This window comes from Scyliorhinus torazame, chromosome 2 (assembly GCF_047496885.1).
Source record: "Scyliorhinus torazame isolate Kashiwa2021f chromosome 2, sScyTor2.1, whole genome shotgun sequence".
In the NCBI taxonomy this organism is placed as follows: Eukaryota; Metazoa; Chordata; class Chondrichthyes; order Carcharhiniformes; family Scyliorhinidae; genus Scyliorhinus; species Scyliorhinus torazame.
Genome location: NC_092708.1, coordinates 124,390,194 through 124,462,282, shown reverse-complemented (window position 1 = coordinate 124,462,282; position 72,089 = coordinate 124,390,194). Strand labels below are relative to the sequence as shown.

The window sequence follows — 72,089 nt, the reverse complement described above, 5'->3', positions numbered from 1 at the left end:
GGTCTCAAATGACACCCGCTTTCCCACCAATATTGCCACCCCTCTATTCTTCGCGTCCAGTCCCGAGTGGAATACCTGTCCTACCCATTCCTTTCTTAGCCTGACCTGGTCCGCCACCTTCAGATGTGTCTCTTGGAGCATGGCCACGTCCGCCTTCAGTCCCTTTAAGTGCGCGAACACTTGAGCCCACTTCACCGGCCCATTCAGGCCCCTCACATTCCACGTTATCAGCCGGATTGGAGGGGCTCTCACCCCCCCCACGCCCCGCCGACTAGCAATCTCCTTTTCTGGGCCAGTCCCGGTTCCACGCCTCCCTCACCCTCCAGTCCCCCAGAGGGGGGACCCCCGTCTCGACCACCTCTTCTGTGTCCCATTCCCTTTCGGCCAGTGCAGCAGCAACCCTTTTTTTTCCCCCCTCCCCCCGCTCGACCCGTCTAGCTTTTTTGCTCCCCCCATGTCACTCCCGTACGTCAGCTGACACCTGCTGACCCCGGCTTCCCCCGCCGTCCCATTGACCTCCCCGCGTGGGAGTCTCCCAATCCATATGCATTCCTTTGTTCCCCTTCTCGCCTTTCTTCCCCTGGGCGGGAAAAAACCCCGCTCCTTCCAAAGCCTGCTCCGCCCCCTCTGGCGCAGCTCCTGTCGCGGCCTTGTCTCTCTCCCCCAGCCCATGTAACATTTCCTGCGCGTGATTGACCCCCTATATACAACAACCATCACACATCAAACCCCAAAACATCCCCCCCACCCTCACAAACCCTCAGTTAGAGTCCAACTTTTCGGCTTGTACAAAGGTCCACGCCTCTTCAGGCGTTTCGAAGTAATAGTGTTGGCACTTGTATGTGACCCACAGTCGCGCTGGCTGCAGCATTCCGAATTTCACTTCTTTCCGGTACAACGCTGCTTTGGCCCGGTTGAAACCCGCTCTCCGCTTTGCAACCTACGTGCTCCAGTCCGGGTATATTCGGATCTCTGCATTGTCCCACTTACTGCTCCGCTCCTTCTTGGCCCATCTCAGGACCCACTCTCTGTCCGTGAACCGGTGGAACCTCACCACCATCGCCCTTGGCGGCTCATTTGCCTGGGGCTTCTTCGCCAGCACCCGATGTGCCCCGTCCAACTCCAGCGGCCTCGAAGGGGCCTTCGTGCCCATCATTGCCTCGAGCATCGTGCTCGCGTATGCCCCGGCACCAGCCCCCTCCACTCCCTCAGGGAGACCCAGGATTCGCAGATTCTTTCTCCTCGACCTGTTCTCCAGGTCCTCGAGTCTTCCCGCCCACCTCTTGTGTAGCGCCTCGTTCTGCTCCACTCTCACCGCCAGGCCCACGAGCTCGTCCTCGTTCTGACTGACTCTTTTCTGTACCTCCTGGATCTTAGCTTCGTGGGCCTTCTGCGTGATCCCGAGTCCTTCAATTGTCGAAAGCATAGGCGCCAACATCTCTTTGCGCATTTCCTCGCGCTGCTCCTCGAAGCAGCGCTTGATGAAACCCTGCAGCTCCCCTTTGTCCCTGGCCGCCACCATTTTGTTTTCTTTCCCTCGCTTCTCCCGTTGCTCCAGTGCCGCTCCTTTGGCCGTTACACTTCTGGTCCTTTTCATAGAAGTTGGCAGTGTTTGCTTCACCAGTCTGCCCCAAAAAGTCTATGGAAACTCCTGAAAAAGGTCTGAGAGTCGGTTCCAGACGGGAGCTGCCGAATGCGCAACCTACTCCTCCATGGCCGCCACCAGAAGCCTCGTCCCTGCTTCTTCAATGGCCTTGGTAGATCTTTTCACAGTTGTTCCCTCTGCTGCTAGAATTCACCTTTGATAGAGTCAAGTCAGATTGCAGCTTTAAGCTTGCCCTTCCCCCGCCTGCATGCTGGAAGAGGCCTTTGTCTATTGCTGCAGCTCAAACCAAATCTTTTACTGTTTCTGCCGGGTCTGGTAGTCAAAAGACATAACATTCCTGGGGGACACTGTCAGGGGAATGCTGCAGTCTTCTTCCCACACCGGGAAATGTCAAACAAATGCCGTGGGGGCCCTGTAAAAGAGCCCAAAAGTCCATTCCAAGCTGCCGAATATGCGACCTAGCTCTGCATAGCCGCACCCGGAAGTCGTAACATTTTTGAGCACTGGGTACTTTATGTTTTGTTTACTTTGGCTTATGACTAAGGTGTATTTCACATATTGGGGCTGAAAATCTTGGGTTGGGAACACATTTCCTAATATTACATGCATTTAAATGGGAAAAGTTGCTTCACTATAAGTGGTTATGATTTTAGTAATGGTTTCCAGAAACATATCAGCTGCTTAAAACTGGGTATTCCTGGAGTTGGATAATCTGTCAGCATTTATTATCAATATGACCAGACTGTGGTCAAAACACGAGGGCACATGGAATTATATCCTACCTGAGAGATCGACATCTTCAGGAAAGGACATTTATTTGTGGAACTTAGATGCAAACAAATCACTGTATTTGAAGATAAAAGCAAATTTCTGTGGATGCTAATATCTGAAACAAAGAGTTATCCAGACTCAAAACTTTAGCTCTCTTCTCTCTCCACAAATGCTGTCAGACCTGCTGAGATAGTCCAGTATTTTGTTTTTGTCACTGTAATTGAAGCTGATTCCTTTATTTGCTTTCCTTCTAGAATAGAATAAACCATCTGGATAGTTACATCCCAGTATTTAAAAAACTCCTGAAAAACCAGAATATTTTGTTTTTTGGAAATCTGAAATAAAAATACAGAACGCTAGGAATACTCAGGAGGTCTGGCAGCTTCTGTGGAGAAACAGAGTAAACGTTGCAAACTGATGACTTTTCATTAGAGGAAAGATGAAAGATCATCAACCTTCTGCACTGTAATTTCTATGAAATTTCTATGAAAAAACGTGAAACTTTAACTCCTGTTTCCCTCACCGTAAAAAATCTTAGGCGAGTTTCTTTTCAACATTTAATCTTTGTTTTCTACAGATTTACTGCACATTTGCAACGGGAATTTAATTTTCTCTCCCACTTTACACTAACTCTAAAATACAATATTGTGTACAGCTTTAGGAAGGATGTGAACACATTGAAGAGAGTGCAGTAGAGGATTAATGAGGATAGATTGGAGAGGCCGGGACTGTTCTCTTAGCAGAGAAGGCTAAGAGGGGATTTGATAGAGATGTCCAAAATCATGAGGGGGCTGTGAACAGTAGACAATTCTGTGAAATAGTTGTCACATAAATGATTTTAGACTTAAATCCTAATCAACTTACTTAAGAACTATTTTTGAAAAATACTTCCGTCGTGCTTAACCTCTGCAAATACGTCTAGAAAGTTCCTGTTCATTAGTCTGTTTGAAATGTGTAAATCGCAAGATCAGATGCACAAATAAACCTCCCACCTCTTCATGTTATTATGAGTGAGAGGTGTTCAGTGCAGCTCGCGCGCCGTGCTGCTCAGTCCGCTTCAGCTGTGCAGCTCGTGCGCGATGCACGTTTCGTGTAGCGCGCGGAAGGAGGAGGCGGGGTCAGGGCGCGCGGGACGAGGAGGCGGGGTCAGGGCGCGCGGAACGAGGAGGCGGGGTCCGGGCGCGCGGGACGAGGAGGCGGGGGCAGGGCGCGCGGGACGAGGATGCGGGGTCAGGGCGCGCGGGACGAGGAGGCGGGGTCAGGTCGCGCGGGAGTAGGAGGCGGGGGCAGGGCGCGCGGGAGGAGGAGGCGGGGGCAGGGCGCGCGGGAGGAGGAGGCGGGGGCAGGGCGCGCGGGAGGAGGAGGCGGGGGCAGGGCGCGCGGGAGGAGGAGGCGGGGCAAGGCGCGCGGGAGGAGGAGGCGGGGGCGGGGGCAGCCCAGAGCCTTCCCACCGGACTCGCCGCCGTAACTCACTACCCGGAGGCGGCTCCTGAGTGATTAAACTTGGATAGGCATCTGAGGGATCAAATAACACTGTAAATAGATCGCACCCCCACCCGCAGGAATCTCTGCCCTGTGAAGTGCCATCAAACGGTATTTATTTAGAGGCAAATCGCTGGGTTCCGACTACATAGACGTTGATTCCGCGAATTCAGGCAGAGCCTCGTTAGCGCAGTAGGTAGCGCGTCAGTCTCATAATCTGAAGGTCGTGAGTTCGATCCTCACACGGGGCACAGCATATTTTCCTACTTCACTGTAAATATCATTTTTAAATATTTTAGTGCCTGAATGCGTGCTCAGTTTTAAAGTACATCCTCTTTCTTATCAATGCTTCATCGTGCTATAGCGTATTTTCATACTTTAGTGTAAATATGATTTTTTTAGCACCTACATTTTAAAAAATATTTTTATTCTCCTTTTTCACATTTTCTCCCAAATTTACACCCACCAACAATAAACTATAATCAGCAACAAATGTCAATCCCCATAACAATAACAACGATCCCATCCTCCCACCAAACCCCAATGTTTATGTTTACATAAACAAATGACAAAAAGGAATCAGGGATCACCCATAGTCACCCTTAATTCACACAGCCCCCCCCCCAACCCTTCGACCCATCCCCCCCAACTAATGTTCGATGTTATCCAGTTCTTGAAAGTGCATAATGAATAATGCCCATGAATTGTAGAACCCCTCCGTCCTTTCCCTCAATTCAAACTTTTTTTTAAAAAAATATATTTATTAAAGTTTTTTAACACAATTTTTCTCCCTTACAAACAATAACCCCCCCTCGTAACAAAAAAAAAACAAGAAATCGCTCAGAGCAAGATATATACATGGCAAAATGATATATTTACACAGCTTTGTACACTGGCCCTCACCCGTACATGCCAGTTTCCCCAACCCTTCATGTTATCTCTTGCTCATCCACCCTCCCAGGCAGTCCCCCCTTTCCCCCCCTCCCCCCCTCCCAGGACGTCCCCTCCACCCCCCCCCCCCCCAAGGTTGCTGCTGCTGCTGACCGACCTTCCTCTAACGCTCCGCGAGATAGTCTAGGGACGGTTGCCACCGCCTGTAGAACCCCTGCGCAGACCCTCTCAAGGCAAACTTAATCCTCTCCAACTTTATGAACCCAGCCATATCATTTATCCAGGCCTCCCGGCTGGGGGGGCTTCGCCTCCTTCCACATTAGCAAGATCCTTCGCCGGGCTACTAGGGACGCAAAGGCCAGAATGCCGGCCTCTTTCGCCTCCTGCACTCCCGGTTCGTCCACTACTCCAAATATTGCTAGCCCCTAGCTTGGCATGACCCGGACTTTCACCACCTGAGATATTGCTCCCGCCACTCCTCTCCAGAACCCCTCCAGTGCCGGGCATGACCAAAACATATGGACATGGATCGCCGGGCTGCCTGAGCACCTTCCACATCTGTCCTCTACCTCAAAGAACCTACTCAACCTCGCCCCCGTCAAGTGCGCTCTGTGGAGCACCTTAAATTGTATCAGGATGAGCCTGGCACACGAGGAGGAGGAATTAACCCTACCTAGGGCATCAGCCCACAGACCTTCCTCGATCTCCTCCCCCAGCTCCTCCTCCCATTTACCCTTCAACTCTTCTACCAGCGCTTCCCCCTCTTCTTTCAACTCCTGGTGTATTTCCGACAACTTGCCCTCCCCGACCCATACACCCGAGATCACCCTATCTTGAACTTCTTGTGCCGGGAGCAACGGGAATTCCCTCACCTGTCGCCTCACAAAAGCCCTCACCTGCATATATCTAAAGGCATTTCCCGGGGGTAACTCAAACTTCTCCTCCAGTGCCCCTAGGCTCGCAAACGTCCCGTCGATGAACAGGTCCCCCATTCTTCCAATCCCCGCCCGATGCCAGCTCTGGAACCCCCCGTCCATCTTCCCCGGGACAAACCGGTGGTTACCCCTGATCGGGGACCACACCGATGCTCCCATTGCACCCCGGTGCCGTCTCCACTGGCCCGAGATCCTGAGCGTTGCCGCCACCACCGTGCTCATGGTATACTTTGTCGGCGAGAGCGGCAGCGGTGCCGTCACCAATGCCCCCAGGCTCGTTCCTTTACAGGACGCCATCTCCATCCTCTTCCATGCCGCCCCCTCTCCCTCCATAACCCACTTGCGGATCATCGCCACATTTGCTGCCCAGTAGTAGCTCCCCAGGTTTGGCAGCGCCAACCCTCCTCGGTCCCTACTGCGTTCCAGGAACCCTCTCCTTACTCTCGGGGTCTTATTCGCCCACACAAACCCCATAATACTCCTGCCTACTCTCTTAAAAAAGGCCTTAGTGATCACGATGGGAAGGCACTGAAACACAAACAGAAACCTTGGAAGGACCACCATTTTGACCGACTGCACTCTACCCGCCAGCGAGAGTGGTAACATGTCCCATCTTTTGAAATCCTCCTCCATTTGCTCCACCAACCTCGTCAGATTCAGTTTATGTAGGGTCCCCCAACTCCCGGCTATCTGGATCCCCAGATACCGAAAGCTCCCCTCCACCCTCCTCAGCGGTAGGTCCCCTATCCCTCTTTCTTGGTCCTCCGCCTGTAATACAAAGTGCTCACTCTTCCCTACATTGAGCTTATAGCCCGAAGACTCCCCAAACTCCCTTAGAGTCTGCATGCACTCAGTTCAAACTTAACCTTCTCAAGAGTCAAGAGTTCCAATACGTCCCCCCGCCACGCCAGGGCACAGGGTGGAGAGGCTGCCCTCCATCCTAACAGGATCCGCCTTCGGGCGATCAACGAGGCGAAGGCTACGATATCTGCCTCCGCCCCCGTTTCCAACACTGGCTGGTCCGTCTCCCCGAATATAGCCTCCCGGGGACCCGGGTCCAGTTTCACGTGCACCACCTTGGAAATTACCCTAAAAACCTCCTTCCAGTAATCCTCTAGCTTTGGACCGGACCAAAGCATATGAACGTGATTAGCACCCCCCCCACCCCCCCCCCCCCCCCGCAATGCTCACACACATCCTCTACTCCTACATCCTCGCCCTCGTGAGGTGTGCTCTGTATACCACCTTCAGCTGTAACAGGCCCAACCTCACACACGAGGTGGAGGCGTTTACTCTCCGGAGCACCTCACGCCAGAACCCTTCCTCTATCACCTTTCCCAACTCTTCCTCCCACTTTGCTTTGATCCCTTCCAGTGGTGCCTTATCCTCTTCCAAAATAGCTCGTAAACCGCTGACACTACCCCATTCTCCAGTCCCCCTGTCGTCAGCACCTCCTCCAGCAATGTGGAGGCCGGTTCCTCCGGGAAGCTCTGTATCTCCTTTCTGGCAAAATCTCGAACCTACATGTATCTAAACACTTCCCCCCGCTCCAGCCCATACTTCGCTTCCAGCTCCTTCAATCCTGCAAACCGACCCCTAAGAAACAAATCTTTTAGCATCTTAATCCCCTTCTCTTCCCATTTCCGAAAATTTCCATCCCACCTCCCTGGCTCAAATCTGTGGTTCTCCCGAATCGGCATTTCCCTTGGCCCTGCCCCCAACCCGAAACTGCCTCCAAATTCTCAATGAAGCTAGTATTACCGGACTACCCGAGTATTTCCCCGGAGCTATCGGGAGCAGCGCTGTTGCTAGTGCTTTCAGTCCCGACCCCCTGCACAAACTCTCCTCCATTCTGACCCACTGGGAATCAACCCCTCTGACCCAGCTCCGCACTTCCTCCACATTCGCCGCCCAGTAGTAGTGCATCAGGTTCGGAAGACCCAAGCCCCCTGCCTGCCTTCCCCTCTGTCGCAGCACCTTTCTCACTCTGGCCACCTTCCCTCCCCATATGAACGAGGTAATCCTTCCCTCAATCTCTGTGAAAAAAGCCTTTGGCAGGAAAATCGGTAGGCATTGAAAAATAAACAGAAATCGCGGCAACACATTCATTTTAACCGCCGGTACCCGACCCGCCAGTGACAGAGGGAGACCATCCCACCTTGCCAGATCAGCTTTCACTCTCCCCACCAAACTAGAGATGTTGTACCTGCGAAGCCTCCCCCACTCCCGGGCAACCTGCACCCCCAGATACCTAAAGTGAGTCCCTGCCCTACGGAATGGCAGCCCCCCCACCCCTGCCCCCACCCCCGGCCGAGACACTACAAAATACTCACTCTTGTCTAGATTTAGCTTGTACCTCGAGAACGACCCAAATACTCGAAGTAGTTCCAGTATTCCCCCTATCGACACACTCGGTTACGACATGTATAACAGCAAGTCTTAGCAAATATATTTTAAGTACAACCTCATCATTATCAATGCTTTATTGGGCTCTATATTTGGCATCAGGTTTTCAACTTAATTTGCCTGGTATTGTTCTGTGTCTCTGTCATATTATTCAGATGAGGCCACCTTCCATACCAATGCTTCTGATATCTCTTCCTTTTTAGCCCAATTGAAGATGCTGTCTCTGCCATAGCTGACAGAGCTTTTGACTGGTCATTCCATTTCTTCCTAGAACCATAATATGGTTCCATTTGTCTTTATCTTCCGACCCACCAACCTCCTCATACTAAACTGGAAGAAGTACTGGTAAATTGCTGTTTTACCTGGAAGACGTGTTTGACATTTTGAACAGAGAGAAGGGGAAGGTAAAGGGGCAAGTGTTACATCTCCTCTGCTTGTATGGGAAGGTATCATGGAAAGAGGAGCAGAGAGTGTGTTGGAAGTGATTGAAGATTGGGTTAGGGCATCATGGTCCTTTCGAAATGCTGACAGCAGAGAGGAGAAGATGTGTCTGGTGGTGGCATCAGGCTGGAGGTGGCGGATTCCAAAGTCAAAATGGTTAAAAACTTTGTGAACAACAGTGGTCCCAGTACAGGTCCTTGTGGGAGCCCACATATCTATGGATTAGAGCTCACAGAGGTTTACAGTATGAAGACAGGTCCTTCAGCCCAACTTGTCCATGCCACAGTTTTTACCGCTAAGCTAGTCCCAATTGCCCACATTTGGCCCATAACCCTCTATATCCAGCTTTCCCATATAACTGTCTAAATGCTTTTGAAAAAAAACAAAATTGTACCCACCTCTACTACTGCCTCTGGCAGCTCGTTTCCGACACTTACCACACTCTGTGTGAAAAAATTGCTCCTCTGGACCCTTGGTATCTCTCCCCTCTCAGCTTAAACCTATGCCCTCTAGTTTTAGACTTCCCTACGTTTGGGAAAAGATGTTGACTACCTTATCTATGCCCTCATTATTTTATAGACCTCTATAAGATCACCCCTAAGCCTCCTTTCTGTTTTCTGTCCCCAACTCTGCATTGTCCGATCATTTTTAAAATAAATTTAGAATACTCAATTCTTTTGTTTTCCAATTAAGGGGCAATTTAGCTTTGCCAATCCACCTAGCCTGCACATCTTTGGATTGTGGGGATGAGACCCAAGTGAACATGGGGAGAATGTGCAAACTCCACACGGACAGTGAACCACGGCCGGGACCTAACAAGGGTCCACGGCACCGCGTGGCAGCAGTGCCAACAATTGTGCCACCGTGCAGTCTTCTAAGGGGCAATTTAGCATGGCCAAACCACCTAACCTGCACATATTTGGACTGTAGGAGGAATCTGTAGTACCCAGAGGAAACAGCAGACACGAGGTGAAAGTGCAAACTCCACACAGACAGTTACACAGGATCCCTCACTCTGTGAGGTAGCAGTGTTAACCACAGTGCCACCCCTGCTATAATCCTTTTAGCTCTCCTGCTCTCACAATTGCTGATATTATTGGTGGCTATCTGTCCTCAGGCATTGTTTCTCTCCCTTTCATTTCCCACCCTCACCACATCTGCACCCCTATCAAGAAAACGCATCCTGAACCCATCCTTCTTCAACTACTGTACCATCTCTATTCTTTGGGTTCTCAAAAATCCTGAATATATCACTGACTCCCATTTCTGCACCCAGCTCTCCCAAAACTCCCTGTTTGAAACTCCTGGCCTCCGTTCTCTTACAAAAATGATGTAACCAACTTTCCTTCTCTGTGACCATGGCATATTATTCATCCTCATCGCTCATCCTCCTTGATATCCTCACTGTGTTTATTACTGTTCACTACACCATTCTCACACAAGTTCTTTCCTCCATCATCCAACATAAGGAGACTGCTGATTTAGTGCAACAGGTTCTTGAGGCTGAGGTGGTATTAATCTCATGACAGCTGAATCCACCAAAGAACTTACATCGGGGTTGCATCTATTGTGTAACTGCCTGGCTAGCTGGTGCTCTTTCAACAGATCTAGAGGAGTTAGGCCAGTGGTTTGGAACATGTTGCCACAGAGGAAATAGCAACATCAGGCCAGTCAACTATATCTGTGCCACTGGTACTCAGCTGGACACTGATCAGCAATAGATCCTCCTGAAAGCTTGAGAGACTGTCTCCTATAAGCCACTAACTCCTAATGCTTCTTTTCAGAATAGGAGCCTGGATCTATAGTGCCTGAGACAGAAGGTTTTCTTAAATCCAACCCATCTTCCACCTGTCCCACACACCCCACCCCAATTCCCCAATGGCCTGTCTCTCGCAGGCGTAGTATGCCTATTTCTCTTGGAGCAGGATTAACTGCATTAAGTGAATTCAAGCATCTGCAAGTTCGCACCCAGGTGATGGCAGGCAACTAATGTACCAGAGACAGGAAAGCCAGAAGGATCTCATAACATGAGGTTGTAATGAATGCACAAATGCAGAAATTTCTTGACGCTGGAGCTGCTGACAGCAACTGCCACTATTATGAACAGAATGGTCAGAAATGTAGGGCATCTTTCAGCTCATGGGGCTCCTCATCACAAATTTCTGGGTTATTTGTATACTAGGAACAGTGTGCACATTAAACTCACCATCACTGTGTCAGTCAATTCTGCTCTAGTGTTCCCTTGTGTGGCTTGGGGTCAAATCTGTGGGGCGCCTTGGGACATTTTATTACATTAAAAGCACAATGTAAAAACATGTTGGCTGTGATCTACCGGCCAGGTGGCGCCCAAGAGGTGGCGCGGCTTGGTTGGTAGAAGCCAGAAAAATGCTCTTCCGGGATCTACCTGGTTCGCCACGCCTTGCGAGATTTAACAGATCTCGCGCGATGTTGCAATCTGAATCCCACTTTTGTAAATCTGCATTTTAGAGCGAGACAGATAGTTTCACTCTCATATGCTCTCCCCGATATACCCGAGGCATTGGAAACTAGCCCCTTCACCTCAGAGACCTCACAAGAGTGCCGTTGAGTGCTAGTCCACACAAACGGGACCAGATGGAGCGGCACTCCCAGGGGATTGGAGACCATGGTGCCACCTGGGTATCCTGGCACCCTGGCACTGCCAGCTTGGCATCCTGGCAGTGCCAGCCTGGTACTGCCAAGGTGTCCAAGCTACACTGCCAACTGGCAGGGGAACTGCCAAGGTGCCAGGCTGACATTTTTCCCATTGGGCCTGGGGTGCCCTGAGTTTTGCCAGGTGAGTTGCATGGAGCGGGGGGGGCGGGGTTCCGAGGGCCTCCTTTTTAGTGAGCTGGGGGGGTCACATCGGGGGTCGAGTGATCGGAATGCCATTTTTAAATGGCGTCCCGATCACCTTCTGCACTGAGGAGTTCCAGCAAGCGGAGCTCTTCAATGCAGGAAGTGGGACTAAGTGTGGCGTTGGCAGGCCTTTCCCACTGAGGCCCCGAATTGAAACATACTCCGAATAGATAGCATGGTGTTTTTCGGCACTGTGAGCGCCAGGAAACTCCTGGCTAAACACGCTCGTCACGGCACTCTGTTCCAATTTGGTTAGCTTGCGCCCGTTATTATTTCAGTTACAACACAGAAGGAGGCCATTTGGCCTGTCCTGTCTGTACTGGCTTTCTGTCAGAGAAGCTCAGCTAATCCCACTTCCCCACCCTCTCCATATAACCCTGCAAATAATCTAACCGCCTCCCCTTGGCATGAAGGGACATTAACATCGATTAAATATGTAATTCCTCCATTTTGCTGAGCCAAATCCAGGACCCCCCACCCTAACAGCATGGTGGGTGTACCTGCGCCACAAGGAGGGCAGTGGTTCAAAAAGGACAATTAGGAATATGCAGTAAATGCTGGCCTTGCCAGTGACGCTGACATCCCATGAACAATTAAAAGTCAGAAAAAACTTTGGAACTGGTGGTGTGTTTTGCGACTCCCCCACCTGCTTTTGACAGCTCTCAGCTGTCACTGAGACAGGTGACACAAGAGCGGAGCAGAGGGAATGGGCAGTAGAAAAGGCAGGAAACCGGGCTCACTCTTCAGTTAGAAAGAGCCTCAGCCCTCATCCTCAGAAATCCAGAGGAGCCAGCAAGTCTCAAAGGAACGTGTTGGAAGAGACGGATTGGGTTGACAGATCAATAGCCCCATTGGAAAGTCGGAGAATGGTCTCGTGCACGGATCCGCACGTAGCATTGACGATACTTTTATTTTCATGTGGGGGTAGGTCACCGAATCTCTGCACGCTTCACTCTGTTCAGTTGAGAATTACGAAATGTTCTCAGTTTTGTGTGAACTTTTACAGCTTTTTACAGTTGAATTGTGAAGTTAGCGGAGAAGCGTGCTGTGCTGCAGATTGACTGCTCCATGTGCTCTTGGTTTAATTCCTGGAGTTCTCTCACAAGCATCTTTGTACCCGAGATATGTATGCAACATTGATTTGCAATCCTATGTTACAAAGTTTCTGTGAAGTTCATGCTACGATGCTGCACAAGCCTTTTCTGTATTCCAGCAGACTTTGTAAATGGTTGGATTTTCCCACTGTTGTATAGGAATGATGCGAATTTTGACCCCGGGTTTGGAATATGGCGAATATTTATCCAAGGTCACTTTCTGGAGCCTGGCTGTCGCTCAGGAGTGTTTCGGGATCCGTGTTGCACAGCGGAAATAGTAGCTCAGTAATGGCAATAGCAACACTGATGGAATGTACCAGGGTGCCCTGTTACTAGGGATTAGGAAGTTTTTTTAAATGGTCCCTTTTTGTAACACATTATCCAAAGATAGAGCCAGTGCGAATTAATAGAGTTGTAATAGAGAATTAGAACCATGCATTGAAAATTAAATGTTCCCGTTTATTAAATTTCATCCATATCTCTGTTCCTTATTTGTAAATAAGACAGTGAAGATCCATACGTTATTTTTGAAACATCTATGGACTGTTTCGTGCGTGAAATTTGATATGGCTGCTATGACCAAATGTTGGTGGGCATGCAGCAGCTGTTTGAGGTTTTGTAATGTGACAAGCGGGGTAATCTGCGTCTGTAATTCTTCCCGGATATGTTAAAAATATTCTAGCAATTGAAAATATACAATTTAGCAGAAAAATGCTACAGAAGAAGATATTAGGCACAGACGTTCAATAATTTCCATAGTTACATTGAGAATATATGCGATATTATCTCACATTAGCGAAAAAAAACGTGAATTATTCTGATTAAGAAATTTTAAATCTGGCTTCTCGGTGTGTTCTGCGCGCAATTAAAATATAAATATTGTTTAATGTAAGCGAAAAGCAGACTTTTCCTCTATATAGATAAACTTGACAGGGTTCCCAGAAGAAAAAAAACAGTTCCAGACGGATGGCCAAATGTGTTGGGCATCGGTTGTTCCCGATTAACAGACCGTTAACCCTGGGTGGTTGGATGCCGGTTGTTCTGGTTAACCCAGGGTGGTTGGATGCCGGTTGTTCTGGTTAACCCTGGGTGGTTGAATGCCGGTTGTTCTGGTTAACCCTGGGTGGTTGGAAGCCAGTTGTTCTGGTTAACCCTGGGTGGTTGGAAGCCAGTTGTTCTGGTTAACCCTGGGTGGTTGGAAGCCGGTTGTTCTGGTTAATCCTGGGTGGTTGGATGCCGGTTGTTCTGGTTAACCCTGGGTGGTTGGAAGCCGGCTGTTCTGGTTAACCCTGGGTGGTTGGAAGCCGGTTGTTCTGGTTAACCCTGGGTTGTTGGAAGCCGGTTGTTCTGGTTAACCCTGGGTGGTTGGAAATCAATTGTTCTGGTTAACCCTGGGTGGTTGGAAGCCGGTTGTTCTGGTTAACCCAGGGTGGTTGGAAGCCGGTTGTTCTGGTTAACCCTGGGTGGTTGGAAGCCGGCTGTTCTGGTTAACCCTGGGTGGTTGGAAGCCGGTTGTTCTGGTTAACCCTGGGTTGTTGGAAGCCGGTTGTTCTGGTTAACCCTGGGTGGTTGGAAGCCGGTTGTTCTGGTTAACCCTTTGTGGTTGGAAGCCGGTTGTTCTGGTTAACCCTGAGTGGTTGGAAGCCAGTTGGTTGTTCTGGTTAACCCTGGGTGGTTGGAAACCGGTTGTTCTGGTTAACCCTGGGTGGTTGGAAGCTGGTTGTTCTGATTAACCCTGGGTGGCTGGAAGCCAGTTGGTCGTTCTGGTTAACCCTGGGTGGTTGGAAACTGGTTGTTCTGGGTAACCCTGGGTGGTTGGAAGCCGATTGTTCTGGTTAACCCTGGGTGGTTGGAAGCCGGTTGGTTGTTCTGGTTAACCCTGGGTGGTTGGAAGCCGGTTAGTTGTTCTGGTTAACCCTGGGTGGTTGGAAGCCGTTTGTTCTGGTTAACCCTGAGTGGTTGGAAGCCGGTTGGTTGTTCTGGTTAACCCTGGGTGGTTGGAATCCGGTTGGTTGTTCTGGTTAACCCTGGGTGGTTGGAAGCCGGTTGTTCTGGTTAACCATGGGTGGTTGGAAGCCGGTTATTCTGGTTAACCCTGGGTGGTTGGAAGCTGGTTGGTTGTTCTGGTTAACCCTGGGTGGTTGGAAGCCGGTTGTTCTGGTTAACCCTGGGTGGTTGGAAGCCGGTTGGTTGTTCTGGTTAACCCTGGGTGGTTGGAAGCCGGTTGTTCTGGTTAACCCTGGGTTGTTGGAAGCCGGTTGTTCTGGTTAACCCTGGGTCGATGAAAGCCGGTTGGTTGTTCTGGTTAACCCTGGCTGGTTGGAAGCCAGTTGTTCTGGTTAACCCCGGGTGGTTGGAAGCTGGTTGGTTGTTCTAGTTAATTCTGGGTGGTTGGAAGCCAGTTGTTCTAGTTAACCCTGGGTGCTTGGAAGCGGTTGGTTGTTCTGGTTAATCCTGGGTGGTTGGATGCCAGTTGTTCTGGTTAACCCTGGGTGGTTGGGTGCCAGTTGTTCTGGTTAACCCTGGGTGCTTGGAAGCGGTTGGTTGTTCTGGTTAACCCTGGGTGCTTGGAAGCCGGTTGTTCTGGTTAACCCTGGGTGTTTGGAAGCCGGTTGGTTGTTCTGGTTAACCCTCAGTGGTTGGAAGCCGGTTGGTTGTTCTGGTTAACCCTGGGTGGTTGGAAATCAATTGTTCTGGTTAACCCTGGGTGGTTGGAAGCCGGTTGTTCTGGTTAACCCAGGGTGGTTGGAAGCCGGTTGTTCTGGTTAACCCTGGGTTGTTGGAAGCCGGCTGTTCTGGTTAACCCTGGGTGGTTGGAAGCCGGTTGTTCTGGTTAACCCTGGGTTGTTGGAAGCCGGTTGTTCTGGTTAACCCTGGGTGGTTGGAAATCAATTGTTCTGGTTAACCCTGGGTGGTTGGAAGCCAGTTGTTCTGGTTAACCCAGGGTGGTTGGAAGCCGGTTGTTCTGGTTAACCCTGGGTGGTTGGAAGCTGGTTGGTTGTTCTGGTTAACCCTGGGTGGTTGGAAGCCGGTTGTTCTGGTTAACCCTGAGTGGTTGGAAGCCAGGTGTTCTGGTTAACCCTGGGTGGCTGGAAGCCGGTTGTTCTGGTTAACCCTGGGTGGTTGGATGCCGGTTGTTCTGGTTAACCCTGGGTGGTTGGATGCCGGTTGTTCTGGTTAACCCTGGGTGGTTGGAAACTGGTTGTTCTGGTTATCCCTGGGTGGTTGGATGCCGGTTGTTCTGGTTAACCCTGGGTGGTTGGAAGCCGGTTGTTCTGGTTAACCCTGGGTGGTTGGAAGCCGGTTGTTCTGGTTAACCCTGGGTGGTTGGAAGCCGGTTGTTCTGGTTAACCCTGGGTGGTTGGAAATCAATTGTTCTGGTTAACCCTGGGTGGTTGGAAGCCAGTTGTTCTGGTTAACCCAGGGTGGTTGGAAGCCGGTTGTTCTGGTTAACCCTGGGTGGTTGGAAGCTGGTTGGTTGTTCTGGTTAACCCTGGGTGGTTGGAAGCCGGTTGTTCTGGTTAACCCTGAGTGGTTGGAAGCCAGTTGTTCTGGTTAACCCTGGGTGGCTGGAAGTCGGTTGTTCTGGTTAACCCTGAGTGGTTGGAAGCCGGTTGTTCTGGTTAACCCTGGGTGGTATATAGCCGGTTGATCTGGTTAACCCTGGGTGGTTGGAAGCCGGTTGTTCTGGTTAACCCTGGGTGGTAAATAGCTGGTTGTTCTGGTTAACCCTGGGTGGTTGGAAGCCGGTTGTTCTGGTTAACCCTGGGTGGTATATAGCCGGTTGTTCTGGTTAACCCTGGGTGGTTGGAAGCCGGTTGTTCTGGTTAACCCTGGGTGGTTGGAAGCCGGTTGGTTGTTCTGGTTAACCCTGGGTGCTTGGAAGCCGGTTGTTCTGGTTAACCCAGGGTGGTTGGAAGCCGGTTGTTCTGGTTAACCCTGGGTGGTTGGAAGCTGGTTGGTTGTTCTGGTTAATCCTGGGTGGTTGGAAACCGGTTGTTCTGGTTAACCCTGGGTGGTTGGAAGCTGGTTGGTTGTTCTGGTTAACCCTGGGTGGCTGGAAGCCGGTTGTTCTGGTTAACCCTGGGTGGCTGGAAGCCGGTTGTTCTGGTTAACCCTGGGTGGTTGGAAGCCAGTTGTTCTGGTTAACCCTGGGTGGTTGGAAGCCGTTTGGTCTGGTTAATCCTGGGTGGTTGGAAGCCAGTTGGTTGTACTGGTTAACCCTGGGCGGTTGGAAACCGGTTGTTCTGGTTAACCCTGGGTGGTTGGAAGCCGGTTGTTCTGGTTAACCCTGGGTGGTTGGAAGCCGGTTGTTCTGGTTAACCCTGGGTGGTTGGAAGCCGTTTGTTCTGGTTAACCCTGGGTGGTTGGAAGCCAGTTGGTTGTTCTGGTTAACCCTGGGCGGTTGGAAACCGGTTGTTCTGGTTAACCCTGGGTGGTTGGAAGCCGGTTGTTCTGGTTAACCCTGGGTGGTTGGAAGCCGGTTGTTCTGGTTAACCCTTTGTGGTTGGAAGCCGGTTGTTCTGGTTAACCCTGAGTGGTTGGAAGCCAGTTGGTTGTTCTGGTTAACCCTGGGTGGTTGGAAACCGGTTGTTCTGGTTAACCCTGGGTGGTTGGAAGCCGATTGTTCTGGTTAACCCTGGGTGGTTGGAAGCCGGTTGGTTGTTCTGGTTAACCCTGGGTGGTTGGAAGCCGGTTGGTTGTTCTGGTTAACCCTGGGTGGTTGGAAGCCGTTTGTTCTGGTTAACCCTGAGTGGTTGGAAGCCGGTTGGTTGTTCTGGTTAACCCTGGGTGGTTGGAAGCCGGTTGGTTGTTCTGGTTAACCCTGGGTGGTTGGAAGCCGGTTGTTCTGGTTAACCATGGGTGGTTGGAAGCCGGTTGTTCTGGTTAACCCTGGGTGGTTGGAAGCTGGTTGGTTGTTCTGGTTAACCCTGGGTGGTTGGAAGCCGGTTGTTCTGGTTAACCATGGGTGGTTGGAAGCCGGTTGGTTGTTCTGGTTAACCCTGGGTGGTTGGAAGCCGGTTGTTCTGGTTAACCCTGGGTTGTTGGAAGCCGGTTGTTCTGGTTAACCCTGGGTCGTTGAAAGCCGGTTGGTTGTTCTGGTTAACCCTGGCTGGTTGGAAGCCAGTTGTTCTGGTTAACCCCGGGTGGTTGGAAGCTGGTTGGTTGTTCTAGTTAATTCTGGGTGGTTGGAAGCCAGTTGTTCTAGTTAACCCTGGGTGCTTGGAAGCGGTTGGTTGTTCTGGTTAATCCTGGGTGGTTGGATGCCAGTTGTTCTGGTTAACCCTGGGTGCTTGGAAGCGGTTGGATGTTCTGGTTAACCCTGGGTGCTTGGAAGCCGGTTGTTCTGGTTAACCTTGGGTGCTTGGAAGCCGGTTGGTTGTTCTGGTTAACCCTGGGTGGTTGGAAGCCGGTTGGTTGTTCTGGTTAACCCTGGGTGGTTGGAAGCCGGTTGTTCTGGTTAACCCTGGGTGCTTGGAAGCCGGTTGTTCTGGTTAACCCTGAGTGGTTGGAAGCCGGTTGGTTGTTCTGGTTAACCCTGGGTGGTTGGAAGCTGGTTGGTTTTTCTGGTTTACCCTGGGTGGTTGGAAGCCGGTTTTTCTGGTTAACCCTGGGTGCTTGGAAGCCGGTTGTTCTGGTTAACCCTGAGTGGTTGGAAGCCGGTTGGTTGTTCTGGTTAACCCTGGGTGGTTGGAAGCCGGTTGGTTGTTCTGGTTTACCCTGGGTGGTTGGAAGCCGGTTGTTCTGGTTAACCCTGGGTGGTTGGAAGCCGGTTGTTCTGGTTAACCCTGGGTAGTTGGAAGCCAGTTGATCCCACTTACAGGGCAATTCCCTCGATATTAATGATGGCACCATTACCCCATCCATGATGACATGTGTGCTACAATGAAACTCCAGTTTGGCTGAGCTTGGTTTCCCAAGGGGCGTGATCTACCGGCCGTGCCGCACCGGTTGCAAAAACGTGTGAGCCAGTTAGATAGCGGGCGAAGCCGAAATTGGGAACCACGCCGGTAGCCGATCGGTTTCCAATCTAATTGGCCTGCTGCCGTTGGCAGATCTGAATACCGCCGCGGCATGGCGAGGAACCAATAATCACCAATTAAGAGCAATCTCCATCCCATTAACGGGAAGGACCTCCTATCCAACGGCCTCCCGTGATCTAACTGTCTCCCCAGTGAGTGGTCACATGGGCACCGTTCAGTACACCTATTTAAAAACATGAAGCAACGAACTGGCTAGCTATCTTCAAAATCGGTCAGTCAGCTCGGTGGCATGGGGGCCACTGTCACCTCAGGGAGGTGGGAGTGGGGGGGTGGGGTGGGGTGGGGGGGAGGGGGCACAGCATCTGCGGATCCACTATGCAATCCCCCGGATTGTTTATACCCATAACGGGGGTGGCTCCAGCTGCTGCCTGTCCTTCCCACTGAACAACCCGTGACAGAGCCTCGCCCATGGTATGATGATGGTCACTTTAACTCCCACTGACCGTGGCAGCTGCTGGCCACAGCTGACGGCTATTGCTAATGGGGAATTGACAATTGTAGTAATGTGAGTACTTCACAGCTGCCAAATGGATCCCCATGGGTACACATGCCATGACGCAGATGGTTGTTACTGCCTAGCATCCCAGTTAGGCAGCAAGACCTGGCAACCTGTCCTGAACTCCGGAGGCATCAACACCACAGAGGCAGCAGCCAACATCAGAACACCCAAGAACTGACTTCAGCACTGGGGACATCCCCGCAACCAGAGGGTGGGTGAGTGGACCATGGAGGGAACCAGCGCCCACCAGTGTCTGGTCTACAGGGTCTGGGGTCCAGTGCCCAGGAGCCACTGCTGCGGCTGTGTGCAGGGCTTGTTGGATGGCACCCTGAAGGAAGGCAGCGGATGTGAGGGTGAGGGACACGTGGGGAATCTGAGGGTACTGGATGGAAGCCATAGCTGATTGTGAGTTCAGCACCCTTTCCAATCCTTACAGAAATTACACTGTGGATGATATTCTAGACACCGCGCAAGCTGCCCTCACGGTGGTTTTGCAGGCAAGGCAGCCAGATGCCGGAGAAGACTGTAGCAGCAGCATCGACAGATGCTTGCGGGGGCAGCAATGAGCAGGGCCCTGCCCCACACCCTGAGGAGCAGGCCCCCAACAGGCCAGGGAGGGACTTAGAGGGGGAGGCCGACGGTGGCTTAAGATGCACAGGCGTCGCTGGTTCTTCGAATAGATGACGGACGGTATGTGCCGCAGGAGGCTCAGCCTCAACAAAGAAATGGTGCGGCACCTGTGCCATGTCCTTGTGGACTTGGCATTATATGGAGGAGGGTACCTGTTTCCGGGGCCATCAAGGTCACCGCAGCCCTGAACCTCTATGCTTCAGGATAATTCTGGGGCTCAATGGGGGACTGGTATTGGATATCACAACCAACACCCCACAAATGCATCCGTGAACTCACGGATGCCCTGTTTGCCCAGGCAGCCGACTATATAAACTGTGATTTAAACCAAGCCCATCAAGATGCCCGGCAGTAGGGCAGCACGGTGGCACAGTGGTTAGGACTGCAGCCTCACGGCGCCGAGGTCCCAGATTCAATCCCGGCTCTGGGTCACTGTCCGTGTGGAGTTTGCACATTCTCCCTGTGTTTGCATGGGTTTCGCCCCCACAGCCCAAAGATGTGCAGGGTAGATGGATTGGCTATGCTAAATTGCCCCTTAATTGGAAAAATGAATTGGGTACTCTAAATTTTTTTTTTTTTAAAAGATGCCCGGAAGCAGAATTCTCCTCTGTCGCTGGGATGCCCTAGATCCAGGGGGTAATACATGGCATGCACGTCGCCTTCTGCACACCAGGCAGTCCGAGAGTGTCCTTCATTAACAGGAAGGGGTTCCACTCCCTGAACGTCCAACCTATGTGTGACCACCAAATGAAGATTATGCGCATGTGTGCATGCTTCCCAGGGAACTTACCAGGAGTGGGTTTGTGGGGGGGGGGGGGGGGGGGGGGGGGGTGCGACAGGCTACCTGGGGAGGAAGCCTATTGTGCGGCATAATGGGACAGAGGCTTCACATGTCTCAGGTTCTTTAATCGTCTACAATTATGACCCCAACCATCCCCAGCTCACACACACACACACACACACATCCGCTCCCCCCCAACCGTACCCTCTCAGTGATCCCCAGGATGCATATCAGGAGTGGAGGCAGCCGGCTGCTTACTATGTCCCATGCTCTTTTATGCCCCTGGCGGGCGTCCCCTGGAGGGTTTGCGTCCGGAGGGCCCGGTTTGATTTGGCGGTGGCTCATGCCTTGCCGTGCTACCCTGTTCCACATGCTGACCCCAAGACGTGCTATTGTCAGAGGGTTTGGACTCAAGAGAACTCGTGACTCCTGTCGTCACCCCATGGGGAGGCTCTAGGTCAGTCCCCAGGGCTCCATCCTCCCAGTCGGTGCCCCCAGGGCCCTGGGTGTCTGGTTCTGCCAGTCCTGGTGGCTCCCCAGTGGCTGCACCATAGTGTTGATGCCCTCAGCAATGCCCCTCTGTGAAAGGACCATGCTCTGCGGTGCCTCGCTAATGTTCACCTGAGACTAGGACACGTCCCCTAGCAACTGGGACATATTCTGCAGCACCTCGGCAATGCCCACCTGAGACAGGGACGTGCTCCGCAATGCCTCGGACAGGTCTACCTGTGTCAAGGACATGTCCCCCAGTAACTCAGACATGCTGTTGAGGCACTCAGCTGTGGCCATCACTGACTGAACTACGTCTTCGACACCACACTTATGGTGCTGACATGGGCTTTCCACTGCGGTCGCCATCCTAGCATTGTTGGCCTCAGTGCCATGCACTGTCGGCGGTATCTCTGCGCCCTTAGTCTTCGGGATTCCACAAATCGGTTACGGACCCCCTGGAGTGTCACTGACATCCCCCTCTGAATCTCACGGCCGCAATTTGTTGACTGGTCCAGAAGCTCAGCATCTGACTGGAACTCAGTTAGGTCCAGGGATCTAGCAGACCTCCGACAGCTGTCTCCCTTGGATGTTCCTGCCTCCACCCGATGTGCATTTGCAACAGTGTGGTTCTCACCAGATTGTGCTCTAGACGCCTGTCCATTACTTTTGCCCACCAAGGTGTGTGTCTCTGCGCTGGTGGAGGGTGGAGATGACATCCATGATGCATCGACAATGGCATCCTCAGAGTCTCTCCTCTGACATGTTCTCTTGGATGATGGGGGTTGGGCACCCGAGATGATCCGGCGCCATCGGATGGAGACCCTGTGGAAAAATAGACATGTGGTCAGTGGGATGGAAGGATCATCATGCTGGCATGAACAGGTCACGTGTGAGAGGTCACCTGGATGGGAGGCGGTGGATACTCACCTCTGCGGCGCAGGCAGATCTCTATGTTGGTAACCGATCTGTCCTTGGCCACCCTGTATCTCCAAGCCCATTCCTCGTATGGGGTGAACACCCTGAGGACCAGCAACTCACCGCCCATCTAGGCCCCTTCCCGTCTGTCGTGGGCCAACTTCTCCTGCAGAAACACAGAGGGTGCATCGTGGGCTGCATGCTTCATGTAAAAAGACCAGCATAATACTAGTACCAAAGAAGAACAAGGTAGCCTGCCTCAACGACTACTGACCGGTGGCCCTGACGTCTGTTATCATGAAATGCTTCAAGCGGCTAGTCATGAGACGGATCACTGCCAGCCTCTCAGACAGCTGTTCATACACTACAGCTCCGCCTTCAACACCATTATCCCAACAAGACTAATAACCAAACTCCGCAATTTTGGACTTGACCCCTCCCTGTGCAGCTGGATCCTCGACTTCCTCACGAACAGACCGCAATCTGTCAGGATCGGCAACAGCACCTCCTCCACAATAGTCCTCAACACCGGAGCCCTGCAAGGATGTGTGCTCAGTCCTCTACTGTACTCGCGAAACACGCATGACTGTGTGGCAAGATTTAACTCCAACTCAATCTATAAGTTTGCGGATGATACGACTGTGGTTGGCCGTATCTCAAACAACGACGAATCAGACTACAGAAGGGAGATAAATCACTTGGTTGCATGGTGTTCGAAAACAACTTCTCTCTAAATGTTGGCAAGACCAAGGAACTGATCATCGACTTCAGGAAACGTAGCACGACACACACTCCTGTCTCCATCAATGGCTTTGAAGTGGAGATGGTCGATAGCTTTAAGTTCCTGGGGGTCACCATCACCAACAGTCTGTCCTGGTCCACTCACATTGATGCAACAGTCAAGAAAGCCCAACAACGTCTCTACTTCCTACAGAAGCTAAAGAACTTTGGCATGTCTGCAGCGACTCTCACAAACTCGTACAGATGTGCGATAGAGAGCATCCTATCCGGCTACATCACAGCTTGGTATGGCAACTGCTCGTCCAAGATCGCAAGAAACTGCAGAGTGTGGTGAACTCAGCTCAACGCATCACATAAGCTTGCCACCCCCACATTGATTCTGTATACACCTCCCACTGCCTCAGGAAGGCAGACAGCATTATCAGAGGCCCCTCCCACCCAGGGATTGCCTTCTTCCAGACCCTTCCATCAGGCAGAAGGTACAGAAGTCAGAAGACTCGCACATCCAGACATAGGAACAGCTTCTTCCCCACAAATACAAGACTCCTCAACGACTCCCCCTTGGACTTATCTGTTCCCTGTAAGAACACTATTCACGACGCCCTATGCTGCTCTTGCTCATGTATTTGCTTTGTTTGGCCCCTAGTTCCGCACTGTAACCAATCACTGTTTGTCGATGTACCATTTCTCTGTTGATTATTCTTTTGTCTACTATGTACGTACTGTGTACGTTCCCTCGGCCACAGAAAAATACTTTTCACTGTACTTCGGTGCATGTGACAATAAATCAAATTAATCAATCAATCAAATGGGTAGGGGATTGTATGGTGGGGACAGGCGAGTACACCACAGCTGGGCATGGATAGGTGTGCTGGTGGGTACAAGGTTGTGCTGGGGATCGTTGCGGTCTTGTGCTGGGGGAGGGGCGGTATCAGGCACAGGGAGGCTAACAGGCAGAACTGGTGCCAGGGAGAAGATGCCAACTCACCTGAGCAGCCCAGTGGAGTCTTTGAGTTTTTTGCGGCACTGGCTGACCTGTGGCTGACCCGCTAACCCCCTCAGGTGAACAGGGTATCCTATTTGGACTCGGCTGTGTCCATCAATCTGGCCAGCCCGACATCTCCGAATCATAGAGCTGTTCTGTGCAGTGGCAGCTGTGTGCTGTCTGGGGTTTGCTCTGCGGGATCAGTTTAAGTGCTGCTCCCCATCAGTAATTGGGGGCTGCTAGGCACGGTCTCGGTTAATCAGCCGGCGGGACAGTCATTTGCGGTATGAAGCCCGTGGGGCATTATTAAGTGCCCTAATTAATGTTAGATACCAGTGACGGCCTCACCTGGTCGGCCGTTGGGAAACACTTGCTGGGGCGGCACGGTAGCACAGTGGTTAGTCGACGTTGCTTCACAGCACCAAGGACCTGTGTTTGATACCCAGTTGCGTCACTGTGTGGAGTTTGCACATTCTCCCCGTGTCTGCATGGGTTTCCGCCGGGTGCTCCGGTTTTCTCTCACAGTCCAAAGATGTACAGGTTAGGTGGATTGGCCATTCTAAATTGCCCTTAGTGTCCAAAATGGTTAGGTGGGGGTACTGGGTTACGGGGTTGGGTGGTGATTTGGGCTTAAGTAGTGTGCTATTTCCATGAGCCGGTGCAGACTCGATAGGCCAAATGGCCTCCTCTGCACTGTAAATTCTATGATTCCCCTTCACCACCACACTTAAAATTCTGTTAGATTGTGCCCAAGAATTCCTAATCTCCCAGAGGCCCACTCCACATGAAGTATGTCTGACAAGTGTAGGTGTGTGGAATTGTGACTAAACTGTTGATCAAGAATGTCAAGCAGACAATAGTTTATTTTGAACTTTAATGGCAAAAACAGAAATTAAACAATGCAAAACTCAACTGAACCATACAATATAATACAACTACAGATTCTAAAATATCAGGCACCGAGGGTCAAATGTAACCAATGGCAAGTTAAAATAAATCTTAGAATGTTAAACATGAACAATAATTTAACAATAAAATAATTTGCACTTGCTTTAAATAAATCTTTAAAATATTAGAAAAGCCAGTGTTTGGAGATGCAATTTCCAAGGCATTCCTTTCAATACCGGTCAGAAGTCCTACAGAACACAGTAAATGGCCCTTTGCACAATTTCTATGGGGATTTCACTGATCATCCACTAAAGATATGGGGGAGATTGAGTGGCACCAGTTGTAGAAAGCTTAGTTTGAATCTCAGCTACTACTTGGCCTAAATTTCTGCAGTGAAATATGATAATCCTGGAAGGGATTCGAAATAGTAGACTGAGTGGAAGTCGGTGATTCTCCAAGTATGGATTAGCCATTGAGGCAAATCCAAAATGAAGCACAAGTGCTATTTCTAGAGTAGGAGAGAGAGTGAAAGATATCAATACACAGTTTAAGAGCACATCAACAAATCAACAAAAGTACATCAACAAAGATTGGTGCCTCGTCCAAGTACATTGAAAAAAGGAATAAGCAAGATGTAGTAAAATGAGGAGAAGGAAAATGGCGCGAACAGTAATAATTACAATTTTAAGGGATCACAGTTTTACTTGGAAAAAGTATTGTGTGGGCTAAAGCAAAGCGACAGAGATTCAATGGTGGTAGATGTCTTGTAATACATGTTTTTGTCTCGTCTTTTCTCAGGGCTGGTGCTGGCTTCTGAACATGAGACTCGCCTGGTGGCTAAGTTATTTAAAAACTATAACAAGGTGATTCGTCCAGTGGAGAGTCACAATCAATCAGTTAATATTACAGTGGGACTGCAGCTTATTCAACTCATCAATGTGGTATGAACTAAGCAAATTTCTCTATTTAAGGAAGAATGATTCTCTACGTATACCAGTTTTCCACCACCTCTCCCCACCCACTCACTCCTCCCTAAAAAAGTTAATTTTCTTACATGCTGCAGCGTTTAATTACATTGCCAGTTTTAAGTAAAGAGCACAATAGGCCATAAAGATAGCATTATGGATATTAAATTAAATTAAATTAACTTAAATTACAATGATGTCATACATTTTTATAATTACATTGGATTTTTACAAGCTATGTAATTTGTCATAAACTGTCAGCGGTTGGAACTTGTGAAGGATTCAAAGGCCCTGCAATTCCTTGGGAGGTTCCCAATCTTCTGGCATAACTTTATTGGGAGATGTGTGTAACTTCCAGAGAAATAGTGGAATATTTTAATAACAAAGGGTTTAAATCCCCAGGGTAATAAAATGATCTCCCTACTTTTTGGCTTGAGTGTCTGTCTCTCTTTGAGACTTCAGTACGGACAATGAAGAATCATTGTCAGGGTTCTTCTGCCCTTTTACTAGTTGTTCTGGAACCAGAATGGGAGCTATGTTGTCCAAACTATGGTCTGAGGACATACTGTAACATGAAGTCAGTGTTGGTGTCACATTAGTAGCTGCATACCTACACAGTCACAATGGCATTTAGTAGCCACAAACAGCCAAAAGCTTCTACATCCTCCTCTCTATCTTATTTTGCCTCTTAATTTTCTGCAGGTCAACCACTGCAATTCTGGATGGGGGAGGGGTGGAGGGCAAATGATGAACAAGAGGCAGGTAATAATGAGCACCAGGGGGAGCAGGAGAGACATAAGGATGATGATTAAGGAGGGTTCAAATAACACATGAATTCCCTGAACATAAACCCTAACTCATGCTTCTCTACCACTATTGATTTCAACATACCCCTTGTGTCACTTACTTTTTCAATCTCACTCTCCAGCTCATTTAGAGGGATTTAAATAATGCATGGGAAGATAATGCATTGGGTGACTTGCAGACCACAAGAGAGCTGGAGTGGACAATAGAGGAGGATTTGCCATCTTCCCAGTAAGACTGTCCATTGCTTCAGATATTGGCTTAGCATGATAGTATCCCAAACGGAAGGATATATGAGGAATCATCTCACCTACTTGCAGCCTCTGATGTCAGTTTCAAAGATGTGTGGCACCTAACAGGTGAATTTATAGTCTATGTATCTGGAGAAAGGCAGAAAACTCATAAAAATAAATGGCTCTAACTTGTTGATTTGTTGTAATGCCAAAGGTGATGAATTCCTCAGCTCTTCTGTAATGTGTGCTAGTCACTTGATGAATGCGTGGCTGCATTGCAGCTTGACTGAAATTAGAGAGGTTACCACCCCTGCCTGAAATGAGCCTGTTCCTTTTCAGTGTAAAGTGTGATCTTGATTGTGACATACACAAAAAGATGATGGTGGCTACAAGTTCTACGCAATAGCTGACATAGGTGCCCTGCCCCCCCCACCCCCAGCTGACGGTCAATTTTTAGACCCCTGTAATGTACCTTTTAAGTTGAACTTAATTTTCTGTAGCCTAAGAAACCCTGCCATGTCACTAACCCAAACCCCCGACTTTGGAGACTCCGAGTCCCTCCATCTCAGCAAAATCCGTCTCTGGGCCACCAGGGAGGCAAAGGCCAAAACATCCCCTGCCCCCCCCCCCCCCCCCCCCCCCCCGCCCCCCCGCCCCGGGCTCCCGGATCTTCAGACACTCCAAATATTGCCACCTCTGGGCTCGGAGTCACCCTTCCTTCCAGTACCTCTGACATGACATCCCTGCCAGAATCCCCTCAGCCTCAGGCACACCCAAAACATATGTACATGATTCACCGGACTTCCCCACATTGCCCACACCTGTCCTCCACCTCTTAAAAAACCTACTCATCCGGGCCTCAGTCATATGAGCCCTGTGGACCACCTTGAACTGGATCAGGCTAAACCTGGCACACGATAAGGATGCATTGACTTTCCTCAGGGCCTTCTTCCATAATCCGACTTCCAACTCTCCTCCCAGCTCTTCCTCCTACTGCCTCTTCACCGCCCCAATTGGGGCCACTTCCCACTCCATCAGTTCCTTATATATTTCCAAGGCACTCCCCTCCCCAACTCCTGTTTTAGACAACACCTTATCCTGTAATCCCGTTAGTGGGAGACGAGGAAAGCTCGGGACCTTCCTTTGGACAAAGTCCTGTACCTACAGGTACCAGAACCCACTCCCACCCAGTAATTCAAACTCCTCCTCGAGTTCCTCCAGGCTCGGGCAACCCTCCTCAATGAAAAGGTCCCCAAATCTCTCAATCCCTCTCCGCAGTGACCTCCTGAAGCACCCGTTCAGCCCCCCCCAGAGTGAACCGGTGGTTATCACAGATCGGTGACCACACCGTTGCCCCCTCCAGTCTCTTGTGCTGCCTCCATTGCCCCCACACTCTCAGGGCTGCCGTTACCACGGGGCTTGTGGAGTACCTCGCCGGCGAGAACGGCAGAGGTACCGTTAGCTAAGCCTTCAGACTCATGTCCTTGCAAGGTGCCACCTCCACTTGCTCCGACACCAACCCCTCTCCCACCACCCATTTCCTAACCATCGATATATTAGTTGCTCAGTAGTAATTAATAAAGTTCGGAAGGACCTTCTTCACCCTGGGGGCTCTTCCCGGCCTATATAAAACCCGAGATCGCCGCATTCAACTTCCTAATAAATGCCTTGGGGATGAAGTTTGGAAGACACTGAAACACGAACAGCAATCTCGGGAGGACTGTCATTTTCAAAGTCTGTACCCTCCCCGCCAATGACAGCGGGAGCACGTCCCACCTACGGAAATCCCCTTTAATTTGCTCAGTCACCCTGCCCAAATTTAGTTTATGAAACTGACGCCAGTCCCTTGCCACTTGAATCCGCAGGTATCTAAAACTCCCTCCCACCACTTTTAATGGCATCTCCCTCAGTCTCCTCTTCTGTCCCTTTGTATCTCCATAATTCCTGCAATTCCCCCGACGGGTCAGTTGTATAAAGGAGTAAATCGTCCGCAAAGAGCGAGACACCCCTCTCACTATCCCTCGCCAAATGTTCGATGCTCTCAGTGCCATTGCCATAGGCTCTATGGCCAGGGCAAACAATAGTGGGGAGAATGGACACCCCTGACTCGTCCCCGGCACAGACTAAAATATTCTGATCAAACCCGGTTTGTCCTTACATTCGCCACCGGTGCCTGATAGAGCAACCGGACCCAATCCACAAATCCCTGCCCAAACCCAAACCTTCCCAGAACATCCTACAAGTACTTCCACTCCACTCGGTCAAAGGCCTTTTCTGCATCGATGGCCACCACCACCTCAACCTCCCGCCCCTCCACAGGCATCATTATTACATTTAGGAGCCGCCTAATGTTGGATGTCAGGTGTCGTCCCTTAATAAATCCCGTCTAGTCCTCCCCTATTACCCCCAGCAGAGGAGGGGGGCAGGGTGCCCCCCGACCAAGGTGATCACATGGAACATTCGGGGACTGAATGGCCGCCACCGGAAGTCGTGAGCATAATTTTCTAATGCACAGCTCGCTGAGGTTTACATTGGACCCATGTTGCATGGAATAGTCTTTGGGACTGGTAATATCCGGTGAGGTGCACCATCTTTTAATTCTGCCTCACTCTCCTTTCTTCTGCTCTCTCCTAATCCCCTTCTCTTCTTCCTTGCCTCACTTAATAATAGAATGCAATGGTGTCTTCCAAGTATATATTTTTCATAGGGAATAATAAACCTCCTGAGAAGCTTCGACCTGGGTCAGGTGCGGGGGTGGGCTGGGGTGGTGCAGGGGTGGTGCATGGTAGTGAGGGGTTCAAAATAAGTAAGTCAAAGGCTGTCCAGGTTGAATGCAACATTTAAAAAAACATTCTGGAAAGTCACTCCCACCAGCATTGGCCACTCCTTAAACTTTCAACAATCTTCAAGTGCAAAACATTTCATTTCCATCAACTGATTCTGACAGTGGATATATCTTGTTTCTCATTCTAACTTAGACTTAGTGCATTATGAAGGCAAAATAAGACTTCCGGGTGCGGTGATGACCATCTAAGTCGCACGTTTCGGCAGCTCCCGGTGGAAAGGACTTTTGGGCTCTTAATAGGAGCCCCAACTGCAATTTTAACGGCTAAAAACACTGTACGGTAAACCAGAAGGGAATCCCCCCTGGACACGGATGGAAAAAGGAGAGGAAAGTGGCCGGATTGTGGTGGATCCTCTAGAGCAGCGGCCAGGAAGGCAGGCACAAAGCAAGATGGGGAGGTTCAGGTGCTGGGTGGTCTGGGAGGCGCTGAAGGCAGTGGTTAGAGGGGAGCTGATATCTATTAGGGCACATAAAGGAAAGCAGGAGGTTAGGGAAAGGGAGCGGTTGTTGAAAGAACGTCTGAGGGTGGACAGACAATATGTGGAGGCACCGGAGGAGGGACTGTACAGGGAAAGGCAAAGGCTACATGTAGAATTTGACTTGTTGACTACGGGTAATGCAGAGGCACAATGGAGGAAGGCACAGGGTGTACAGTACGAATATGGGGAGAAGGCGAGCAGGTTGCTGGCCCACCAACTGAGGAAAAGGGGAGCAGCGAGGGAGATAGGGGAGGTGAGAGATGAGGAGGGGGAGATGGAGCGGGGAGCAGAGAGAGTGATTGGAGTGTTCAAGGCATTTTATGAAAGATTATATGAAGCTCAGCCCCCGGGTGGGAAGGAGAGAATGATGTGCTTTCTGGATCAGCTGGAATTTCCTAAGGTGGAGGAGCAGGAGAGGGCGGGACTGGGAGCACAGATTGAGACGGAGGAAGTAGTGAAAGGGATTGGGAGCATGCAGGCGGGGAAGGCCCCGGGACCAGACGGATTCCCAGTTGAATTCTATAGGAAATATATGGACTTGCTGGCCCCGCTACTGATGAGAACCTTTAATGAGGCGAGGGAAAGGGGGCAGCTGCCCCCGACTATGTCAGAGGCAACGATATCGCTCCTCCTAAATAAGGAAAAAGACCCACTGCAATGCGGGTCCTATAGGCCTATTTCCCTCCTGAATGTGGACGCTAAGATTCTGGCCAAGGTAATGGCAACGAGGATAGAGGATTGTGTCCAGGGGGTGGTTCATGAGGACCAAACTGGGTTTGTGAAGGGGAGACAGCTGAATACAAATATACGGAGGCTGCTAGGGGTAATGATGATGCCCCCACCAGAGGGGGAAGCGGAGATAGTGGTGGCGATGGATGCCGAGAAAGCATTTGATAGAGTGGAGTGGGATTATTTGTGGGAGGTGCTGAGGAGATTTGGCTTTGGAGATGGGTATATCAGATGGGTACAGTTGCTGTATAGGGCCCCGATGGCGAGCGTGGTCACGAATGGACGGTGGTCTGATTATTTTCGGCTCCATAGAGGGACGAGGCAGGGATGTCCTCTGTCCCCGTTATTGTTTGCACTGGCGATTGAGCCCCTGGCCATAGCATTGAGGGGTTCCAGGAAGTGGAGGGGAGTACTCAGGGGAGGCGAAGAACACCGGGTATCTCTGTATGCGGATGATTTGTTGCTATATGTGGCGGACCCGGCGGAGGGAATGCCAGAGATAATGCGGATACTTGGGGAGTTTGGGGATTTTTCAGGGTATAAATTGAACATGGGGAAAAGTGAGTTGTTTGTGGTGCATCCAGGGGAGCAGAGCAGAGAAATAGAGGATTTACCGTTGAGGAAGGTAACAAGCGACTTTCGGTACTTGGGGATCCAGATAGCCAAGAATTGGGGTACATTACATAGGCTTAATTTAACGCGGTTGGTGGAACAGATGGAGGAGGACTTTAAGAGATGGGACATGGTGTCCCTGTCACTGGCAGGTAGGGTGCAGGCGATTAAAATGGTGGTCCTCCCGATATTCCTTTTTGTGTTTCAGTGCCTCCCGGTGGTGGTCACGAAGGCTTTTTTCAAAAGAATCGAGAAGAGTATAATGAGTTTTGTGTGGGCCGGGAAGACCCCGAGAGTGAGGAGGGGATTTTTGCAGCGTAGTAGGGACGGGGGGGGGCTGGCACTACCGAGCCTAAGTGAGTACTACTGGGCCGCCAATATTTCAATGGTGTGTAAGTGGATGGGAGAAGAGGAGGGAGCGGCGTGGAAGAGATTGGAGAGGGCGTCCTGCAGGGGGACTAGCCTACAAGCTATGGTGACGGCACCGTTACCGTTCTCACCGAAGAAATACACCACAAGCCCGGTGGTGGTGGCTACATTGAAAATGTGGGGGCAGTGGAGACGGCATAGGGGAAAGACGGGAGCTTCGGTGCGGTCCCCGAAAAGAAATAACCATAGGTTTGTTCCAGGGAGAATGGATGGGGGATTTGGAGCATGGCAAAGAGCAGGGGTAGCACAATTGAGAGATCTGTTCGTAGATGGGACGTTTGCGAGTCTGGGAGCGCTGACGGAAAAATATGGGTTGCCCCAAGGGAATGCATTTCGGTATATGCAACTGAGGGCTTTTGCGAGGCAACAGGTGAGGGAATTCCCGCAGCTCCCGACGCAGGAGGTGCAGGATAGAGTGATCTCAGAGACATGGGTGGGGGATGGTAAGGTGTCGGACATATGTAGGGAAATGAGGGACGAGGGGGAGATCATGGTAGATGAGCTGAAAGGGAAATGGGAAGAAGAGCTGGGGGAGGAGATTGAGGAGGGGCTGTGGGCTGATGCCCTACATAGGGTAAACTCATCGTCCTCGTGTGCCAGGCTAAGCCTGATACAATTTAAGGTGTTACACAGGGCGCATATGACTGGAGTACGGCTCAGTAAATTTTTGGGGGTAGAGGATAGGTGTGCGAGATGCTCGAGAAGCCCAGCGAATCACACCCACATGTTCTGGTCATGCCCGGCACTACAGGGGTTTTGGGTGGGGGTGGCAAAGGTGCTTTCGAAGGTGGTGGGGGTCCAGGTCGAACCAAGCTGGGGGTTGGCTATATTTGGGGTTGCAGAAGAGCCGGGAGTGCAGGAGGCGAGAGAGGCTGATGGTTTGGCCTTTGCGTCCCTAGTAGCCCGGCGCAGGATATTGTTAATGTGGAAGGAAGCCAAACCCCCGGGTGTGGAGACCTGGATAAACGACATGGCAGGGTTTATAAAGTTAGAACGGATTAAGTTCGTACTAAGGAGTTTGGCTCAAGGGTTCACCAGGCGGTGGCAACCGTTCGTCGACTACCTCACAGCAAGATAGAGGGAATGGAAAAGAAGAAGACAACAGCAGCAACCCAGGGGGGAGGGGGGGTGGGGGGGGTGGTGGGGGGGGGGGGGGGGGGGGAGGGGGGGAGGAATCGGACGGACTCTCAGGGATGTTATTGTATATGTATAGGCACTTGTTTTAGGTAATGTATATTGGACTGTTGGATTGTATCTTTGGAGTGTATTTGTTTTTGTTTCTGTTCATATATTATTTATTTACTTGTTTAAAACTGGCCACTGTTATTTATATTGCTTTATTGTTGTTTAAAAGAAACACTACGTACCGTTATGTTTGGCCAAAAAATCTTGAATAAAATATATATATATTTTTTTAAATGAAGGCAAAATAAGGAAGTTGTCTGCCCCACATTCAAATATATTCATATGGGGTGCAAAATGGTGTTTGGAATTTTCGGGCCAGGCAAATGAATTGCTCCAGTTGTAATTCCAGAAATACAAAAAGTTGTGTGGAATTTAAGTGCATGTATTTCAAAATTTTACGTAAAGCTTTCATTATATTCTGCAACTTGTTTACAATGAATGAAAAAATGGAAGACCATATGAATTCATTAATTAAATTAAAAATTCAGTTAAAATTGTTTAATTTTACCTTTAAAATTATTTTACCGTTAATATTATTTAGTTAACTGCCTATGGCAGGCAAGTTCTGTTAACCAGAATTTCTAAAGTTCTAAGTTTATGGCAATGTGCTAAATTAGGCTTTACGTTTTACATATTCCACTTATCAATACTTACCAGAATTTCCCACTGTCTCCAAAAACTTCATTAAGTCACTTGGTTCAAATGCCGCTCCACTTTAGAACGGTTCTGTTCAGACCTCTCTGCTCAGGCCCTCTTGCTTTTATATTATTCTCAAGTTCTCACTGATGTCTGAACTGTTCTACATCTGGGGATTATTGAAAAACACTCACAACTGATTGACAAAAGGCATGTGGGATATTTGCCTTTATTAACCAAGGCATAGAATATAAGAGCAGGAAGGTTATGTTGGAGCTGTATAAAACACTGGTAAGGCCACAGCTGGAGTACTGTGTGCAGTTCTGGTCACCACACGATAAGAAGGAAGTGATCGCACTGGAGAGAGTGCAGAGGAGATTCATTTGGATGTTGCCTAAGCTGGAGTGTCTCAGCTATCATGAGAGACTGGATAGGCTGCTGTTGTTTTCCTTGGAGCAGAGAAGGCTGAGGGGGACCTGGTTGATGTGTATAAAATTATGAGGGGCATAAATAGGGTGGATAGGAAGGATCTTATTCCCTTAGTGCAGGGGTCAATAACCAGAGGGCATAGATTTAAGGTAAGGGGCAGGAGATTTAGAGGGGATGTGAGGAAAAACCTTTTCACCCAGAGGGTGCTAGGAGTCTGGAACACACTGCCTGAAAGGGTGGTAGCAGATTTGGATTTTGTTTATTGTCACGTGTACCAAGGTAGAGTGAAAAGTATTTTTCTGCGAGCAGCTCAACAGATCATTAAGTTCATGAAGAAAAGAAAATACATAATAGGGCAACACAAGGTACATAATGTAACTACATAAACACCGGCATCGGGTGAAGCATACAGGGGTGTAGTGTTAATGAGGTCAGTCCATGAGAGGGTCGTTTAGGAGTCTGGTAACAGCGGGGAAGAAGCTGTTTTTGAGTCTGTTCATGCGTGTTCTCAGACTTTTGTATCTCCTGCCCGATGGAAGAAAGAAGGGACCCTCGCAACGTTTAAGAAGTATATCACTGAGCACTTGACACCTCGTGCATGAGGTTGGGGCTGATACAGCTGAAGGTGGTATACAGAGCACACCTCACAAGGGCAAGGATGAGCCGGCTCTTTGAGGGGGTAGAAGATGTATGTGAACATTGCGGGGGGCCCGCAAATCACATTCATATGTTTTGCGTCTGTCCAAAGCTGGAGGATTACTGGAAGGAGGTTTTTAGGGTAATCTCTAAAGTGGTGCACGTGAAACTAGACCCGGGCCCTCGGGAGGCCATATTTGGGGTGTCGGACCAGCCGGGGTTGGAAATGGGTACGGAGGCAGATGTTGTAGCCTTCGCCTCGTTGATCGCCCGAAGGCGGATCCTGTTGGGATGGAGAGCAACGTCTCCACCCTGAGCCCTGGCATGGCGGGGGGACTTGTTGGACTTCTTGACTCTTGAGAAGGTTAAGTTTGAATTGAGGGGAAAGATGGAGGGGTTCTACAATTCATGGCCTTTATTCATTATGCACTTTCAAGAATCGAACATTATTGGGGGGGCGTTGGGGGGAGGGAGACTGTATGTGTTAATGGTGACTATGGGCGATTCCTGATTCTTTTTTGTTATTTGTTTATGTTAACATGTGGACAGTTGTTTGGGGGTTTGTGGGAGGATGGGATTGTTGTTGTTGATATGGGGATTGACATTATATTTGTTACTGCTTATTGTTTATTGTTGGTGGGTGTAAATTTGGGAGAAAATGTGAAAAAGGAGGAGAATAAAAATATTTTTAAAAAATAAATAAATGAGCACTTGAAATGCCATAGCATACAAGTCTACGGTACTGGAAAATGGGATTGGAGTAGATAGGTGCTTGATGGCCGGTGTGAACACATTGGGCGAAGGGCCTCTTTCCGTGCTGTAAAACTCTATGCCTCTATTTAGATATTTTACGACTTTGATGTTACCAGTATACTTTCTGTCAAGCTCCTGGTAGATATTTTGAATTAACATAGTGTGGTGGTATGTATTAGGGGTAGTACGGTACCCGTGAAGCCGAGAGGCTATTGGCAGACAGGCACTGGGTCCTGGTTGGATTAGCCGCCTGATGGCTCCGCCTTTCAGAGCCCGGGTTCTTCCAGCAGCCGCATTCTGTAACTGAGCTGCTGGGGAACAAGTCTTGCTTAATAAAGCCTCGATTGACTTCATCACTTCTCGACTTGAGTGAGTAATTGTTGCGCTACAATTTATTAAGCAGACTTAAAAAGACTATGGAGCTCCGGATCGCCCCGGAGTGCCTGCGAATCATGCCCCATGCAGCAAAGGTTACCTTCGAACGGCCCCCGGCCGGACCACGGAAGATCAGAAAATGCAGGTCCTGCATTCCAGGGTGAGCCCGGAGATCTATACGCTCATCGAAGACGCGGAGGATTTACCGACGGCGCTCACCATGCTGAAAGGAGTCTACATTCAGCCCATAAACCAGGTCTACGCACACCACCAACTCGCGACGAGACGGCAAATCCCCGGAGAATTGCTAGACAAGTTCTACAGCGCACTGTTGATATTGGGAAGGAACTGCAACTGCCCATCGGTGAGCGCGATCGAGCACACGGAGCTCCTAATCAGGGATGCTTTTGTGGCAGGTATGACTTCTTTTCAAATTCGCCAAAGACTGTTAGAGAGAGACTCGTTAGGACTCACAGAGGCACGGGCCCTTGCGGCCTCCCTCGACGTGGCCTCACAAAATGCCCGCGCCTACGACCCGACCGCGCAGCAGCCCCTAGGGCTCCGTGGACCCCCGTTGCGACCGACTCCCCGGCACCCCCCACCCCCCCCCCGCAAGCCTGCGCAGCTAGAGCACCCGGTGGTCCCCGCTGCTATTTTTGCGGGCAGGCGAAAGACCCCCGGCAGCGCTGCCTGGCCCGCTCAGCTATTTGTAAGAGATGTGGCAAAAAGGGGCATTACTCAGCGGTGTGCCAGTCCCGGGGAGTCGCCGCAATCTCCGGGGGAGAACAGGGACAGCAGACTCAACCCCCCCAATGATCCATGTGCGGCCCATGGGCGCCGCCATTTTGGGTCCCGGACACCACGCAGGGAGGATGGGCGCCGGCATCTTGTGACCCCCCGGCCACGTGCGATCCATGGGGGCAGCCATTTTGTCCGCCCCCGACCACGTGCGATCCATGGACGCCGCCACCTTGGCTGATAGCCAAGGACCCCAGCATAGACGGCTCCACGGGGTCTGAAGAAAACGCCCCGATGCAACAACCACGACTGGCTTCGGTGACCCTGGACCAGTCGCGGCCCCGGACGCTCCAAACGGCAACAACAACGGTGCTGGTCAACGGGTACGAGACGCCATGCCTGAACGTCTCTGGGAGCACTGAAAGTTTTATCCACCCGGATACGATAAGACGCTGTTTTCTTTCCATTCGTCCGAGCACCCAAAAGATTTTCCTGGCAGCGGGATCCCATTCCGTAGAGATCAAAGGGTTCTGCACCGCGAACCTCACGGTGCAAGGGAGGGAGTTTAAGAATTATAGGCTTTATGTCCTTCCCCAACTCTGCGCTCCCACTCTCTTAGGGTTAGATTTCCAATGTAACCTCCAGAGCCTAACGTTCCAATTCGGCAGCCCAATACCCCCACTCACTATCTGCAGCCTCGCGACCCTCAAGATTGAACCGCCTTCCTTGTTTGCGAACCTCACCCCGGATTGCAAACCCATCGCCACTAGGAGCAGATGATACAGCGCCCAGGATCGGACGTTTATCCGGTCTGAAGTCCAGCGACTGCGGAAGGAAGGCATAATCCAGGCCAGCAATTGTCCCTGGAGAGCCCAGGTGGTAGTTGTGAAGACAGGGGAGAAGCAGAGGATGGTCGTAGACTATAGACAGACCATCAATAGGTACACGCAGCTCAATGCGCGTGACGAAAATCTGTAAATAATTCTGACAAAACCTGTACATAATTAAATGTTGGGATAAATGCATAGCCACTGTACGAAATTAGTTCCAGGACCAGCCTTGTAAACCCCTACCACCATGCGACCCACCACCCCGCCGGGTTCTTTTTTAACAAGGGGTGAATGTGGTGGTATGTATTAAGGGTAGTACGGTACCTGTGAAGCCGAGAGGCTATTGGCAGACAGGCACTGGGTCCTGGTTGGATCTGCCGCCTGCTGGCCCCGCCCAGAAAGGCAGCGTATAAGAGCCCGGGTTCTCCCAGCAGCCGCATTCTGTAACTGAGCTGCTGGGGAACAAGTCTTGCTTAATAAAGCCTCGATTGACTTCATCACTTCTCGACTTGAGTGAGTAATTGTTGCGCTACACATAGAAACATAGAAAATAGGAGCAGAAGGAGGCCATTTGAGTCTGTTCAACCATTCATTATGATCATGGCTGATTATCCAACTCAATTGCCTGATCTCACCTTCCCCCATATCCTTTGATCCCCTTCGTCCCAAGTGATGTATCTAACTGCTTCTTGAAATTGTGCATGGAGGGATGCAACAATCAAGAACTTTGGTTTAAGAGATGTTCTGTTTTGATGTTTAAAATTGAAGTAGCAGAGTTGATGCATACATTCTGTCTAACAATTAACTTTTTGCCATGGTAAACAGGTTGAATAATTAATAAAACATATAATATCCCCCTCAGGCTCAGAAATGAGATATTATAGCCAAATGTTACAGAGCAGTAACTGATGTTGGCTGCAATTTACCGCTTGTTAACGCCGACCGGATCCTGACGGCATGTCCCTGCCTCGGGTTTCCAGGCGACGAGGGGTGCATTCAACGGGAAATCCCGTTGACAACGGCGGGATGAGAAGATCCCACTGGTGGGCCGCCTCCGGCATTGTAAAACATGTGGCGGGTTGCGCAAAAAATGCATGTGCTGTGAAAGGATATTTATATGCATAAAGATTCAGTAATATTTATATAAATAATGTGGAAATACAGACATTATATTTGAAATTAATGTCATTATATTTGCAACATTGTGTGTAGGAATTATTTGTATCAATTCCAATAGTTGCAGAACGCTGCATGTATCTAAAATTGGCTTTTATTAGTTCTATCCCACTTTCTGTGGGATTACTTTTTAGAAGAGCACTAATTCATGAGTCTTGGCTAAAGTTCTACTATTGTTCTATTAGGATGAAGTAAATCAAATTGTGGAAACAAACGTGCGTCTGAAACAGGTAATAAGGAAGAACAATTGTTTTCATTTGCTCATGTCTGTGTTTTAGCAAGTGAAAATTTCTATTCAACACTTAACTAGATATGTACTGTCTTTAAAATGTAGTGATTTATTAACTGGCAACATTTAAAGGTGGGAGGGATTATTAATTTAACATTTGTGAAATGCTTCTTCTTTAGCAATGGATTGATGTGAAGCTTCGCTGGAAACCAGCTGATTATGGTGGAATTAAAAAGATCAGGGTGCCTTCTTCTGACATTTGGCTCCCAGACATTGTATTGTACAATAAGTAAGTCAACAAAGTCATATTTAACATTTATGGACCTAGATTAGAGACATTGGCATCTTCAAAGCTTTACTTATCTTGATGACCCATTACTGGCATTTTTTCACAGTGTGGCCGATTTTAACTTTATTTCCCACAGGGTCGAAGATCCACCAAGCATAGAGGATTGACTGTGTTTCCATTTGACAACCGTTGAGGAAAAGGCGGAGCACAGGAAAGGCAATGAGGGACGTGGAGCTGCAAATTAACTGGGAGTGAGAGGGGAATAGCACTGCAATGGACAGGGGACTGAGAGGGACAGGGGGACTTGAGGGACAGGGAGCTGAGAGAACGGGGGGCTGAGAGAGACAGGGGGACTGAGAGGGACAGGGGGGACTGAGATGGACGGGGGGACTGAGAGGGGCGGGGGTGGGGGACTGAGAGGGACAGGGGGGACTGAGAGGGACGGGGGGGACTGAGAGGGATAGGGGACTGAGAGAGACCGGGGGGGGGGATTGAGAAGGACGGGGGGACTGAGAGGGACAGGGGACTGAGAGGGACGGGGGGACTGAGAGGGACGGGGGGACTGAGAGGGACGGGGGGACTGAGAGGGACGGGGGGACTGAGAGGGACGGGGGGGACTGAGAGGGACGGGGGGTCTGAGAGGGACGGGGGGACTGAGAGGGACGGGGAGGGGGACTGAGAGGGACAGGGGGACTGAGAGAGACAGGGGGACTGAGAGTGACAGGGGGCTGTGAGGGACAGGGGGACTGAGAGGGACAGGGGGGACTGTGAGGGACAGCAGGCTGAGAGTGACAGAGGACTGAGAGGGATGGGGGGGACTGAGAGGGACCGGGGCACTGAGAGGGACAGGGGGACTGTGTGGGACAGCAGGCTGAGAGGGACAGGGACTGAGAGGGACAGGGGGACTGAGAGGGACGGGGGGACTGAGAGGGACTGGGGGACTGAGAGGGACGGCGGGACTGAGAGGGACAGGGAGACTATGTGGGACAGCAGGCTGAGAGGGATAAGGACTGAAAGGGACAGGGGGACTGAGAGGGGCAGCTCATTTGGTGCCTTGATGGCCACATGCGGGTGCAATCTGTGCGGAGTCTGCACGATCTCCCCGTGTCTGCGTGGGTTTCCTCCGGGTGCTCCGGTTTCCTCCCACAGTCCAAAGACGTGCAGGTTAGGTGGATTGGCCATGATAAATTGCTCTTAGTGTCCAAAAAGGTTAGGAAGGATTATTGGGTTACGGGGATAGGGTGGAAGTGAGGGCTTAAATGGGTCGGTGCAGACATGATGGCCAAATGGCCTCCTTCTGCACTGTATGTTCAATGTTCTACGTTCAATCAATGATGCCCTGCACCTAGGGGAATCCAGCAAATCAGATGAATCCTCTTGCACATCCATTTGAAATTGCATGTACTGCCCTGCTTCTGCAAATAGGGCATCAGTAACCTGTGAGATGCAGTGATGTGCTGCTACTTGCGTGGTGCTGCAAAGGTCCACAGCTGATCCTTAGAAGGTGCCAGAAGTGAAGGGGCCCAAGGACATAGGAATTTTCATGGCTACTTGCAAGGCATGGCGAGCAGTTCTGTGAGGTGTGAGGTCTTCTGTGAGAAGACAAAAATCTTACAGATATCTGCCTGGATAGGCATAATTTCCCAATGTACTGATTTTATGACGAGTCTTCAGCAGTATATCCTATGCTGCAGGTATGGCCTCTGTAGTAACTTGGTTACAGAAAGGTAGTCAAACACGTTGTAAAAGTTAAATCTTCGTTACTTCAGAAAACATTGAGGTAATAATACAGTTTGGCTTCAGGTACCAGCAGCAGCTCAATGGAACTGTACATAAGCTCCTTGTGGCTATACTGAAAACCCGCGCAAGCCTGCGCTTACGATGATGCCAAACGCACATGTGTACTTTTGTTAAAGACATCCATACGCATAACCAGATGATAAGATGCTTATTAAAACACTTTTTTTTTACAGCTTCCATTACCTTCCTGTCCCTTATTCCTTCCCTTTGCCCTCTTTGTGTTCCAACAAAGAACAATACAGCACAGGAACAGGCCCTTCGGCCCTCCAAGTCTGTACCGTTCATGATACCACCCTTGGTCAAAAACCTCAGCACTTCCTAGTGCCATATCCCTCTACACCCATCCTATCCATATATTTGTCGAGATGCCTTTTGAACGCTGTTAATCTATCTGCTTCCACAACCTCTCCTGGCAGTGTTCCAGGCATTCACCACCCTCTGTGTAAAAAACCTGCCTCACACATCTCCTCTAAACTTTACCTTACGGACCTTAAATCTGTGCCCCCTGGTGACCTCCGCACTTACCCCTATTGGGACCTAAACATCCTGCCCACTGTATCAAACTAGCTTATATTTGGAACCTTACAAATTCAAAATTAATATCCAGTGTAGATTATGTTCTTTGTGTCCATTCTTGAATAATTCTTGATAACATGGAAATGAGCAAAAAACAGAATCTTCTTTCCAAGTAACTAAAGTTCTCTAAAGGAGCTGTTCACGTGGACAATGGCATTAATGTAAATATTACTATTTACTCGAAACATGACAGTTGTTAATAATAATTGTTTTTTTTGTCTTATAACAGCGCTGATGGTGATTTTGCCATTGTTCATATGACGAAGGTGCTTTTGGACTATACAGGAAAAGTAATTTGGACACCTCCGGCAATTTATAAAAGCTATTGTGAAATTATTGTAACACATTTCCCATTTGACCAACAAAATTGCAGCATTAAGCTGGGAATCTGGACATATGATGGTACAAGAGTTGCCATATTCCCGGTACGTGTCAATCTTCATTTAAAATTTTACCTTTTTACTGTAATATTTTGAAAAAGCAAAGCACCCACTTTGCACGTTAAATTTAATTCTTCTTCTGAAGGTACCAATTACACTGAGCTACAGACGAGTTGGCACTGGCAGCCTTCCAAGACCCAGTCTAAGTGGCCATTGTTTTGGCATCGGCCTAGTTGGAATTTCTCAAATTTGGACAATACAATCCCATCTACACCATATATCCAGAAAGGTGACCAGCAGGGTCTGTGGGATAATTATCTGGGCACATTGCATATAGTAGGGAAGCCCATGTCAGTTAGAGAATCTGCCTAATTTTCTGTCCATGGATGTAAAAACCTAGCAGTCTCTGTTAGGGGAACGCATTGTTCCCTGTCAGATTTTCTTGTAATTGCTGCACCTAAGTAATCTACTGGCTTCAGGCACAGGAATAGGGAAACCTACCACAATATACTTAACATAGTCACAGATTTTACAACAAGAGGAGTATGAAAAGAGAGCTTAGATTTAAGTACACTGCACATGAAGGGATGGTGAATAGATTTAATCGATTGCCAAGGGAGATATGAGAGTTAATTGGATAAATACCTGGATGAAGTTTAATAGAGAGTGTGAGCAGTATCATGAGTTCTTATCACCGCTAGATACTGTATTGACCATATAGATGGCACAGATTTTTTTCCAGTCTTTACATTCATATCTTCTTTCATACTTAATCAGCCTTAAAGGTAAATATTGCCACAGTCCCAGAGGACCATAGGCTGTTCTCTCCTTTGAGAGGAAGAGCTGACTGGTGGTGATTTAACCTGAGGGTCACCACATCTCAGGCAAGGAACAAGGTTATCATGAATAACCTCAGCCAGTACAGGAATTGAACCTACACTGTTGGCATAACTCTGCATCGCGTACCAGCTGTCCAACCAACTGAGCTAACCGATGATCATAACACAGTTTATATCAGCTATTTACATGTTTTAAATGATACTTTAAATATTTTAGTCACAGCCCCTGCATCACATCTTGGATTAAAAAATGTAGCATTTATAATTAATCAGGGCTAATTTTCTTCTTATATGCACTTGAGGGACTCTCAAATCCCAAGCACAAAAGGAAGGAAAATGAGCAGAGGTCTGTGATGTCTAATCTTTGATTCCTTTATATCACCTATGGATTTTTGGGATATTGCTTGAAGTAAGGGTTGGGGTTGGGGCAGGTGGAGGGGGGAATCACAGCTGGCTCATCAGCCAATCTTTCCCCTTCAGTGCCAGTAGTTCACTGATTTTAAGGGGTACCCAAAATAAATGGGAAATGGGGTTCAAGCCTAGTGCTCAGACCCACTCCAGCAAGCACCCGTAGGTCCAAAAATTAAAATCTTATTTTCTTTAGGGGGAAAGTAAGACAGGTGGAGGAATCATGGCTGCTGGCTATAGATTCAACCAGAAGGCTTCAAGGACAGTGACGTATACAACTGTTACAGGTGGCACAAGCCTGCATTCTCAATTTGTTTGCAGGTGTAAGATAATTGGGGTTAATACAGGGGGTCAGAATGAATACACCTGAGTGCAAAACTTGACTTTTCCAGATTTGTAAAGGTTTGAATAAGAATAATTGACATGGAAAATTGCACAATTCCAATTACAGTGCACAACTTCAAGCAATGGGAAATATTGAATGCAACATTCTGCTGTAGTTAAGAAGATATTGCCATAGTGGTGCTTTAATACAGGACCTCAAACTAATTTTCTCTATTACAATTTCCCATTGTCCATTGGAGGAAGCTGGATAGGTGTAAATATATAAAACAAGGGACAGATTCTTCACTGGTCTCAGGTCTGGGATGTGACCTGGAGAAGACCTGCAGAATATATTTACCTAAATCTGTGAACACTGTGAGTGAAATCTCTGCTTTCTGGCACTGGAATTTACAAAGCTCATGGAGGGCCTCTAGTGGCTAAGAAACTGCATTGTTATTACACAATATTACAAACTGAAAGCTCCACTTTTGTCCCACCACCACCCTTCCCCTCATTTTTCACCGTTCCAAAGATTCTCTTTTAGAAAGTAATAAAGGGGAAAAAGCATGTTATTTTGACAATACCAATAGACAATTAACTTTTTCTGCTTGCAGAAAAATACTTTTCACTGTACATCGGAACACGTGACAATAAACAAATCCAATCCAATCCATTACTTGAAGATCAAGCCTATATGGAAAGATAATCAGATATTCTATAGGGGGGGGGGGGCACAGTAGCACAGTGGTTAGCACAGTTGCTTCACAGCTCCAGGGTCCCAGGTTCAATTCCCAGCTTGGGTCACTGTCTGTGTGGAGTTTGCAATTTTTCCCTGTGGCTGCGTGGGTTTCCTCCGGCTGCTCCAGTTTCCTCCCACAGTCCAAAGATGTGCAGGATAGGTGGATTGGCCATGCTAAATTGCCTTTAGGGTCCAAAAAGGTTAGGTGGGGTTGCTGGGATAGGGTGGAGGTGTGGGGTTGGGTAGGGTGCTCTTTCCAAGGGCCAGTGCGGACTCGATGGGCTGAATGGCCTCCTTCTGCACTGTAAATTCTATGATTCAAGATCAGAGTTAAAATAAAAACAATGGTTTCTTGGGTAATCTTGAATAAAAAGAGTTTGGGCACATCTTGACCCTAAATAATTCAGTCACATGATTCTGGATTAATCTCCTACCATGCAATGATTGATGCTGTGTGCTGCACAGAATTGAGTGATTATTTTGGGAATGTATCCCAGGTTGTGTTACGGGACAATCTTAATAAGCTTTGCAGTCATCAAATATACCCCATATAATGCATTGGTCATGTTGCTGTCATAAATATCAATATAATTCAATATAGTTCTCTGGATTAGAAATAAACATCAGTGTTTCTACCATTTAACTTAATACTATCATTTTTATTAATCATATGTTAACATTTTAGGCAATATAAACATTTATAATTTTTAAATTGTAATTGTGATAACCCCATTTGTATAGTTACTTTATAATTAATTAAATTACTGAACCTGTACATTCCCTCATTTAGAAAGGCTAATCCAATCCATCATCATAATACTTTTCTCTTATGAAGTGTGGCATTTCACCCAATGCACTACTTTGTGGCTCTCGAGCTCCTTAATATACGTGAAACATTTATGTTATCCTGTGGATTCACTGGATTTATGGTTTCAGTTCAGGTTAGCGTGAGAGTGCTAAAGAACATAGGTGAAATTAACTGCCTTTTGGAACTTGCATGCTACATGCTCTTTAGTGCAAATTGAAATTGATCTTTTACAAAATTACACCATCTATGCTAAAGGAATTGAGTAATTGGGCCAGTCAGAGAAATAGATTTAACAAGAATAACAGGTTTACCTAGATTCCAAGCACCACATTTTAACACAGGTTTAAACTAGCAAGCTTATCAAAGTTATCTTGGGACTTTGAAGCATGAAAAATAAAATGTATTTAACAGGACTCAACAATTACAGAATTCAACATGCTGGATTAAATACAAGCGTATGAATATGGCTGGTAGACCATCTGGTCCATTAAGCCTATCCCACACAGTAATGATGCCTTGAGCATTCTTGGGGGAGAAAACAAACAGGAAAAACCTACGGTCAATTCGGGAAAAAATATTGAAATTCCTCTCAACCCCATTAGGTAACCAAAACAAGTGAGGAGAGCATATTGACTGCATGTATTACTTGTTATTTTAGAAGCTGTTGTGTCTGCCCCTGCTGGAACTGATCCAGTTCTGCTTTGAAGGTATACAGAGTGTCAGCATTCACTGCCTAAGCCAGCAACTCATTCCCTAGTTCTTCATCCCTCTGGGAGAAGAACAGTCAAACATCTCATCTATCTCTAACCTTATTGGCACAACTCCTGATCTTCCCCAAACTATCATTCGTCACACAATCTAGCTCCTTAATTATTTAAAAGACCACTATCAAATCACTCTGAAGCCTATGTGTCTCTAAGTAAATTGAATAAGCTTTTTAAAACTATCTAAGAGTGTATAAATTTGGAAGCACTTTTCTGGCCCTTGTTCTGAGTCTTTTGAAAGTCTTCAGCCACTATACGAGGGGTATCAAAACTGTATGGAAGATTCTAAATATGATATAACCAAGGGTTTGCTTCATACTTTATAATTCTTTCCTCAACTGATTTCAGTTCTGTTCCATGTGGAATGTAATTATACCTGGTTTTGGTTTTCTCAAACATATAACACTGTATTTGACAATGATTGGCCCTGTTTTCCAGTATTTCTGCTTCACAGTCTGAACTTGCATATAATTTTGTAGCATCCACAAACTTTCAGACCATTCCCTACGTTATTTGAGAAGATAGTCACAAGTGGTTCTTGGTTCAACGTCCATTCCAGGGTTTAAGTACAAAATTCGAGGCGGACTTGATTGCAAAACTGAGGGAGTGCTGTCTTTCAGATAAAACATTAAACTGAGGCCCCATTTGTCCACTGAAGTGAAGATAAAATATTTCTTGGTCCCCGATAACCCAAATGATGCCCTCATCCATTAGTGAAACATACCTCCTTTTCCAGAAGCTGTGCTGAGTGTCTCTGATGATTCCTTCTGTGTCCAAGTGTAAAATTTCTGGGTTTTGATGTGTAAAACCCTTCTAATTCAAATTTCTACGTTTCAAATTCTTAATTTCTAAACTTAGGGTTCTCAGTTGTGCATAAAGAACATTTGTTATGATCCTATCAAGCCTACAACTGACATCAGACTAATGGGCCTGAAGTCCTTGGGATCTGACTTGTCAACCTTTTTGAAAACTGGAACTTCAAAAACAAGGCAATAATGACTTTAAAATAAACTACATGTCCCATCTTTGAGATAAAATTCAATTGTCGATTTAACATAACAAATTACAATGCTATGGTTCCTATTCAGGAAAGTGACCGTCCAGATTTGAGTACCTTCATGGAGAGTGGAGAGTGGGTGATGAAAGATTATCGTGGATGGAAACACTGGGTGTATTATACCTGCTGTCCAGACACTCCTTACCTGGATATCACCTATCACTTTGTCATGCAGCGCCTACCTCTTTATTTTGTTGTGAATGTCATCATCCCTTGTCTGCTCTTTTCCTTTTTAACTGGATTGGTATTTTACTTGCCAACTGATTCAGGTACGAAAATAATATTTGAATATATTTTGCAATTTGTTATTGCCGAGACAAGTTCTTTCTGTTTATGAAGTATGAATGTAAAATGAAATTAGAGATTGCTCCAACTGCACTATTTGTAGAAAAATACACTTCTACTTAGTTACATACTTTCCCCTTTGCATTCTCAATTAATTTTCTCTTCTCCTCAGCCAGGTTAGTTTCTCGGGTGTTCAAATCTATCTCTTAAACTCTTCCTCCAAAAGTTTATTATGTTTTAGATTCTGTGCGGAACAGCCCTAAACCTCAGCATATACATAAACAAATAAATGTAATATGAGTTCATTTTGTATTGATTCACTAACTTCCTATCAAGCACCTTATTTATGTCTCCAGTATTGTTCAATTCTCATAATTACTCAGTCTCCTTCACTTATTTTACAATTATTTCCTTTCTGGGTCTCATATGTACTTTGTATTCACCTCACATGTATTCCATCTTTATCCACCTTACATTGACTCATACATGCTTTCTAAATATCCCCCATGTACTCATTCCCTCTCAGTGCACAATGCATTCATTCGTGAAACCTGTCTATCCTACATATCCCTTTGCACTTCATTGTGACAGAATACAACCAAACCATCACATGAGCAATCAACAGTTGACAAATTACCATGTTTTCAAATCATTAAATACTATAAACATTAAAAACAAAAATAAACTTCAAATGCTGAAAATCTAAAAACTGAAAGATGAATGACCTTTTCCCAGAATCTTCTGTTTGTGTTCCAGAACATTAAAATTACCCAACTGCTAGTAGGCTACTGCTTAATATTTCAGATGTGATTTTATCCTGTCCACCATCACAGTTAGGTTTTCTCACTCTCGATTGTCAACTTGTCAGCCACCTGTTGTTCAGATGAGAAAAGGGTGCTTAGCAATAGAAAATAATCTCTAATTTCAGCTCTAAATAGTTCATAATGATAAAGCTTTTCCTGGTTCATATTTTTACAGCGTTGACTTCTGATTTTCTCACAGGTGAGAAGATGACTTTGAGTATTTCAGTTTTGCTGTCACTGACTGTGTTCCTTCTGGTTATTGTTGAGCTGATCCCTTCAACATCCAGTGCTGTGCCTTTAATTGGCAAATACATGCTCTTCACAATGATTTTTGTCATCAGTTCAATCATTATTACTGTTGTCGTAATTAATACCCACCATCGCTCTCCAAGTACACATACGATGCCACAATGGGTACGAAAGGTGAGATATACATCATTTGTTTTATTATTTTTGAAAAATAATCAAAAAGTCAAAAGAAATATTTAAGGTAATCAGAAGACCAGGTCAGATTGCTGATTGTTATGTAGAATTTCTCAACAGGAAGCATGGATATCCCAAACTGGAGCATCGCTAATAATAAGGCAACCAAATAAACGTCAGATGGGGCAAGAGTTTGCACCAGTTTTTAAAAATGGATTATGACAGAATTAAGGTCCATCTGGTTTCAATAATCAACATTTCAACATTGTTGCTCCAGTTCTGTGATCCTGGCAATATCAGTGCTGTGAGCATTGGTTAGCTTCTGAGACAGCAAGACTAACCTCACTGTTTCATAGAATTTACAGTGCAGAAGGAGGCCATTCGGCCCATCGAGTCTGCACCGGCTCTTGGTAAGAGCACCCTACCCAAGGTCAACACCTCCACCCTATCCCCATAACCCAGTAACCCCACCCAAAGTAACCCCACCCAACACTAAGGGCAATTTTGGACACTAAGGGCAATTTATCATGGCCAATCCACCTAACCTGCGCGTCTTTGGACTGTGGGAGGAAACCGGAGCACCCGGAGGAAACCCACGCACACACGGGGAGGATGTGCAGACTCCACACAGACAGTGACCCAAGCCGGAATCGAACCCGGGACCCTGGAGCTGTGAAGCAATTGTCCTATCCACAATGCTACCGTGCTGCCCAAAGTTTCTTGGGAGATGTGCCCCTTACTAGTATCATGAAGGTCTCTGCATCTGTCCACCACAGGTCAGGGGAAAGTGGCTTCCATATTGATTAAACATCTGTATTTGCTATGGTGATTGGAGAAAACGAGGGACAAATTCTGTTTTTTTTGATGCTGCTGCTTCAGGAGTCTTGCTATAGAAGATGTCCTGATGTAGGAGCTGCAAAGTATGGAGGCTGCCTAAACTTTGTACTGGAGGGTAATATTCTGTGGAAGCACAAGTGCAAGCAGTCTGGTTGGAGGCTATAAGAATGAGTGCAGACTATATGGACCTGTATTTCTGGGAGGATATATACAAGGAGCTTTTAAGTATCAGGAAGAGTGCCAAGTGTGTTATATTACTGGGTTTACGTAATATATGTCGTTACTAACTGTAGATGATGTTGAAGAACACTCGAGTCTTCGAAGTAAACTGAAAGAATTTATTGTGTAACGATAAAACTAATAAATACGTTCGACACTCCACTGAACTAACTCTAGCAATAAAGTAAGGATAAATAACTGTACAAACTGTATCTATGCTACATGTGGTGTCTAGGTTGTGATCTTACTCTGCTACACTGCTGCTATCTGATAACTCCTGCATGGAAAGAGAGCTAGAGCTTCTGGAAGCTCAGTTATAGGCGGGATTCTCCCAACGGGAGTCTAAGTGCCGACACCGGAGTAAAAACCGGAGTGTTTTACTCCGGCATGGGCACCCGTTCCCAGACCCCTATTCTCCGCCCTCCATGGGGCCAGCAGGGGCGTTGTGCGATTTATGGGGGCGGGGCCTCATGCGATTTATGGGGGCGGGGCCTCGGCGTGGCGTCAGAGGCCCGGCACCGCGTAAAAGACGCGGTGCCTTGGGTCCCGCGCATGCGCAGTTGGGCCGGCACCAACTAGCGCATGCGCAGTGGCGCCGGTGCCAACCGACGCATGTGCGGTAACCTCGCGGAGCATTCCAGCCCCTCACCAACATGGCGCCGGGGTTCTGGGACCGGTCGCGCAAGGAAGTAGGCCCGGGGGGGAAGAGGCCGGCCCGTCGATTGGTGAGCCCCGATCGCGGGCCAGACCCCATTGGAGGCCACCCCCGGGAACGGAGCCCCCCTCCCCCCTCCACCTAAGCCTTCACAATGAGTACCCGCTGGCAGCGACCAGGTGTGGATGGCGCCGGCGGGACTAAGCCGTTTACGTGCGGCCGCTCGGAGAATCGGCGTTCGCCATTTGCGGCGATTCTCCGAGCAGCCCGGCGCGATTCGCGCAGCGCTGGTTTTGGGGGGTGGGAGAATCGCGTGCGGGGGTCGGGGCGGCGTGACACATTTTGCACGGCGCCCTGGCGATTCTCCCACCCGGCGGGGGTGGGGGGAGGGGTGGGGGAATCCCGCCCATATAGTGTGTTTTGTAATGCCCTCTAGGGTAGTGTTACAGCTAGGTGTTGTGATTAACCCTTTAGTTACATGTCTGTCTACATATCATTACAAAGTGTATACACATTTGGACAGATTATTCCTATAGGTGCATAGTATGCAAGGAATAAACAGAATTTCTGTGCTCGTGTTGTCTGGGCTGGAGGGAACCAGGAGATACAAAGGTCTGAGAATACGCACGAACAGACTCAAAAACAGCTTCTTACCCACTGTTACCAGACTCCTAAACGACCCTCTTATGGACTGACCTCATTAACACTACACCCCTGTATGCTTCACCCGATGCCGGTGTTATCTAATTACATTGTGTACCTTGTGTTGCCCTATTATGTATTTTCTTTTATTTCCTTTTCTTTCTTGTACTTAATGATCTGTTGAGCTGCTCGCAGAAAAATACTTTTCACTGTACCTTGGTACACGTGACAATAAACAAACAAATTTAACACACCTATACATCTCTAAGGAGATCACACTGGCAACACTTGATATGAATTTGTGGCAGGAGTAAAAAAATCCTGGATTTATCTTGTGCCTTTCACAACTGCAAGATATCCTAAGGCACAGTAGCACAGTGGTTAGCACTGTTGTTTCATAGCACCAGGGTACCAGGTTTGATTCCTGGCTTGGGTCACTGTCTGTGTGGAGTCTGAACGTTCTCCCTGTGTCTGCGGGGGTTTCCTCCGGGTGCTCCAGTTTCCTCCCGCAAGTCCCGAAAGATGTGCTGTTAGATAATTTGGACATTCTGAATTCTCCCTCTGTGTACCCGAACAGGCGCCGGAATGTGACGACTAGGGGCTTTTCACAGTAACTTCATTGCAGTGTTAATGTAAGCCTACTTGTGACAATAAAGATTATTGTTATTGAAGCACTATGCAACTAGTGAAACATGGCAGCTGATTTGTGCACAGCAAGCTCCCACAAATAGCAATGCCATAATGACTGCTTTTTGTGAGATTGATTGAGGAATAAATGATGGCTATAGACACCAGGGATAATTCCAATGTTCTTGTTCTAAGAAGGTGAGTCCTTGGTTTAACATATCATCCAAGTGACATTGCAACACTCACTACTGCAGTGAAATGTCTGCTTGGATTTCTGTACTCAAATTCTGGGACTTGGACCCTGAACCTTCTCATGAAGAGATGTGAGTGCTCCTAACTAAGCAATGGCTAACACTTAAGAGGGGAGAAAACCTTTGATGGTGAAATGCCTGTTTCTGTGTCGTAATTTCTATGAGTTATAGTCCATTAAGAGCTACTGCCTGATTGGATTTTACGCTCCCCAGCTAAATATAGGAGGTTTTCCTGTGTCAAAATCTATTCAAGCAGACGCTGATCGTAAAATACTGCACCATTATCCTCAGTATTGGTCTATTTTTGCCAGGATTACTAAATTGGAGCTAATATGCCTGGAAGATGTAAATGATTAAAAACGTGTATTCATGCCGTTGGGAAAATCCTTGGGACTTCAAATGAAATTCACTTAATGAGAAAATATTTTGTCCTGAGTTATGAGCAAGCTTCTCAGACCGTATGTCTGTGGTGCAGTCTAATCTTGGAAGCCAGGCACCATTGTCACTGTGTCTCGAGTTCATGATTTACTTCAATTAAACTCAATAAAATCCTGAAAAGGGCTAAGAAACTAAAGTAATTTGTTCGGTGGATATCAGGAAACTGTTTGGTTTACCAGTGAAAGTCAAGTACTGTGCAGTTATTTTATGGATGGTGTCAACTTGGTTGTGTATATAAACTCAATTTATAGTTTAGCATAAAATATATGGGGCTGGATTCTCCATTCCTGAGACTAAGTGTTGACGTTGGGGCAGGATTCGTACATTTTCATGACAGTAAAACTGGCATCAAATCTGGACCGATACAGCGACGGTGGAGGGGCTAGCACCGGTGCCACATGGAACACAATCGATTACAATGAAAAAGGGTGCGGGATTCACCGGGTCCGTGATTGATACTCAGGAGGCTGACAAGCTGCAGCCGCATATACACACACACACTCATCCCACCCAACAAGATGGCACTGGTTGTGCTGGAGCACACCCATACAACTGATGGGTCGTCTGGGGCCAGAAGGCACCTCGGGGGGTGGCCTGGGGGGACACCGATACAACCCATGGCCCTAAGTTCACAGTGGGCAGTCAACAGCATGCGCAGCTGCATGGCTGCATTTCCGGCTGCAGCAATGATGTTCCATGTCTGTCCACCCCGACCCCAACGCCTACCTCCTGGCCATCCCCCGCTAGTCCCCCAGGCCCTGACAAAAGCACCCTCCACCCCCCCCCCCCCCCCCTCCCCCGGCTAGCGACATAACTGTTAGCACACTATGCCGATGTTGGACACTTGCCGTACCCCCTCTCTCTCTCTCAGCAGCCACGACATCGGTTTCATGATTTTTAAAAGCACAAATGAAACGTGTCATTGGGAACTTGGCCCATCGGAGGCAGAGAATTGCGGAGGCCCCGGAGAATACCGGGCCAGGCCAACTAATGATATGCAAACGGTGTTTACCCTGTACAGTCGTTCTGGACCGCATTGACGCTACTCTCTCCAGGTGACAGAGCGTTGCGATTTGCTGTGGGATCGGCACCCGCTGCGATTTTGGTGTCGGAACCTATTCTCTGCCCAATGGCGTTTCCCGATACCAGCGCCACCAAATAGAGAATCCTGCCCATGTTTTATCAAGTGTTGTATTTTTCTGTCTACTGGAGGGATTAGAAATGTATAGTAGTTATCCATACAATGGGCCATACAATGGCCGCCCTGGTCGGGGGGTGGGGGGATCCTTCACCGTGGGGGACCTCAGGGGGCCTATATTGCACGATCTTGGGGGTGCCTATATTGTTGGGGCTGCTCCGCATTGTGAGGCCGCCATGTCGCGCAGGGCGACCGCCGAAGGCCACCGCTGTGCGCATGCGCGGACGCCCGACCGGAAGTGCAGGGCCCCGTATCGGCAGGCAAAGCTGCATGGAGTACTACTGGGCCCTGCTAGCCCCCTTCAGATAGGAGAATCACTTGGGACTTTCTTCAAGAAAATCCAGAGTGAAACGCAGCGTTTTTATGCTGGAGTGGGGACATAGCCCCATTATTGAGGATCCCGCCTGGGAAATCCCAAAAATATCAGTACCAGACGGCGTATCAATTTCAAGACACTGATCCCAGTGCTGAAAATATTCACTGAGGCAGGGAGAGCATGGCACAGCAATACCACTTGCCCCCCAGTTGAACAAATTAAAAAACTCATTTGGAGCTGTTGAAGAGGGAAGCACAAGGTTTATGAAGCTGTCAGTTTCAGAGCAGCATTGGGGAGATGGGTATACAGTAGAGATCCAGTCAAAACTGCCTCCGGGGCATCACCCTGGCCCATAAGAGGGTCAGCAGGGCAAAGGGGGTTGGCATTTGGTAAGTAGGTGCCCTTAGCACCATGCAAGTGGCAGGGTAAGTCAGCACTTAGGCATTAAGGGTATCCAACCCCTGGCATCACAGGGGCAGAAGAACAGGGGGAGAAGTTGTCAAACACAATAGAACAGTCACCTGTCTAAAAGGAAGGCTACAGCTGTCACTGGAAGCACAATTGTCAGATGTTTGGCCCAGTGGTAATGAGGGGTAACATTCTGTGTAAGAAAGGCAACAAGAAGGCATGGGAGAGGAAGGCAGAGAGGCTATACCCTCAACACAAAATCTACTGGCAAAATTAAAGCTACTTGGAGATGTCTCAGACCCAGTACCCCACTTTTGTGAGGGCCACCAAGAATCCGGCATGAGTGGAAGTATAGAAATAAATAACATTTATTTGCAATAACATATATATACAGCAGCAGCAGTAACTCCCTTGCTGCTCACTCCTCTCTAGCTGGTTCCAAACTGACCAGCTTTATTAACGCAGGGAATCTGCTAATGATTTCTCCTCCCCCCTCATTGGGGAAGCTCATACTTCCAAAGGATTGTGGGATTGTAAGCAGGCAGGTTATAACATCCCTCCCCCCCAAAGTCCAAGGAATCCACCGAAGACCCTGGCGAAGGAGGGCGTCAGACTCGTTTTGCCGCAGGCCGGACGCCAATTGTACGAGGTGCTGAATCGGGCGGCGTGTAATGAGATGCAAACGGCGCTTCCGTGATGAACGGCGTAACTGTTGTACATCCACGGTCCGTGGGCCTGAGGATTCCCCCTCTGAGGCGTCCTGTGGCTCCATCTCGGAGTCGGAGTCCAGCATCTCGGCGTCTCTATCTCCACACGGTTCTGCAACGACCTGCGCAGGCTTTGAGTGAGGCACCAGCGGAAAATTGTGAGGAATACTCTCCACTGGTCTCTGGGGCTGTAGAAATGAGCTCCGGGGTCGGGGAATCTTTGGAAGAGATGGTCTTCTGGACCGAACGTGGTCTACATGCTTGCGCTGGAGATGACCCTGGGCTTGCACCTGGTAAGAAATAAGGCCCGTTCGGCGATAGATAACACCAGGAACCCACTGGGCACCACCAGCAAAATTTTGAACGAACACTGGGTCAAAGGGCGCAAACTGCCGAATCGGCCGATGCCAAGAAAAACCATGTCCCTGCCCTTCTTGAGTGCGACGTACTTTTGCGCCAATGTCCGGAAAAAGCATGCTAAGGCGGGTGCGAAGTCTCCGGTCCATTAGGAGTTCCGCAGGAGCTACCCGTCACCGCATGTGGAGTGGTCCTATACGTGAACAAAAAGTGAGCCAGTCTTGTGTCCATTGATCCGGAAGACTGCTTCTTTAGGCCTTGTTTGAATGTCTGCTCTGCCAACCCATTTGAAGCCGGGTGGTATGGAGTGGTGCGGATATGGCTTATGCCATTCATCTTCATGAACCTCGCAAACTCCTCACTTGTGAACGAAGTGCCGTTGTCCGTGACCGGCACCTCGGGGAGGCCATGCGAACTGAATGACAAACGCATCTTCTCAATTGTTGCGCAGGACGTTGTGCCTACCATCTTATGCACCTCTAACCATTTAGACTAGGCATCGATTAATAGAAGGAACATAGATCCTTGAAAAGGGTCGGCGAGCGCGCCCAATGCCGCCCTGGCCATTCCCAGTGATGTAGGGGCGCGGCCGGCGGAAGCTTCTGATGCTCCTGGCAAATGGAGCAGTTTTGGCCACCTTCTCAATGTCGGTGTCGATGCCTGGCCACCAGACATAACTCCGGGCCATCATTTTCAGTTTGGTCACACCCGGATGCCCCCCATTGTGCAAGTCCCTTAGTATCAGCTCCTGGCCTTTTTCCGGGACAATCACACGCGGCCCCACAAGAGGATACAATCTTCCACACTAAATTCTGACAGCTTGGATGAAAATGCCCGCAACTCACCTGGGAGCTGTCTATGCTGCCCACCATACAGGACTATGTGCTGAACCTTTGACAGGACTGGCTCCATCTGGGTCCACTCACAAATCTGTGATGCCGTGACAGACAAGGAGTCCATAAAATTTAGGGTTGCAACCACCTCACCGGTCGTGGGGGGGGTCGACATGGGGCCGGTCGATAAAGGCAATCGGCTCAGTGTGTCGGCATTCGCTATCTGGGTTCCTGGTTTGTGCTCCAGAGAATACTCGTAGGCAGCGAGCAACAAGGCCAGTGCTGGATCCGTGCGGAAGCAATGGGCGGTATTGGCTTATCCTCTTGGAAACATCCCAGCAGAGGCTTATGATCAGTCACGATAGTGAAGTGGCGGCCATACACATACTGGTGGAAGCGTTTCACCGCAAAGACCACCGGCAGTCCCTCCTTCTCGATCTGCGCGTACTTCTTTTCCGCTGCAGTCAATGTGCGGGAGGCAAAAGCTATCGGCCGCTCGGCCCCGTTCTCCATCTTGAGGGACAGGACAGCCCCAATACCATACGGGGATGCATCACATGTGACGAGCAAAGGCTTTCCAGGATCATAGTGGGTTAGTAACCCAGACGACGACAAATGTTGTTTTACCCGCCGGAAAGCGGTTTCTTGCGACTGACCCCAAACCCAGGTGTGATTCTTCTTTAGCAGAAGAACGGGTTCGGCGCCCAACATAGTTGCCAGATTGGGGAGGAACTTCCCGTAATAGTTTACGAGGCCGAGAAAAGAACGAAGATGCGAAGTGTCTGTCGGGGCGGGAGTTTGTTGAATAGCGCACACCTTCTCTGCGACGGGGTGCAAACCTTCGCGGTCCACCCGATAACCCAGGTAGACTATGTCCTTCGTCTGAAAGACGCACTTTGTGCGACGTAAACGGACTCCAGACTCTGAAAAGGGTCGAAGGACAGCCTCCAAATTTTCCAAATGTTCTTCCTCCGACGTCCCTGTAATCAAAATGGCGTCAAAGTAGACAGCGACACGTGGTAATCCTCTCAAGATGCCCTCCATGACACGTTGAACAATAGCGCAGGCAGAGGATACCCAAAAGGGCAACCGTGTATATTCATACCCGTCTGTATTAATAGTTACATATGGCCGGGAAGCAGGGTCCAGCTCCAACTGTAGGTAGGCGTGACTCATATCTAATTTCATGAACGAGAGTCCGCCTGCAAGCTTCGCGTACAGATCCTCTGTGCGAGGCATTGGATATCGGTCGAGCCGGGAAGCCGTATTCACTGTAAGTTTATAGTCGCCCCTCAAACTAACTGTGGCATTTGGCTTCATTACAGGTACAATTGGTGCTACCCAGTCAGTGAAACGGACGGACCTGATAATACCCAAGGTCTCCAAATGAGTGAGCTCCCTTCTACCTTCACGAGCAAAGCGGAAGGCACCGGGCGCGCCCGAAAATAGCGCTGCTTGGCTCCTGGTTTGACTTGGATACTGGCTACGGCCCCTTTTATTTTCCCCAAACCGGGCTGGAATACATCTGGGTACCGTCTTAGCACCTCAGTCAACCCTCCAGAACCTGTTTGGAGGATGTGCTGCCACTGCAGCCGCAAATGGCGTAACCAGTCTCGACCCAACAGGCTGGGCCCATGCCACGCACCACGATAAGTGGGAAACGCCCCCCCTGGCGTCCATAAACAAGAGGGCTCATCGTAGTTCCTGCAATGTCCAATGGTTCCCCCGTGTAGGGGGGCAATCTGGCCTGTGTGTCGGTTAATGTAAGGGTCTGTATACCCTGCTTGATGCGATCGAATGTCCTCTGGGCGATCACGGAGATCGCTGCGCCAGTATCCAACTCCATCTCAAACGGCTGGCCATTGACCCGTACTGTCATCTTAATGGGGGCCACACGGGGAGCTGCCACACAATGCAGCTGCAGGCAGTCGTCCTCCGTTTCCACGTCCTCGGGAATAGTCGCCGCAGGTTCATCCAAATGGAAGGTACGGCCCCTGGGCTGGCCCCAGTTTCTGTCGGAACGATGTCGCCTCTGGCGCCCCCAGGGCCAGCGTCCGCGATGGGTTCGGCGCCCACAAGTCCGACACGGACATGGCTCCTCATCCATTGGTTCTGGAGAAGGCTCCCTTCGGGGAGGAACGTCCGACGGCCACTGGCGTCGATCCGGATGTCGCCTTGCCCAAGGTACCGCAGGGGTATGGGAGATGCTTTTGGACGGAAGGGGTTGCGCCTCCATTCCCTGTAGCTACTGCATTCCCCGTTCTGCGCTCTCTCTTGAGACAATACTATTTGAATGGTCTGTTGAAAAGTCAATGTTGGCCCAGCTCACAATGTTTTCTGGGTGGCCGCATTGTTAATACCGCAAACCAAATGGTCGCGTAACATTTCTGTCAAGGTCTCACCATAGTCACAGTACTCCGCAATCCTGCGTAGCCTGGATAGAAAGTCGGCAAGGGATTCTCCTGGGGTCCTCTCAGCAGAATTAAACCGGAAACGCTGGACTATCATGGACGGGGTTGGGTTAAAATGTTGCCCACTAAATTCACAAGTTCATCAAACGCCTTGGTGTCCGGCGCAGCTGGGTACGTAAGGCTCCTAATCACTCCAAACGTATGCGGGCCGCAGGCGGTGAGCAAAATGACCACCTGGCGCTCGTTTTCGGTGATGTTATTTGCCCGGAAATAGTGATGCATCCGTTGTGCATACTGGTTCCAACTTTCCAGCACAGCATCAAAAACATCCAAACGTCCATACAGAGGCATGGTGTAACAGAAAAACAACTTCCAACCTGTATCCAACAAAAATCCAGGGAGGTGGCTGCAGCAGTGTAGACAGCTATACACTTTAACCCTCGTCGCCAGTTTTGTAAGGGCCATGAAGAATCCAGCACGAGTTGAAGGATAGAACAAAATAACATTTATTTACAATAACATATATATACAACAGCAGCAGCAACTCCCTTGCTGCTCACTCCTCTCCAGCTGGTTCCAAACTGGCCAGCTTTATTTATGCAGGGAATCTGCTAATGATTTCTCCGCCTCCCTCATTGGGGAAGCTCATACTCCCAAAGGATTGTGGGATTGCCATTAGTCCCCAGCCAGTGGTAAGCAGGCAGGTTATAACACCCACAATACTGTGACTCTCCAAGGCACAGACATCTGTACCTTTGTTGCCAGTTACCTTGCACCTTGCCACACTGGTTGCCATGCCTTGCATGACTATAAAATTAATTGTGGCTTTGAATCTCTTTGCTTCTGGCTCCTTCTGAGAATCAGCTGCAGACTTTGGTGGCATCTCACAAGCAGCTGCGCAGTCTTTTTGTCATTAAATTGTGGTCCAATCTGTTCAGCTAGCTCTGCTGCTTTCCTCCATTTTCAACTTCTTATGAAGCCAAATCTCCCTCCAGACTCTCCGCTCGGTTCTGTAGTTTCCCTCCCACCTCCCCTCATAAGCACTCTGATCTAATCTTGTCCATGAACCCTACCCAATGCTCCCTCGGCAGCATTTTCATTGGACTGCTGACCATCCAACCTCTTTCCAATCTAAATAACATTTTGAATAATTCCTTCTCGTCGTGAACTACTACCCTCCCTTTCAAAACTCCCAAAGAATGTAAACTGCAGCCTTGACCCTCTGTTCTTGCAAACTAACACCCGTCTCCCACCTCCATCCTCCCTTTCTAATATCTTTGAAAGTGTTGTTGCTTAAACATGTGCCCACCTTGCCCGGAAGTCCCTGTTTGAGTTTCTGAAATCTTGGGCGAGATTCTCCGATATCGGCGCGATGTCCGCCGACCGGCGCCAAAAACAGCGCGAATCAGTCCGGCTTTGTCGTGCGGCGCAAGCGCGGGAGCGTCAGCGGCCACTCACGGCATCCCCGCGCATGCGCAGTGGAGGGGGTCTCTTCCGCCTCCGCCATAGTGGAGACCATGGCGAAGGCGGAAGGAAAAGAGTGCCCCCACGGCACAGGCCCGCCCGCGGATCGGTGGGCCCCGATCGCGGGCCAGGCCACCGTGGGGGCACCCCCTGGGGCCAGATCGCCCCGCGCTGACCCCGGAGCCCGCACGCGCCGCCTTGTCCCGCCGGTAAGAGAGGTGGTTTGATTCTCGCCGGCGGGACAGGCATTCCAGCAGCGGGACTTCGGCCCATCGCGGGCCGGAGAATCGCCAGGGGGGCCCCCGCCAACCGGCGCGGCGCGATTCCCACCCCTGTCGAATATCCGGGGCCGGAGAATTTGGCAACCGGCGGGGGCAGGATTCACGCCAGCCCCCGGCGATTCTCCGACCCGGCGGGGGGGGTCGAAGAATCCCGCCCCAGATTTTTGCCCATGCCGCAGTGCAGAAACAGGCTTAACCAAAATCACAAGAAACATCCTCTATGACTATGATGCTTCACCCTTCATCATCTTGTCCGCAGTCTTTAAAACTGCCCTGTTCCAACATTTCTTTTCTGGTCTCCATCTCAGTGAGGCTGCCCTGAGTTTCACCCTTACCTATCTGATCTTAACCAAATTAGCTTCAGCAATTATTTATGTTCCTGTCCCCACACAGGAGTGCCCACAGGAGTGCCCTAAGGACTTTTCTTCTACCACATCTACATGTTGCCTCTTGGTGTGCACAGATATGGCACCAGCTTCCAGTGCACACTGATGATGCTAAGCTTCATTTCTTCGTAGGGTTGCTTTTGTGAGGACCACGAAGAATCCAGCACGAGTTTTAAGGATACAAAGTAATAACATTTATTTACAATAACATATATATATATAACAGCAGCAGCAACTTCCCTTGCTGCACACTTCTTCCTGCTGGTTCCAAACTGGCCAGCTTTATTTATACTTGGAGTTTACTAATGGTTTCTCCACCCCCCCTCATTGGGGAAGCTCATACTCCCACAGGATTGTGGGATTGTCATTAGTCCCCAGCCAATGGTAAGCAGGCAGATTATAACATCCCTCCCCCCCCCCTCCCCAAAGTCCAAGGAATCCACCGAAGACCCTGGCGAAGGAGGGCGTTGGACTCGTTTTGCCGCAGGCCGGACACTATTTGCACGCGGCGCTGGATCAGGCGACATGTAACGAGACGGAGACCGGCGCTTCCGTGATGAACGGCGTAAAGGTTGTACATCCATGGCCCGTGGACCCGAGGATTCCCCCTCTGATGCGTCCTGTGTCTCCATCTCAGAGTCAGAGTCTGCTGCCTCCATCATGTCAGCGTCTCTATCTCCATTCGGTTCTGTAACAACCTGCGCATGCTTTGAGTGAGGCACCAGTGGAAGATTGTGAGGACTACCCTCCCTTGTCTCTGGTCTCTGCGGCTGTAGAAATGAGCTCCGGGGGCGGGGAATCTTTGGAGGGGGTAGTCTTCTGGACCGAACGTGGTCTACATGTTTGCGTTGGAGACGACCCTGGGCTTGCACCTGGTAAGATATAGGGCCCGTTTGGCGAAAGATTACGCCAGGAACCCACTGGGCACCACCAGCAAAATTCCGAACGAACACTGGGTCACCGGGCGCAAACTGCCGAATCGGCCGATGCCGAGAAAATCCCTGTCACTGCCGTTCTAGTGTGCGGCGTGCTTTTGCGCCAATGTCCGGGAAAACCATACTAAGGCGGGTGCGAAGTCTCCGGCCCATTAGGAGTTCTGCAGGAGCTACCCCAGTCACCTCATGGGGGGTGGTCCTATACGTAAACAAAAAGCGATCCAGTCTCGTATCCATTGATCCGGAAGAGTGCTTCTTTAGGCCTCTATTGAATGTCTGCACTGCGCGTTCTGCCAACCCATTTGAAGCCGGGTGGTAAGGGGCAGTGCGGATATGGCGTATGCCGTTCATCTTCATAAACCTCGCAAACTCCTCACTCGTGAATCGAGTGCCGTTATCCGTGACCAGCACCTCGGGGAGGCCATGCGTACTAAAAGACAAACGCATCTTTTCAATTGTTGTGCAGGACGTTGTCCTCTGCATCTTATGCACCTCTAGCCATTTAGACTGGGCATTGATTAATAGAAGGAACATGGATCCTTGAAAAGGGCCTGCGAAATCTGCATGCAAGCGTGCCCAAGGCCGCCTTGGCCATTCCCAGTGATGTAGCCGGCGGAAGCTCCTGATGCTCCTGACAAATGGAGCAGTTTTGGGCCACCTTCTCAATGTCGGCGTCGAGGCCTGGCCACCAGACATAACTCCGGGCCAACATTTTCATTTTGGTCACACCTGGATGCCCATTGTGCAAGTCTCTTAGTATCAGCTCCTGGCCAATTCCCGGGACAATCACACGCGTCCCCCACAAGAGGATGCCGTCTTCCACGCTGAATTCTGACAGCTTGGAGGAAAATGCCCGCAACACACCTGGGAGCTGTCTATGCTGCCCACCATACAGGACTATGTGCTGAACCTTTGACAGGACTGGCTCCGTCTGGGTCCACTCACGGATCTGTGATGCCGTGACAGGCAAGGTGTCCATAAAATTTAGGGTTGCAACCACCTCACCGGTCGTGGGGGTCGACATGGGGCCGGTCGATAAAGGCAATCGGCTCAGTGCGTCGGCATTTGCTATCTGCGTTCCTGGTTTGTGCTCCAGAGAATACTCGTATGCAGCAAGCAACAAAGCCCAGCGCTGGATCTGTATGGAAGCAATGGGCGGTATTGGCTTATCCTCTCTGAAAAGTCCCAGCAGAGGCTTATGATCAGTCACGATAGTGAAATGGCAGCCATACACATATTGGTGGAAGCGTTTCGCCGCAAAAACCACTGACAGGCCCTCCTTCTCGATCTGCGCGTACTTTTTCTCCGCTGCAGTCAATGTGCGGGAGGCAAAAGCTATCGGTCGCTCGGCCCCGTTCTCCATCTTGTGGGACAGGACGGCACCAATACCATACGGGGATGCATCACATGTGACGAGCAAAGGCTTTCCAGGATCATAGTGGGTTAGTGACCCAGACGACGACAATTGTTGCTTTACCCGCCGGAAAGCGGTTTCTTGCGGCTGACCCCAAACCCAGGTGTGATTTGTCTTTAGCAGAAGGTGCCAGCGTAGTTGCCAGATTGGGGAGGAACTTCCCGTAATAGATTACGAGACCGAGAAAAGAACAAAGATGCGAAGTGTCAGTCAGGGCGGGGGCCTGTTGAATCGCATGCACCTTCTCTGCGACGGGGTGCAAACCTTCGCGCTCCACCCGATAACCTAGGTAGACTACTTCCTTTGCCTGAAATACGCACTTTGTGCGACGTAAATGGACTCCAGCCTCCGAAAAGCGTCGAAGGACAGCCTCCAGATTTTCCAAATGTTCCTGCTCCGACGTCCCTGTAATCAAAACGTCATCTAAGTAGACAGCAACACGTTATAAACCTCTCAAAATACCCTCCATAACACGTTGCAAAATAGCGCAGGCAGAGGATACTCCAAAGGGCAACTGTGTATATTCATACAGGCCCCGGTGTGTATTCATCATTACATATGGTCGGGAGGCAGGGCCCAGCTCCAACTGCAGGTAGGCGTGAATGAGAGTCCACCTAATTTTGTGAATGAGAGTCCACCTGCAAGCTTCGCGTAGAGATCCTCTATGCGAGGCATTGGATATCAGTCGAGTCGGGAAGCCGTATTCACTATAAGTTTATAGTCGCCACACAAGCGAACTGTGGCATCTGGCTTCATTACAGGTACAATTGGTGCTGCCCAGTCAGTAAAACGGACGGGCCTGATAATACCCAAACTCTCCAAACGCGTGAGCTCCCCTTCTACCTTCTCGAGCAAGGCGTAAGGCACCGGGCGCACCCGGAAATAGCGCGGCGTGGCTCCTGGTTCGACTTGGATACGGGCTACGGCCACTTTTATTTTCCCCAAACCAGGCTGAAATACATCTGGGTATCGTCCTAGCACCTCAGTCAACCCTTCAGAAACTGTTTGGAGCATGTGCTGCCATTGCAACCGCAAATGGCGCAACCAGTCCCGACCCAACAGGCTGAGCCCATGGCCGCGCACCACGATAAGTGGGAAACGCCCCTCCTGGCGTCCATAAACAACAGGGGTCATTGTAATTCCTGCAATGTCCAGTGGTTCCCCCGTGTACATGGCCAACCTGGCCTGTGAGTCGGTTAATGTAAAGGTCTGTACACCCTGCTTGATGCGGTCGAATGTCCTCTGGGCGATCACGGAGACCGCTGCGCCAGTGTCCAACTCCATCTCAAGCGGGTGACCATTGACCTGTACTGTCACCTTAATGGGGACCACACGGGGAGCTGACACACAATGCAGCTGCAGGCAGTCGTCCTCTGTCTCCACGTCCTCAGGAGTAGTCGCCGCAGGTTCATCCACATGAAAGGTACGGCCCCTGGGCTGATCCCAGTTTCGGTCAGAACGACGGCACCTCTGGCGCCCCCAGGACCGGCGTCCGCGACGGGGTCGGCGCCTACAAGTCTGACCCGGACATGACTCCTCATTCATTGGTTCTGGAGAAGGCTCCCTTCGGGGAGGAATGTCCGACGGCCACTGGCATCGGTCCGGACGTCGCCTCACCCAAGGTACCGCAGGAGTGCAGGGGGACGTTTTTGGATGGAAGGGGTTGCGCCCCAAGGCATGCACTTCCATTCCCTGTAGCTCCTGCACTCCTCGTTCTGCGCTCTCTCGGGACAATACTATTTGAATGGCCTGTTGAAAAGTCAATGTTGGCTCAGCTAATAACTTTCTCTGGGTGGCCGCATTGTTAATACCGCAAACCAAATGGTCGCGTAACATTTCTGACAAGGTCTCACCATAGTCACAGTACTCCGCAACCCTGCGTAGCCTGGATAGAAAATCGGCAAGGGATTCTCCAGGGGTCCTCTCAGCGGTATTAAACCAGTAACGCTGGACTATCGTGGACGGGGTTGGGTTAAAATGTTGCCCCACTGTATTCACAAGTTCATCAAACGTTTTGGTGTCCGGCGCAGCTGGGTACGTAAGGCTCCTAATCACCCCAAACGTATGCGGGCCGCAGGCGGTGAGCAATATGACCACCTGCCGCTCATTTTCGGTGATATTGTTTGCCCGGAAATAGTAACGTATCCGTTGTGCATACTGGTTCCAGCTTTCCAGCGCAGCATGAAAAACATCCAAACATCCGTACAGAGGCATGGTATAATAGAAAACAACTTCCAACCTGTATCCAACAAAAATCCAGGGAGGTGGCTTCAGCAGTGTAGACAGCTATTCACTTTAACCCTCGTCGCCAGTTTCGTGAGGGCCACGAAGAATCCAGCACGAGTTTTAAGGATACAAAGTAATAACATTTATTTACAATAACATATATATATATAACAGCGGCAGCAACTTTCCTTGCTGCACACTCCTTCCTGCTGGTTCCAAACTGGCCAGCTTTATTTATACTTGGAGTTTACTAATGGTTTCTCCGCCCCCTCATTGGGGAAGCTCATACTCCCACAGGATTGTGGGATTGTCATTAGTCCCCAGCCAATGGTAAGCAGGCAGGTTATAACAGTTGCCAATCTTCCAGGATTTGAAGTTCAATTTCCAGGACACAGCTGTGTGCAATCCTGGAGAAAAATCATCAGGTCCCTTGAAAATATTTTTTATGTCATCCTCTTTGAACATTCCTCGTTACCTGATATAAAAATAATGAAAATTGTGAAGAAAAGGTTGTTGGGCTGACAAATTGAAAATTGCGAAGAAAAAGTTATTTGTCTGACAAGAATCATTCAATTGGGCAAGGACATGTTTTGCTTTCCATTTGGTGCAAGAAGGCAGTGTGTCATAAGAATGGATGTGTTGGCCAACTAATGGCTTGGACGTGGGGGCAATTCATGGGACAAATCCTCCAGAAATGCATTTAATCACAGTTGTCAACCCTATTTCTTCATCATTTGTCACAATCCCTCCATTGTCGCTATGTTGTCAAACTGCTTGTCCCAGTCTGGGATGAATCTCAACTTTCTTCAGTTAAATATTGGAAGATTAAAGCCATCAACTTTGTTCCCCCACCACATATTCTAAACATTCGCCACCAGTTAATTCTCCCTTTCTGGACTCAGATTTAACTTTAATCACACTGTTTACAATCTCAGCATCTGGTGTCCTGTTCATGTTGAGTTTTAAGCTCGAGATGCTCTCCATCACAATGACTATCCACATGCACCTCCATTCCACTGCCTCAGTTTTATTAGGCTAAAGATTCATAAATGCAAGTTGTTCTTGTCCTTGCTCACCTATATTTGCTGCTTGTCCTTCAAATTTAAAGTTCTCATCATTATCTTTAAATCCCCTTATAGTGTTGCCATTCCCTTCCTTTGTAATCACCTCTGTCTACACCTTCCCTCAAACTTGTCATTGCTCTGATGGTGATGTATGTGTACCTCTCTTTGTTTCACCGTGCTGTTGGCAGGCATTCTTTCAATCAATTAGCCCCAGGCTCTGGAATTCTCTCTCTGAGCTCTGCAATGTCCTGTCCTTCTTTGAGAATCTTCTTGAAACCTACTTTTTCAATTAACCTTTTGGTCACTCCTAATAGAACATAAACATAGAACATACAGTGCCAGTCGGCCCATCGAGTCTGCACTGACCCACTTAAGCACTCACTTCCACCCTATCCCCGTAACCCAATAACCCCTCCTAACCTTTTGGTCACTGAGAGCAATTTATCATGGCCAATCCACCTAACTTGCACGTCTTTTGACTGTGGGAGGAAACCGGAGCACCCAGAGAAAACCCACACAGACACGGGGAGAACGTGCAGACTCCGCACAGACAGTGACCCAGCGGGGAATCGAACCTGGGACCCTTGCGCTGTGAAGCCACAGTGCTATCCACTTGTGCTACCATGCTGCCCAGTTATATATTTTTTGTTGCTTGCTGTCCATTTCTTCAATCATACATCCAACAGTGCTTCATGGATGTTTTTTTTTTAAGTTAATAGATTATTTAATCCCAAATTATTGTAGTAAGATTAGTTGTAACATTGTAAACTTTCAAAGGATGGTTTCATTCATTACAAGATATGTATTTTCTAGTCTGTCACTGTGTTTTGCAGGTTTTTATTGATACTATACCCAGTGTCATGTTTTTCTCAACGATGAAACGAGTAACCAAGGAGAAGCCAGAGAAAAGGATATTTACTGAGGACATTGATATCTCTGACATTTCTGGAAAACAAGCATCAGGAAACATTATTTTCCAAACACCTCTAACGAAAAATCCAGATGTCAAAAGTGCGATTGAGGGAATCAAGTATATTGCAGAGCACATGAAGTCTGATCAGGAATCAAACAATGTAGGCATTTTACATTCATTATTTACATTTTTAATTTATATTTACAATAATTGAATACTCTTTATCCAGTCCTAAAATTTTGCAATATGCTAAAATTTGAAACGATTCTGAACATTGGCTTTTGCAAAGTATTTGAACTAATCAGACCTCCACCCCTGCCACAGCACTGAAACAGCCCCAGTGAAGGTCACAAATGAAATCCTAAGTGAGCATGATGCACTATTCCTCATCCTTTTTGAGCTGCCTGCAAACTATGACATGGTTGACTTCACCATCCTCCTCCAATGCCTCTCTTCTGTTGTCCAGATTAATGAACTGCAATTGGCTTCTTTGATTCTTATATTCCAGCCATAGACATAGAATCTCTTCTGATGGCTTCTCTTTCCTGTCCCAAACCTTTACTTCTGGAGTCTCTCACAGATCCATGCTTCGGCTCATCCTATTTATCATTATATGACGTTCCTTGGCGATGTCATTGAAAACATCATGGCAGCTTCCACATGTATCCTAACGACTCACAGGTCTACCTCACCTCCATTTTTCTTAACCCATCCACTACCTCTTTGCTGTCAGGTGTGTGTCCAATACCAAGCACTGGATAAGCCAAAGTCTACGACAATAAATGTTAGAAGATCAAAGTTGTCCTCGACTACAGTCTCCAATCCAAACATTCTTTGTCCATCCCATCTCTGACCACTGTCTTTGACTGTTCACAACCTCAAAATCTTTTTGACCCTAAACTGAGGTTAATCCCACATATCTTCATCACTAAAACCACCTACACCACTTCTGTAACATTATCTTTCCCTTCCCCTGCCTGAACCATCTACTGCTGACACCTTCACCTATGCTTTTGTTATCTCCAGGCTCTAAAGCTCCACTGGTCTCCCGGTCAGCCTCCCATCTGCCATCCTCCAAAATTGGATTTCCCATAACCTAACTCATGCAAAGTTCAAAGTCCCGTTCATCCATTATGCATGTATTAATTAATCTTTATTATTTCCCAGTTCCTGAGCACCTAGATTTAAAACTTCTCATCCCTCCATGACCTTGCTTCTTCATATCTCTGTAGTCCCTTCCAGTCCTAGAGCACTGGTGTATCCTGATTGTCTTTGCCAAACCAGCCAAGCTCTAGACCTGTATAGACCCTAAGCTCTGGAATTCTCTCCCTAAAGCCTTCCTAAGGTCTCCTTCCTTGGATCAGTGCCTTTATTTTTGTTTGAAAATGCTCCTGTGAAGGGCCTTGGCATGTTTGACATATTTTAAAGATGCTAAATAAATGTAAGTCATTGTTGTTTGTATCTTATGCCTTTTCTGGCACAGTAATCCCCAAGAAATAAAATGTAGCTGCCATTATATTTAGCTTCATCAAATAATTTGTTTTGTTCAATGGAGTTCAAAATTTTCAATTGCATTAATAGTGATGGAAATTGTGGGAAATAAATCAGCTCTTGAAATTCTCAATATAGCTGCAGATTGATAATATTTATTTACTTTTTATTTCAATATCAGGCTGCAGACGAATGGAAGTATGTTGCAATGGTGATTGATCACATTCTGTTGGGCGTCTTCATGCTGGTTTGTATTATTGGTACCCTTAGTGTCTTTGCTGGCCGTCTCATTGAACTCAATCAGCAGGGGTGAATCTTTTTAATGAATGGACAATATATTACTAGAAATGGGCATTGCTCCACAAAAAAGTTTAACAGGCTTACTATTGTAATAATAGTCTGTTGTACAAAATACACTGTTTTATTTGCTTAATTGATTGTATTACATATAGGGAAGTAGAATATGTCAAAACTTAAACCATATTAGTAAAGAATATTGATACAAAAGCAGTTGAAGCATGAAAATAGGACATCATATAAAAATTTAAAACTTTGCGAAGTATTAGATTTGAAGTAATTTGCAATTTGATTGAGACATAATGTAGAAAATTAACAGTGATCCGATCCATGCTTTTATATCAAAAGGCTGTATTACCGTATATTTAGAAACATTGTTCTACTGTATAATTTTATGTTTGTTTTACAGATTGTTAATAAATAGATAAATGGTGCTGAATTAAAACTACATTTTGTATTTATGATTCAATTTAATGCAGATACAGCTGAACTATTTGAAGATCAATTTCACTTTATCAGAGAACAAAGTGATCGTAAAAAGGAATTGAAAATAGATTTTTGAAAAGGTCATTGAGCATATGACCCGAGGATAACTTAAGATTTCCCTAGAAATCTTCACAATCGCAAACCTTTATTTATTAAAATTTCTATTGATATTGTGTCTGCACTGTAAATTCTATGATGTGTCAGCTTTCATACGAATCAGATCAGTTGGTCACATATATAAGTAAATTAGTCAGACAATTTTTAAAAACGTATTAAGAAAGCCTTCAAATACATGATTTGAATTTTACTGAAAAGAGAGACAAGTTTCCAAATCACAGTCAACTTGCCAACCAATCAGTACCCTTTTCTCCTGTACTATAAATTATTGTGATCTTTTGAAATTTGGCTATCTTGCATTTGTTCTGAAAAGTGCAAGATGAAAAGCTTAATTTACATGTTCCCCTTTTCAGCAGTATTAAAGTAAAGCATTATTTCAGCTATTCCTTTTACATTGACCACAAAAAGCATTTGGTAAAGCTGAGTATTTTTTATGCATGGAGCATAATTTTAAACGAAAGCTAGCATGATCAAATCCCACTACCAGTTTATTGACCTACCCAATTGTATTTGCCATTTGAAATAACAGGCGGCCTCCTCCTGAGTGGAATAGGTACCAATAACCCCCTGGTCTGAAATTAACGGGGTTGTTTGCACATACTTGACTTTAAATGAATATCATATCAGGGTTCCCAATTGGAGTCCGTGATGGGTCTCCCTGGAGCCCGCAGCCACTGCATGACCAATAAACGCCAATTTGAGCACCCAAAATTTAAGAAGAATTAGAGAAATAAAATGAGCCAATCAGAGCAAAACCTCTTGGAGCATTGGATGCTAATAAGCTGTGGGCATGTGTGAGAATAAGAGAGAGAGATGTGACGTGTGTGAGGGAGAGGCGTGTGTCCGATATTAGAATCAGCTTTAATGGTCATCATTAGACTTTTAACTCCAGATTTTTCTTATTGATTTCAACTTCCACCAACTGCCCTGGTGGGATTCAATCCCAGGTACCCAGAGCATTACCCTGGGTCTCTGGATTACTAGACCAGTTACACTACCACTACGCCACTGACTGTCTGTCTATCTGTCTCGCTCTCTCTCCACATGATCCAGGGGTGGCATGATGGACTCGCAAGTGCTGGTACACCAACTCCAGAGCCCCCGGGCTCATTGCCCGGGATTGAAGATGGCTAAGCGCCTCCTTGGATCCTTGCAGCAGTCATTCCACCAGCTTTACATTTTTTAAAAGGTGTACTAATTGGCGCCCATGTGACCACTTGCTGGGGAGGCAGTTACATCACAGAAGGCCATTGGATAGGGAGTCGGTCTCGTTAATAGTATGGAGATTGGCCTTATGTGGTGATTTTTGTTTTCTCGCTATGCCTCGTCGGTATCCTGATTTTGTCAACAGGAGCAGGCCGGTTAGATCGCAAACTGATCAGCGCCTGCCCTGGTTCTTGATTTTGACCTCTCCCATGATCTAATGGCCACATTGAGCTCAAGCGTGATGTGGCAGTAAAATCGTGCCCAAGAGCTTCTTCCTTGTCTGGTGATAGGTTATGACTGACAAGACTAGTCCTGAGAGTGTTCTTTCACTGCTTTGGAGGTGATTTCCTAGATTATGGAGGTCCTTAGACTGTTGCCTTGGATCTATTTGACTTTGATATCCATTTCCACTGCTGATCCCGTCTCCAGAGCCATACCACAAACTTCACCATGTGACAACCCACAACCTGGTTTGGAGGCCCCACTGTGGTATCTATATCATGGAATGAAAGAGTACCTAGAGTGCAGAAGGAAACCATTCAGCCCATTGAGTCTCCACTGACCCTCCGAAAGAGCACCACCCACCCACCCCCGGTCTCACTCCTCACCCCATCCTATCCCTGTAACCCCACCTAACCTTTGGACACTAGCATGGCCAATCTACCTGCACATCATTGGACTGTGGGAGGAAACCGGTGCACTCGGTGGAAGCCCACGCACACACGAGGAGAATATGCGAACTTCACACAGTCACCCAAGGCCAGAATCAAACCCGGGTCCCTGCTGCTGTGTGGCAGCAGTGCTAACCACTGTGCTGCCCTGAGCTAATGGAGCTATCTGAGCTAATGGAGAGTTTACAAGTCATATGACAGTGCTTCCTTTGAATGTGTGACCTCGTTTGATGAGCCTACATCTTCATTTCGCCTATCTGCAGGGAACAATATATTTCTGTGGGCCCTTAATGATCTGCAAGGGTGCCTCAAAGATTCAGGGAACAGCCTTCCTTCTCTGAGACTCCATCAATCCAGTTGATGTCTCTCAGTTGGCAATTATGGACTCTGTAGAACCCAAACGGGGGAGATAACAGGAAAGCAGGATAGAGTAGAAATGAACAACAGGTTTAATATGGTATACACTAAATAACAAAACTATAAATCCTGCCTCCAATTACCGAGAAAGTTCATACTCAGCTGTGCAAGGGGGGGGGGGGAAGACGTATGAAACACAATCCCTGGCACCCAAAGGAGTCGTAACTGACTCCTTCAATTTTATCCTTTCCTGGGGTCCCTTTTCAATATTGAGGCTTTAACAGTCAAGTATGGATCCTGCCTGCTTGCTCCACTTGGTCAGGAAACCCAGTGGCAGAATGTTAATACCATGGTTCAATTAACGAACCTGCTCCATGAACTTTCTAGTACCAACAGCAACCCCTGCCCCCCTGCATCCTCCACACACACACACCTCAATGCTGTGAGCAGATCCAAAAGTTAAAATTCAGACTCTGGCTGTGACTCCCAGCTGTCTCTGATCATGCTTTGGGTCACTAGTACATTCAGAGATGTGTGTCAGGTCAAAAAGGACATATTAGAGCTTCTAGCCCAACCATGCTGGCTGGTTGAGAGAGAAGCACTCACCCCCTCCAATAGGAGCCAAAGCTTTAGTAAGGCAACTGTTCCATTTCAGATTGATTATCTTTACTTGGACAACATCAAGGACCTTTTCTGGGGTATAAGTGCATTCACACCAGACTTCAGTTCATATGAATTCTGTTGAGACCTTTTACAGACGTAATAGGTGAATTTCCTTGAGTTGGGCTAGGAAAGTAGGAATGTGAGCAGAAATGTCTGCCCATTG

General features: G+C 48.5%; 1 protein-coding gene and 1 non-coding gene across 2 annotated transcripts; both read left to right on the top strand.

Moving 5' to 3' along the window:
- The first annotated feature begins 4,037 nt into the window (after window positions 1-4,037).
- trnam-cau (transfer RNA methionine (anticodon CAU)) lies at window positions 4,038-4,110 on the top strand. Its single transcript has one exon. It is a non-coding gene; the product is annotated as a tRNA-Met (tRNA).
- A 7,958-nt stretch (window positions 4,111-12,068) lies between these two features.
- Window positions 12,069-68,874, top strand: chrna1 (cholinergic receptor, nicotinic, alpha 1 (muscle)). Its single transcript, XM_072476419.1, has 9 exons — window positions 12,069-12,333; window positions 25,277-25,419; window positions 38,518-38,562; window positions 38,741-38,850; window positions 41,456-41,651; window positions 46,577-46,814; window positions 47,833-48,056; window positions 66,559-66,798; window positions 68,311-68,874. Exons 1-9 carry the CDS (start codon window positions 12,276-12,278, stop codon window positions 68,440-68,442), a joined length of 1,386 nt encoding a protein of 461 aa, XP_072332520.1. The 5' UTR covers window positions 12,069-12,275; the 3' UTR covers window positions 68,443-68,874.
- The last annotated feature ends 3,215 nt before the right edge of the window (window positions 68,875-72,089 follow it).

Coding starts and splice junctions, on each gene's coding strand:
- chrna1 (XM_072476419.1), top strand. CDS start 12,276: ATGGTCTCGTGCACGGATCCGCACGTAGCATTGACGATACTTTTATTT. Junction 46,815..47,832: donor TTACTTGCCAACTGATTCAG/GTACGAAAATAA, acceptor ATTTTCTCACAG/GTGAGAAGATGACTTTGAGT. Junction 66,799..68,310: donor CTGATCAGGAATCAAACAAT/GTAGGCATTTTA, acceptor TTTCAATATCAG/GCTGCAGACGAATGGAAGTA.